The 64,565-nt window shown below is 40.4% G+C and overlaps 6 protein-coding genes across 8 annotated transcripts; 5 read left to right on the top strand and 1 right to left on the bottom strand.

Moving 5' to 3' along the window:
* The first annotated feature begins 11,238 nt into the window (after window positions 1-11,238).
* Window positions 11,239-18,457, top strand: il11a (interleukin 11a). Its single transcript, XM_053625938.1, has 5 exons — window positions 11,239-12,332; window positions 13,058-13,212; window positions 15,980-16,072; window positions 16,282-16,443; window positions 16,549-18,457. The coding sequence occupies exons 1-5, from the start codon at window positions 12,326-12,328 to the stop codon at window positions 16,717-16,719; spliced, it is 588 nt and encodes a 195-aa protein (XP_053481913.1). The 5' UTR covers window positions 11,239-12,325; the 3' UTR covers window positions 16,720-18,457.
* Window positions 18,458-19,112: 655 nt separating this feature from the next.
* On the top strand, window positions 19,113-27,160 carry znf628 (zinc finger protein 628). The gene is made up of 7 exons (XM_053635990.1): window positions 19,113-19,408; window positions 20,140-20,685; window positions 20,859-20,931; window positions 21,140-22,231; window positions 22,409-22,763; window positions 24,454-24,608; window positions 24,896-27,160. The coding sequence occupies exons 2-7, from the start codon at window positions 20,306-20,308 to the stop codon at window positions 27,158-27,160; spliced, it is 4,320 nt and encodes a 1,439-aa protein (XP_053491965.1). The 5' UTR covers window positions 19,113-19,408; window positions 20,140-20,305.
* A 779-nt stretch (window positions 27,161-27,939) lies between these two features.
* nat14 (N-acetyltransferase 14 (GCN5-related, putative)) lies at window positions 27,940-30,284 on the top strand. Of its 2 annotated transcripts, none has more exons than XM_053625907.1 (3): window positions 27,940-28,166; window positions 28,899-29,148; window positions 29,267-30,284. In XM_053625907.1, the coding sequence occupies exons 2-3, from the start codon at window positions 29,068-29,070 to the stop codon at window positions 30,056-30,058; spliced, it is 873 nt and encodes a 290-aa protein (XP_053481882.1). In that variant the 5' UTR covers window positions 27,940-28,166; window positions 28,899-29,067; the 3' UTR covers window positions 30,059-30,284. The 2 variants fall into 2 exon arrangements, with proteins under 2 accessions (XP_053481882.1, XP_053481876.1); XM_053625901.1 differs by having other exon boundaries at window positions 29,031-29,148.
* A 3,313-nt stretch (window positions 30,285-33,597) lies between these two features.
* aicda (activation-induced cytidine deaminase) lies at window positions 33,598-36,823 on the top strand. The gene is made up of 5 exons (XM_053637205.1): window positions 33,598-33,617; window positions 34,418-34,583; window positions 35,131-35,410; window positions 36,438-36,553; window positions 36,678-36,823. Exons 1-5 carry the CDS (start codon window positions 33,598-33,600, stop codon window positions 36,726-36,728), a joined length of 633 nt encoding a protein of 210 aa, XP_053493180.1. The 3' UTR covers window positions 36,729-36,823.
* Window positions 36,824-37,127: 304 nt separating this feature from the next.
* On the top strand, window positions 37,128-51,364 carry necap1 (NECAP endocytosis associated 1). 2 transcript variants are annotated; one of them, XM_053625917.1, is made up of 8 exons: window positions 37,128-37,226; window positions 44,124-44,224; window positions 46,487-46,591; window positions 46,690-46,771; window positions 46,873-46,981; window positions 47,199-47,346; window positions 47,911-48,010; window positions 51,174-51,364. In XM_053625917.1, exons 1-8 carry the CDS (start codon window positions 37,132-37,134, stop codon window positions 51,229-51,231), a joined length of 798 nt encoding a protein of 265 aa, XP_053481892.1. In that variant the 5' UTR covers window positions 37,128-37,131; the 3' UTR covers window positions 51,232-51,364. The 2 variants fall into 2 exon arrangements, with proteins under 2 accessions (XP_053481892.1, XP_053481900.1); XM_053625925.1 differs by lacking the exons at window positions 37,128-37,226; window positions 44,124-44,224 and adding an exon at window positions 44,607-44,648 and having other exon boundaries at window positions 46,444-46,591; window positions 51,174-51,363.
* A 1,419-nt stretch (window positions 51,365-52,783) lies between these two features.
* Window positions 52,784-60,649, bottom strand: mfap5 (microfibril associated protein 5). The gene is made up of 7 exons (XM_053625952.1): window positions 60,511-60,649; window positions 57,926-57,988; window positions 57,784-57,813; window positions 57,630-57,662; window positions 57,450-57,537; window positions 55,145-55,218; window positions 52,784-53,442 (listed from the first exon to the last, which is right to left on the bottom strand). The coding sequence occupies exons 2-7, from the start codon at window positions 57,966-57,968 to the stop codon at window positions 53,312-53,314; spliced, it is 399 nt and encodes a 132-aa protein (XP_053481927.1). The 5' UTR covers window positions 57,969-57,988; window positions 60,511-60,649; the 3' UTR covers window positions 52,784-53,311.
* Window positions 60,650-64,565: the final 3,916 nt, after the last annotated feature.

Below are 64,565 nucleotides of genomic sequence, written 5' to 3' on the forward strand. Positions count from 1 at the left end.
TTACTGAAGACAAATAAATGAATGAGTGAATGAACTATAAAATCCTTTAAAAGAGTGGGCCATGGGTTGTTCTTCTATCTAATCAGAAGAGAGATTATTGTGATAATTACAATTCTTCTTACACATATCCTTACTTTGTCGGAAAGGACAATTCTACAGCAAGTCTATCTAACTAATGGGCCATTATAGTTTCATTATAGTAATTCTAATTTTTGTTTGTAATAATATACAGATAACAGATTACCATTACAAAAACCTACCCTACACATTTGTAGACTGAGATCACAGAGGATACAAAAAGGTCACACAATGAGATGTCCTCTCATCGGAGTTTATAGATTTTCTCTTTCATTTACAGTTTGTTCTAAATATTACTTACAGATTAAAAGTTACAATCATAAAACTTGCTCTCCGTGTTCTAATATCTAAACTGATGTCTAATATAGTATCTAATTATAACAGATTATATATAATATAATGTGTTATAATTTAATTCCTCATCCTCCCTTTCTGTTGGATCTCTTTTCCTTCTCTCTCTCTCTCTCTCTCTCTCTCTCTCTCTCTGTCTCTTTTGTATGTCTATCTCACACTGTTTGTGCCAGACCATTCTTCACTGTCACTGCAGTCTCCTCCCAAAACACATTTCTCTCACTCCTTTTTTGCCTCTCATCGCATTAGGCCCAAATATAGGAGTCTAAAGTGGGATCAGAGACTGATGGGTGTGATGTCAGACCTGTGTGTGTGTTCTGGGCCTCTGTGCTGGGTGGGAGGAATATGGCATGTGTCTGCTCACGGCCTGTTGCAGTGTAAACGGTGATGTAACGTGAGGAAACAGGGGGAAACTACTTTGGCGGTCCTGTAATCTGATGGATCGGTGTTCTGCCTGCGCTGATTTTCACTTCGCCTCTCAGACTTTCCCTTTATGTCTCATACACCCTTTCTCTCTGTCTCTGTCTCTCTGAAGGTGCAGACAGGGGTAAAGCTTCTGATACAGGCTTCGTTTGTACTGACTCATTCCTGGCTAATTGATTCGTTCCAAGGCCGAGTTGCGTGCCGCCCAGCTTCTGCATACTGTCACATGGCTTCATCAAAGAGAGTTTGTTTTCTTTCTACCTCTCCCTCTCATCCTCTGTCACTCCTCGCCCATCCGGCCGACCCCTCCGTCTGCCCTTTTTCTCATCCCTTGTTCCACCCTTATTGCCAAATTTCTGTCAGCTTCTTAGTTTCCTCCTGTCCTTCCCTTGGGGAATTTCCCTTGATCCACAATTGTGTCATTCCCTTCATTCCTACCATACCTGTGAGAGGTTAAAACAGGAAACAGAGTGAGAGAGAGAGAGATAGGGAAAGAGAGAGCATGAAGGATACAGACCAAGTAGGAATTAATAAGAGACAGATACTTGAGGTTTTTTTTAAGAGCTGAGGACAGTGGTGGAGGTGAACGTTTAGCTTCCATGTGTGGGAGGATAATTAGGAATGTAAACTGACTTCTAAAAATAAATCTGTCCATATGCAGGTCAAATAACACATTCCAGTGATGATGCAGGTTGAATGAATGAGCAAAGAGCGAAGAGGAGGGGGTTATTTACCAAAGCAGGATGAGGCAAGATCCTTGGCTATCTCCTCCATCCATTCCTCAGTTCAAACAACTTTTAATATTTGTAATTGATCACACACAAATATATACACACTGACAGTTAAATGACAGAAATGTCTTAATAGCCAAAACAGCTTCAATGCTTGACAATACATAGTTTCTGGAACTACTACTATTTATATGTGTGCATGTGACTGTTTTATTTATTTATTTATTTTACTCCCACTCCCTTAGAAAGTTTAACCAAGTTTTTCTTTGACTACTTGCAATATATGGTCTTTCGTTGTCCATGCCTGACTCCTCTCCACTCCCATGACTTTTTAGTTCCAATTTTGTTCCCAGTCCCAATGCACCTCTAACAGAATTCTTCCAAAAGATATTCCCTCAAATGATGTCTTGACCATGGTGGTACAGAACACTATTCATCATGTTGCTTTAAAATCTCCCATAGGTGTTCATTTGGGTTGAGATCTGATGACTGTGAAATCCATAGTATATAATTATTTATAAACTCATCCAGCCTTTCAGTGAGCCCTTGTGCTCAGTGAAGTAGACTACTTCTATCAGGATAGAAATGCTTCATCACCTGTACACCTGCACATTCGTGCAGTTATCTAAGGAGCCAATCATGTGGCAGCAGCACAATGCATAAAATCGTGCAGATACAGGCCAAGAGCTTCAGGTAATATTCACATCAAATATCAGAATGAAGAAAAAGTCTGATCTCTGTGACTTTAACAATGGCATGGTTGTTGGTACCAGATGGGCTGGTTTGAGTATTTCAGAAACAAGATTTTCACACACAACAGTCTAGAGTTTACACAGAATGGTGCGAAAAGCAAAAAACATTTAGTGAGCGAATGTTCTGTGGGTGGAAACACCTTGTTGATAAGAGAGGTCAGAGGGAAATGGGCCGATTGGTTTGAGCTGCCAGGAAGGATATAATAACTCATATAATCACTCTTTACTGCTAACTGGATTGTAAAGAGTGCTCATTTGAGTTAATATAGACTTCCAGTCAGCTCAAACTAATCTGGTCATTCTCCTCTGCTCTCTCTCATCTACAAGGTGTTTCAGCCTGCAGACTCTCTGCTCACAGGAGGTTAAAGTCACAGATATCATACTTTTCCCCTATTCTGATGTTTGATGTGAACATTAACTGAAACTCTTGACCTGTATCTGCATGATTTTATGCACTGTGTTGCTGCCACATGATTGGCTAATTGGATAACATGCATAAATGAGCAAGTGTACAGATATAGTTAAAGCGGAATATTTGTCTGTCTATTATTATTATTACTTGGATGGAGATAAGACCCATTTTATTAGGACTCAATGTTGAAATCCAGGTAATTTTCCAGAGGGTTCCAAAGGGTATACCTTGTTGCTATATTTATTGGCAATTTTATCAGACACACCTACCATATAGAAGCAGTTTGTAGGAATAAAGTTATAGGTTCTACCATGTCCATCAAAGGAGCGACCACCAAAGAAGCACAGCTGATCAGATATTATTGGGCGGTGGAGCATTTACAGAACAGCTGTGACACTGGAATGAGTGTGTGTGTGTGTGTGCATGTGTGTTGCTGGTACAGCATCAGGCACAGCAACAATGTTTTAAGCATAGCGTGCTTGTAATAGCCTCTTTATTGGACAAACCCCTTATTAGTCCTCCATGTAGGTGTAAAGTTAGTGATTAGTGATAGTAATTGTCCGTCGGCATATATATATATATATATATATATATATATATATATATATATTGCTTGTGACACAAAGACATAACACATCTCACAGCCAAAACACTGTAGAAAAGGGTACAAACACAGTGCACTACAATGGAAACTTTGTTAGTAGAAGGTAATGAACAGATAGTTGTTTGATTCCCATAGTCCTCATTAATGCACTTATCTAGCTAACTACATGTAGCTTGCCATGTGTTGTTACATTTCGTTAGTTATCAATTTTTAGTCTAGTCAAGGCAACCCTTTTCCAGGCAACCAAAATGTAAGACTGGGCAAACACACTGGACCTTTCTGTTGCCCGGGGGATTAGCTAATACAATTATGATTGGTCCACTCCTGATCTGCTTAGCAAGAGTCATAGTCCCCTTCTCTTGATGGACAGGGTAGGAGGGCCTGCCACATTGTGCACAGCAGTAGTAATTGTGCACTGACAAACCTTTATTAAATGCCAGTGAATGAGGAATTAATGTAAGTGTACATACTAAACTGTCAACTGAGTGTATAGTCACTCAGTCACACTTTACATTCTCAGAAATGGTACTCATCTGTGTCTTTCCTTTTTGCTGCAGTGAATCTTTTGTACCTTTAATACGTAACTTTCACCTGGAAACATGGATATAATGTACCTTTAAAATGATACATAAGATACATAAATGGACCATAATTAGTTTTTAGAGTAAACTAAAGGTAAACTACAAGCACATTTCTAGGTAAAAGATACAACAAGTCATGTCAAGTCAAGTAGGCTTTATTTTCATTCCTCTCACAGACAGACGTAATGTTAGGGACAAAATATACTTCCTCCAGAATCACAGCGCTACACCTTGAAGACAGCAAACATTACTTTGCTATTTGATTTTAGTGCAAAATCAATAATTACAATTGATAGATTGTAGATCAATTTATAGTAGGCAATAGATTATACAATATGATATAAACTACATAATAAACAATATAGTAAACAAACAATATAGTAGTTAATGGTAATAATGGAAGTTCATACAAAAGATGTACCTTACAGGTACCACCCAGTCACAGGTGGGGTAGAGTACCACCATATACAGTATATCAGCTGTTCAAATATTTATCTTTATAAAATGTCCTCAATCACAACTCCATACATTTTAAATACCTTTGAATGGTAACAACCTCTTTTTTGAGTGACCAACGATTGAAAAACATGTTGGTATTTCACAGATATAAGCTGATGTTATATTGTTTTGCTTGTCTTTCTAGTTGTTGTGCCATCATGTGGCAGCATGTTTACTCAGCCCCTCCTGGATTTTGCAGTTTTGCAAAATCCATCGCAGAAATTACAGCACATTTTCCACACATTTGGGCCAAGACGCATCATGTGACATCATCACAACAGACATTCAGCCAAAGACCTCATCGATTCATGTGTGTCAAACATGAGGTCTCATTTACCAACAAACATCATTGCTAAAGACCGTGTGAAACAATTTAGTGTAATTAAAATTTCACCCATTCAACTAGTTTTCTGGAAAAAAAGCACAAAAAACTCAATCCTGTACAGACTGCTCGCAGCCTCATTTCGCATCATAGAGTTATTATTGCACCTAGTGGCCAAAAATGGGAACTGCAACATGCCCTAATAGTGTCCCATTGGGGTAAAAATCATGCTGCCCCAAGCTTGCTCCATGAACACCAGTGGAGGAAGAGCAGCAGACATGACCATTAATGACAGGGTCATGGTTTTTACACCAAATTGGGCTAGTTTAAAAATTCACTGTGGCCACCAAAATCTTGTTTAATAGCAAACCATTAGAATTAAATCCCTTTTTTGCTAACAAAGGCAAAGTCTATGTGCAGTCAGTGTGTGTCTATGATGTACAGAAGAATTTCTATTTTAAGATATATTGAACAGATTGTTCGAGGAAAAGGGAGGTTAATCCATCCATCCATCCATCCATTTTCTGTACCTCTTATCCTACACAGGGTCGTGGGGGGAGCCTGGAGCCTATCCCAGGGGACTCAGGGTACAATGCCCTGGATGGGTTGCCCATCTCAGGGCACAATTGCACACACATTCACACACTACATACAATTTGGGAATGCCAGGGAGGTTAACGGAGTGGATAACGTCTGTACATTAGAAATGTGTGTGTACCACAGTGACCTTGTTTTTCATGCAAAGATTGAGAAAAAGAAGGAAAACATCTCTCCCTTTTTTCAGATGTATTTGGGCTGGAAATTTTGTAAAACCTGCTAGCCCTGGTTAACAGCGATGGGAAAAACACCTTCTGTATCAAACACAGTTGAAAAACGGTACATCTAAAACCACCCAAAACAAGCTGTTAGACTGTATGCTGGACAACTGTATGTTGTTGACTCTCAACTGCCAATTATGGAGTTACTCTAAAAATTCACTAGCCTATATCGTAAGTCAAGTGTGATAGTTCCATGACTTCATTTTGTTTGAGGCAATGTTGTTATTAATGTCATCCTGCTTCGCCAACCCCTTGTACAACCCGCAGGGACAAGAAAAGGTCCGGTTTAGTACCCGTTTTTTTAAGGGTGTAAAATGGTGTCTTTATTGTGGGAATAAATTTCTGGGTTTGACACACATGGCTGCAGTTTCTTGTGACTGCTGTATTTGCTTGTGTCATGCTCTAAAGGGGGTCATGGTGATGAGCTTCGTCAGAGGGACACGAGAGTGACGTCAGGGCATTCCAGTCCTTTGTCTCTCTGGCCCCCTTGGATCAAATGTCTGCCTTTACCTCTTTCTCACTGTCTCCCCTATCTTGTTCTTCTACTCCTCCCTCTCTTTATCACCCCTCCCCTCCATGCTCTTCTGCTTTTCAATCGTGAGATTCTTCTAAAGAATAACACTGTGACGCAGGCAGAGGCAAGATGGTGTCCAGTAATGGGAGTGTATTAACCAGTACCCAGTGTGTGTGTGTGTGTGTGTGTGTGTTATCTTGGGGTCCGGTAAATGCGGGGGTAACCAGAAGGTCACTGATATGCTCCGTGTCTGTGCAGACATACAGCAAGGCCTGACAAATACGTAGGGAATGCGCAAGTTTCGTCTCCCAGGAGCTTTTCTTTACAAGAAAGAATGTGCTAAAAATAACCCCTCTTATACTCCTTCGCTCTCCTTTTCGTTCTTTTGTCAGCTCTTTTCTCACTGTTTAGCCTTTGGCTCCCTGTCAGTCCATGACTCTAACAGGATTCCTGGAGTACATTCACAAAAGAGAGAGAGAGAGAGAGAGAGAGAGAGAGAGAGAGATTGATTTGAGATGATAATCAAATCTTGCTTCACAGTCCTTTCAGTGTTCGCCCAATGGCCAGACCTGTTTACATTCTTTGGTCTTGTTTACATCCGGCTGTTTTTGTTGCTGTTATTGTTTAGTAGCCCACTGTTTATGTGAAGCCCTCTGCGTCCAACACCTACTCTTCCCCTGGGAGCCGGAAGGATGGAGAGATGGCAGGAAAGATCGACAAACGTGGAGAGAGACGTGTTGGGGTGTGTTGGAGAGTCAGACAGACAGTGGGAAAGAGTTGGAGAAAAAGGATTAGACGCCACATACAATGACAGGCAAGGAAAGAATGTTTAGGCAGGCTGAGAAGAGGAGAAGGGACATGCACAAAAAGTGTGTGTGTGTGTGTGTGGTAGCCCAGGATCAGGGGTGTGTTGGTGAAAGTGTGTGTCGGCTTGTTCACAGACTGAAACACAGTCTGCAAAATGTTACCAGGCTTTCGAGATGGCGAGAGCTCTGAGGAGAGGAATAGAGAGAACGAGACAGGGTGGAAAAGACATGTCTATCCTGTAAAAAAAAAAAATTCCCTTTGCGTGCGCTGCCTCTCTTTCTCCTTCTCCATCTCTCCACACTGTCCCCCCCGCCTCCTCCTCCCTGGCTTTCTGATGCTCTGTCTTATTGCTCCACCATGGTCATTCCGCCGTTTCTCCACCAGCCAGAGACAGAGAAAGTGTTATGGTAAATGTCGCTCTGCTAAGCACTTTTGCTAAGTGTCTTACTGTACCAGTGAAACTGCATCCAGGATTTGACTTGCATCACTGAGGGCAAGTATGAGTGTGTAAGATTGTGCGTCAGGGCAATATCAGAGAACTGCCTGCCAAATTCCAAACTGGAGACCGGAAGGCAGCTCCTTTGGGTGATTTATACCGTTTAGAAGAATTTTCGTGACTAGATGGAGTGAGTGTGCAGTAAGAATGAGCCATCAGTAGAGATGTTTCATCAGCAGAAAAGTGAGAAAGTGTTTGAGGGGCATCACCCGGTGGTACTGAGTGCTGCCTGGCCTGCGTCCAGAACTCTTTGTGTGTGTGTGTGTGTGTGTGTGTGTGTGTGTGTGTGTGTGTGTGTGTGAGAGAGTGTGTGAGTGCGAGGGAAGCAGTTGGCTCAGTAACAGTCCTCATTAACTTTGCTTTATGAGTGCGGTGGGATGTAGATTGCTTATACCACAACACAGGCTTCTTTTCTTGTTCTCTTTCCGCCTTTGACCTAGTGTGACTGGATAGTTTACATACATGGGAATTGTGTTTGTGTGCGTGTGTGCGTGTACGCACGTGTTTATGTGTGAGAAAATAAGATTTTCAGACATCACATTATTGCCCAATGATCCCCCCACGATTTGTCATTCCTTTTTCTCTTCCTTTCCCTTTCTATTTTCCCAGAGTCATTTCCACACTCACATGTTCTCTGACGTCTTTAAAGCTGGAGGGGGGAGGTGGGGGTCAGGAAGCAGGGCCAGGCGGAGAGTACGGGGTGGGGGATTAGAAGTTGTCGTGGTGACAGACCCAGCTGGGACGCTCATCTCTTCCCTCTGCTATAGGATCTGACAGAGGGGAAAAGTAGTGATGTAGCAATATGAGGGTAAATATTAACACAATCTCAATATAAACACAGAGACAGACACACGCACGCTCGTGGAAGACTTCCGACTCCCACTCTCACTTGTGCTCTTTCCTCCTTGCTTTCTATCTCTTTCCATCATGAACTTCCCTGCAGGAAATGATGTGCGATGGCCGAGAAATTATAAGTTATGAGCGTCTTCTCCTTTGGGTCCTCTTCCTGTTATCCAGCGCTGTGTCGTAGCAATCATTAGGACGTTTGTTTAGGTTGAGGTGTTGGTGAGCGTGTCTCTGTGTTCCGGACAAAAGCAGCAAAAATGCGTGCACGTTCACGTTCACGTAATGCGAGCGTGTAATCTGATGGCCTAAGAGACTAAGTGTTTTGAAGCATTAAAGAACAGGGTAACATTAAACACTGTGTTTTATTTACTGATGCAGAAGAACGTCCGAAACGTCTTTTTTTTTTTTTTATCAAGGTATGTGTTCCATCTTATTTAGGCTGGAGGAACTTTGTCTCATAACACTGACTAAAGTCAATAAACTTGCAGTGATTTATAGGTCATACACGCGTGCATGCACACTCACACTCACTGACACGTACACGCTCATTTCTCTGGTCTAGACGGGACATTTTAAAGGGCTTTCATGCTAACTGACCTACTCAGTGGCTCCACAAATAATCTTTTGGAATTGCCACTGGCAGCTCTCCTGTATAGTACAGTCAGCAAAGACACATTCAGGTCTACTGGAATGTGACCGATACAGTGTGCGTGTGCGTGCGTGTGCGTGTGTGGTGGTGGTCATGTTTATAGATCTTAATGAGGACCGAATTTCTCCACAAGAATAGGAATAGGAATCTGAAAGTTTTGACCTTGGAACATTTGGCCTGTCCCTATGAGGAAAACTGCTCTTTTTTTTTTACAACTAAAAGAGCCAAAATGTTGGTCAGAGAAGTTAAGTTTTGGTTTAGATTTCGACCATACAGTAGCTGCATTATTACCTGCACAAATGTCAAGTCTAGTAAAACAAATGTGTGAGCATGTGTGTGTGATGATGGAAAATGCATGGATTGCATTTTCCATACCGCTTATCCTACACAGAGTCAGAGAGAGCCTGAAGCCTATCCCAGGGACCTTGGGGGACACCCTGGAAGGGGTGCCAACCCATTGCATGGCACAATCGCACATCACGGACAACTTGGAAATACCAATCAGCCTACAACGCATGTCTTTGGACTGGGGGAGGAAACCGGAGTACCCAGAGGAAACCACAGAAGCACGTTGAGAACATGCAACCTCCACGCACACAGGGTGGAGGTGGGTTTCGAACCTCCATCACTGGAGGTGCGGGGAAAACGTGCTAACCGCTAAACCACCACACCAAAAACACTTGTTATATATTACTACTAATGTGGTATGAAGTGAAGACAAACATTCAGCACATTAATCTCACCAAACTAACCAGCGCAATACTCACACACACCTAAGAGACACACACAGACACAACTGGTCAGAAGGAAATTGTCCAGGTTCACTGTTGCCAATGCCGAAACCGTTATATTTATAACTGTAAGATTGATCTTTCTAGAGTTTGCATGTTGGCCTGGGAGAGTGGCTTAGCTTTGACGGTAGCTCTTAAAGTTAGCTTTTTATCCACCTGAATGAATTCATTAGGAATTTAATTAGTACAATTAAACTTCTGCCCTCTAGCCGGAGGTGATGCGAGTTCAAAAGAAGCTGTTAAAAAGCACGGGTGTACAGAAGTGCATGTGTGTGTGTGGATGGAGGGATGTGGAAATGGTGAGAGAAGGGGGGCCTTTTTGCTGAACGTGGGGGTCTGACTGTGTGTGTGGGCAAGAACGTGCATTAGGTGTGTAAGCGTGTGTGTGTGCAAACGTGTCTATATGAACTTGTGTGTGTGTCATACTGTAATGAGGTAGCAGGATGTCTGGACACTAACTGCTGCCCACCTGTGGCTCACTTCCCCCATGAGGAGGGTATGAGTGGCAGTGTGTTTGTGTGTGTGTGTGTGTGTTGGGATAGAATGACTTGACAACTAATGCTCTAATGCGTCTGCTCCTCCTTCGTGGGTTTTAAGTGATCGGTGATTGACCATGAGGACCACACAAACGCAGTTTCGAACACACACACACACACACACACACACACACACACACACACACACACACACACACACACCACTGCCACTGCTTGATTATGGAGTTAAACACACTCAACCACCCAAGAGACCCCCATCAGGGCAGAGAGAGAGTGAGAGAGAGAGAGAGAGAGAGTTCTGGAGTGACTAACTTCACTCTTTCTTTTATTCTCTTCCCAGCTGTGTCTTCAAACGGGCCTTTGATGTGGGGAAATTAAAGGAGAGAGTGTGTCAATATCTCCTGCCGTTCCTCCGTTGCTCCTGCACACTCATCTATTTCCTTCCCTCCATCTCTCTCTCCCATGCTCACTTTCTTCTCTGCATCTGACCTAACAAACCAGAGTTGACCTCTCCACCACACCCTCGTGTGTACGAGTGTGTGTGTGTGTGAATGAGACAGTGAGAGAATTAACAATTATATGTGAGCAAAAATGTGTGTACATAGGTGTCTGAGTATGTGTCCTTTGTGAATATGCGTTTGTGTGTGTGTGTGTAAAATTTTCTTATGGGTTATAATGGTATAATCTTCCATACTGGATACATGTGTAAAGTTGAATTAACCTTCTCTCTGTTTCTCCCTCTCCCACTCTCTGGAAACTCCTCGCTGCCTCTTTTCGCCTCTTATGCTCTACTGGATGTGACTGAGTGTTTCCAGAGCTGTGTGTTGGTACATACTAAATTTGCCCCTCTCTCTCTCTCTCTCTCTCTCTCTCTCTCATGGGATCAAGGATGTTTGTCTGTCTTTCTGTTACTGTAGCATACCTATATACCCCACTGCTGTATCCAGACAGCACACCTTTCCCCTAATCATTCTTTCAACCTGGAGAGAAAGCCTCACAGGAAATGGGGATTAAAAGTGAAAATGTTGTGTGTGTGTGTGTGTGTGTGTGTGTCCCTGTGTAGTTCAATGTAAATTATATTAGCTATTTTAGACTACATATAGGTAGTGTATTCAAATGAACTGTTTATTTATACCCTTGAGGTTAAAATAAGAGAGAGAGAGAGAGAGAGAGAGAGAGGGTGCATGGAGTGGAGAGAGAGAGAGAGAGAGAGAGAGAGAGAGACAGGACAGCACAGATTGACAGATAGAACATGAAACAATGGGCCTTTTAAAATTTTTATACAGATACACAGAGAAAGGGGAAGAGATTTGGAGATGAAATGATAAAGAGAGAGATTGGAGCGATAGACACAGAGGAAGAGAGATAGCAGTGGGAGAGATAGAGCAAGAGAAAGTGATATTGCCAGCACACACACACACACACAAAAACCCCGGAATTGTACAATTTCTTCTTCTTTTTTTAATTGGTGAAACAGAGAGAGAGAGAGAGAGAGAGAGAGAGAGAGAGAGAGAGAGAGAGAATCGAGGGGCGGGAGGAGGGCGAGCGCAGAGAGAGAGAGAGAGAGAGAGAGAGCGTGTGTGTGTGTGTTTTTATGAATGAAGCACGGTGACTCAGGGATGTGTCATACAGAACGTCTTTATAAAAGGAAGTTTTAAACAAGCCTAAACATTTCACTGCGCGAAAAATCACTTACACCACACACACTCGCATCCCTCTCTCCCTCTCTCTCTGTCTCCACACCTCTCTCTCTCTTTTTTTTTGACCCTCTCCATCCTTCCTAGTGTTCGCGTGTCTGTTCCAGGTTGGTGTGCTCAAATGCTCTAAAGGGAGAAATTAGACACTTCTGCACCCACTCAGGACCAGCTTCTTTTCCATCTTCTCCTCTACTCCGTCCCTTTCCTCCTCTCTCTCTCTCTCTCTCTCTCTCCTCCTGTCTGACACGAACCGCCGCTCGGACACTGAAGAAGAAGAAGAACTAGAAGAAGTAGTAGTAGAAGAAGAAGAAGAAGAAGTTCGGAGCACGTGACAAAGAGCCGGAACTCCGTTTATTTATTCTTTTTTTTTTTTTACACTCTTATTTATTTATTTATCTATCTATCTCACTATTTATATGCAACATATTTATTAGCTTACTTCAAGGATTCACACAAACATGAAATGTAAGTGCCAATAGTTTATTTCTCTGTTAAATGTTCATTATTATTATTATTATTATTATTATTATTATTATTATTAGTATTATTTCTTGTCGAGCACTTCTTGCATGTCTTTGCATCTCCTTTACACAAGTGTTCTCTTTCTCACTGTGTGTATATTACTCATACCTGTAAAAATGTTTAAAAAAAAAAAAAGAAAAAAAGAAAAGAAAAGAAAGAAAGAAAGAAATTATAGCCAGTTGTTCGTTAACTTCTATTTGTTTTGTTAGGTTTTTTTATATCACGATTTTAAAAACATTGTGGGATGCTCAAAGTTTGATGGGCGTGTGTGCGTGCGTGTGTGTGTGTGTGTGCGTGTGTGTCAGTAGACAGGAATGACAGCATGACAGCGGGTTCATTTGGGTTTACACAGTAACAGAACATGCTCGTCGCTATATTTCAGATGAGATCAGAATAAATGACAGTCACGGCACGAAAGTAAATAGTAAATAATCTTTCCCGATCCCGGCACGCGGAACGGGAGCACTTGGCAGCGCTCATTTCTCCAAGTGTGATCCAATTCTCAGAGAATGTAACCCGGCTTAAACCTTGCGCGTGTGGAAACATGAGCGTGTTGCGACAGTAGCACGCTGTTTCCGCCGGAACAAACCCGCGTGGATTTGTAAGAAGTGCGCTCGCTGATGAGACGGGCGCACGTGAACCAATCAGTGTCGTTCTTTCTTCCGCAGTGCTGCTCGACTCCTCCTCCTCTCTGCTCTTCTCCGTCCTATTGGCTCAGCTGCCGTTGTTTACGTCGGCGCTTCCCGCCCACACGCGACGTCCTGACTTCGACAAGCTGACCAACCAGACAAGGCATCTGCAGAAGATGACCCACGACCTAATAGTAAGTCGGTTCATCTGCTCTGATGGATCAGTTATCAGTAGACATGGCGCTGAACACACACACACACACACACACACACACACACTATAGCAAACCCTGTCAAAAAGGGACTGAACTGTATGGGAAATTCAGTCCGTCCTCAGTTATGCTGATGGTGTTCAGATCTCAAATTGGCCTCATTCAGCATGTGGGATCTGGCTGAGCTACAGCACTCTTTGCTCCCTTTCTCGTCTCCGAGCTCACACAAACTCGCACATGTGGCCTTTCTACTCATCTGGTCTGCATTAATCATGGTGAGAACAGGGGTGGCAGATTGCGGTGGCTTTGAATCCGTGAGGGTGCAGATAACGCTCATTTCCATCAGGCTAAAACAACAGAGATCTGGACTCAGGCCCAGTACTGGCCATCATCCCAGACTAAACTTAACTTAACCTAGAACAGTAGTAAGCCCTGAACACTGAACCACTTTGGTCAGCCCATGCAAGTGAGTCTTTCCACTACAGGGTTGCTTCTTGTTTTTTGGTTTTTTTTGTTTTAAGTTTGGCGGGTAATTCCTTCTAGTCTGGAGCATATGTGAGTGAGCGACAAGGGTTTTTGGTAAGGTTCTGCCAGGTTGCTAGGTGATCGAAGTCCGTAGCCTAGGGGGCACTGAACCCATTCATTCTGTACTTCCTTCACCTCCAAGAGGCCTCCCTGCCAGAACTCCCTCACGGAAACATAAGCATGTCCTCCCTTGCGTTGCCATGGCTTTTCTGAAGGCCTGTTTACAAGCACAAGCGAGGCGAAACTACAGTACAGTCTTCCATTCTGGCTGACTTGTAAAGGTGAGGCAGCACCATAAGCATTGCTTTATGCAGAAGCATGAGGAGGGAGTGTGAAGGTTTTTAGTTTCGCTTGTCTATAAGGGTCTGAGTCACGGCTCAGGGTCTCATTGATGTTCCTTGCCTCAGACTGCAGCGCTCTTGTGAAGCTCAGAAACTCTGACCTCATCCTCTTCTGCCGAGTTTGATTGTATCTGAGGTTATATTGCTCCTTTCATGGCTTTGAGAAAACACTCAGGTATGACCTCTAAGATCAGATCAGGGGCTCTGTCACTCCCGGCATATGCAGTACGATGAGATGCTAGCCCGACTGTATATGCGCTTCAAGGGAGATTAGATGCAGTCTTGTTTGGTGCGTTCGTTTGCATTGCTTTGTGCTTGTGCGCCAGATGTGAAGGCAGATCATTATCAAAGACACCACCTGCGACAAAAGGCCCCATCCACTCGGAGAAGTAGTTTGTTGGTTTTTTCAGTCAGATTTATTTTTGGTTCCCTTTTCTTCTTGCATGGAGTTACACTTTACAGGGGTCAAACCTAGGAAAGAAAAATAGTTGGGAGTTGATGGAAAGTCCCCACAAGAAAGCAATAAAAAACGATGTGTGCTGGCTGCTGTGGTTGCACGCACAGAATGTGTTAATGTGTGTTAGTTTGCGAGGGTGTATTTACTCCGTTCGGTGCTTGCCTGGCTTGTGTGTGTTGTAAATAGCTGTGGGCTGTGTAGGTGTGGGATTACTTGTTTAGCTTTTCTGTTGTCACAGCAAAGCGTTCCGATAGAAATCAGGTAGATTTATCACATTGCCATATTTGCATTCAGGAACACAGAAGGAGAGGGGGACAAAAAAAGCAGTGGAGTGAGGTGAGGATCCAAGAGGATGTGTGTGTTTGTGTTAATGAGATATATGTGAGGAGAAAAGTGGATCAGGGAACACCATGGATGTGCAATACATGTAGGAGCAAAGATCACGCTAGATGAAAATTAGAAGTAGTAACAGAGAGCGATGAGTAATGAAGTAGTGGATGGAATGTGTGATTGGGTCTTTCTTAATGGGAGAAAGAAAACAAGTGAAATGGTTGCAAAACAGCAACAACATATGAAGGAAAAAACACATCGAGACAAACAGTGAAAGAATGGTGCCGGAAAGCTGACCTCACCACGCTGCTTGCTGAGTGGCTCCTGATGATGTTTTTCCTCATCTGTTGAAACCTCGATGATGCATAGCGTGCATTACACCTGTCACCTAATCAGCTGATCAACGCTACTTATGTGCTTCTGATGTCTGAACTATCTTATTTCCTGCCCATTAGTGGAGTAACTACATTTGTTAGCAACACAGTTCAGCTCTTGTTTATGCCCTTTAAACCCATTAACAAACAGGGGCTAAGAAGTTTATACAACCAAAACCGACCACTGCTGCCTAACAACCTCTCCTGTAAATGTTTCTGTCTCCCTCTAGTGGTCGGAATATAAAAAAGGGGGGCTTGTTTTGGGTCTGTATGTCATTGCACCTTTTTTTAGGCCTGACCCTGGAGTTTCCCTACATCCCAATGTTGTCTATTCTGCTCCAAGCGCCTTACTCATTGCATATGCTGTTATTCTTCCTCAACAAAACATCCTGTGGCTTCAGGTCACAAACTTGTCTTGTTGACTTTCAGGAGGTTGTACCCTGGTGAACTCTTGGTGACTCTGATGCTCTGTAATTCTGTGGTATTGGTAGAGGATGCCTCCTGCTACTGATTTAAGAGCAGGAGGCATCCTCTCTAGGCTGCTAATATTAGTCACTTTGGTCACTGCGAGCTGTTCTTGGATCAGGGCTTGGAGGTACTCTGTAAGCATGGGAAATTCTGCACAGTGACATGACGTTGCTTTTGTGGACAGCATTTCCTTGTGAACATGTGTTTTATCTGTTTACTGAAGGCAATTCTATCCGTTTGGCCCTCTATTTCAGAATGACCACAAGGGTGAACCGGTGATCGACCACAACAGGTTCAAATCTCTTCCAGCCATCAGCAGCAGAGCCAATGACCTTAGCTCACTGGAGGTAAACTTCCAGCCAGAGTCTGTCTGCCTTGTGGTCTATCAATCTCTTAACTTTGCACACACTTTCACTGCTCTTGACTGTTTGTGAGTGGACAGAACTAGCTTGTTTGCAGAATTTTCTATGTAATTTAAAGTAAATTGTGGTTAGAAAAGCAAAAGAGTAATAGTTCTCTAATAATCTAATGGAACCATTCTCTTTTTTTTTTGCAGTTGAAGCCTACACTTACTCAGCTCCATGCCGATTTCAAGACTTTTGAACACCATTTCGAGTGGCTGAACAAGGTGACACAGAAGCACCATCACCCCACGGCATCAAAGCTAGGCGAAATGATCTCGCATATTAAGAGTCTCATCGGCCTGTTACATCGCCAGGTAACCGAAACACACCACACATTGTATATCTACTAGTACTGTAAAACATCATTTACAACCTCATGCTCAGTCTCCTTTGAAATCCCTTTCTAAATATCTGTACAGATGCAGTATGTGGATGCCCCTCGGATCGTCCTACCTCCTCTATCCCTTCCTCAGCCCTCCTCCCAATGGGAGATGAATCAGTCTTCACAGCTGCTTCTTCAGAGGTTCAGGCTTTTCTGTGATTGGGCGGCGCGTGCTTTCCTCAGCCTCAAGTCCAAAACGCAGGCATGAGGGTTACCATCAACCTATCAAGACCCACCATTTCTACACTACAGCAAATGGCATCCTCTCCAGCCATTCCTCTGTCCGTCTATGAACTACCAGCCTGGTGCGTATGTGAGCTGATCAAATGGCAGCAACGTTGGCGGCACTGATCTGTAGTCATTGGCACATTGAAGCCACAGTGCAAAAATGAGAACTCCACCTGTCTGCTACAGCTGTGAGTGTTTGGACTACAGCAACACATCACTGCCAACAGCCTGCTTCTGATCATCTGCATAATTTCATCTAAATTTCACTTTCTTCTTTCGCTCTTCATGTTTAAAAAAAAAAAAAAAAAATCAACCTTTTCATTATTTATGTATTTATTTATTTATTGAGCGGTTATTTAGTTATTTATTTGGTGTCATTATTTATTTGATTATTTGAGAGAAAAAAAACACCGTCATTTTCTTTACCAGTTATGTACAAGTTTAAAAGTAAAATGTACTGTCTTGCTGTTTACCATCTTTCTTTCCTATATTATTGTCTTCTAGCCATTTTTCCAAAAATCTGTTGATATGCCTCCTATTTAACAAATTGTATACTTTCTCATATCTCTCTCTCTTTTTAAATTCGGGAGGCACGTGTTCACGATTGTTAACTAGATTGTTTTGCCACTAGATGTAGCAATATTGCTGGGTTTGTATGGTGTCTGTTAGTGTAAAATGATAAATTAGCAAATGTGGGAGGGGGGGGGGAGTGTCACAAAGCACTGACCTACACCATTGCTGCCTTTTTTTATCTCCTTTTTTTTTTGTCTCTTTCTTTGCACAGTATATTTGGGTTTGTGTTTTCGATCCTCTGATTCAGAAGATGTGCTTTTTGACGACTAACCTGTTCTTAAGCAATGTTAAATGAAAGAAAAAAAATAAGAAAAACAACCCAAGCCTTAAAATACTATGTATTGTGATATCGTGATTATTTGGTAATGTACAGGTGTACATACATCATCCTGAATGTAAATTGTTATGTACAGTGCAAATGTGTATTATATTATAGTTTTCTATGATATAAGGCCCCTTGCTCTGGCAATTGTATCGCAATATCGAAATTATTTTGTTTTGATTTTTTTTTTTTTAGTATTTTGATATACTATTTATTATGTTTTCATGTTATTTATTTTCACTGAAGAGAAGCAAGCCTTCTGTAATTTTTATACTTTTATACTACTTATAATCAGACTTTATCATTGCTATTGAAATTTTTATGTTCAACTGCATTGCCTCACATGATGTAGGTGACATTGCTGTTTGACAGAAAGATGTCAAGAGTGTGTCAGATACAATAATAAAGAGTTAATAGCAACGAATATTGAAGCTTTATTTTTTTCTTTCCTTTTGTCGTTTTCAGTAGCTAAAGGCTAAACCTAACAAAACGTGGCCTGTTTTAATGCCATCTATTGAGGAACCACACTGATTAAATGAGAACCCTGAGACTATATCAGTTCAATTAAATCTTATTCTTTTTGTATAGCGTTGTTAACAAAGGACTGGCACCCTGTCCAGGGTGTACCCCGCCTTGTGCCAGATGCTCCCTGGGATAGGCTCCGGGTTCCCCGTAACCCTGAAAAGGATCAGTGGTATAGACGATGGATGGATGTTAACAAAGGACACAGCTTTACAGAAAAATATCCCTAATGAGCAATCCAGAGGCGATAGTGGCAAGAAAAAAATTCATTGAGAGGACATGAGGACGATACCTTGAGAGGAACCAGACGAATCGTGCGATTATAAATAAGTCCCTTCTTTAACTGTGTACTACATGGTCAAAAAGTGCAATTGTGTGACCAGAATTCATTATAGTTTTCACATGAAGTCTATTTTGTTGAAGTTATCAACTATGGAGACTTGAGTGCAAAAATGTTGGTGGCAGCAGCAGTCCTAACACTATCGTAGCACTTAGCCATTGTTGCAAAACTGTTCATATCAATTGTAGCCCAAAGCCATCTTCAATAGTCTCATTGATATATCACAGATTCCTGGTCCTGAAGTACCCCCTGCCCTGCACATTCCAATGTCTTCCCTGGTCTGACACCTGATTCAACTGAAGTGGGTGTGTTAGAAATACTACAATGTGCAGGATAGTGGCTACTCCAGGACCAGGGTTGGGAACCTGTGCGTTAGGCCTCGCCTCCATGCCACAAAAACTACATTTCCCAGAAACATTGTAACAGACGCACACACGCCTTGCTCTTCTCTTCTGCATCAATTCTTATGCTGGAAGACAGAAACGATATGATATATGTGCCGATACGACGATTATTATACGTTTACCGCCTCTTGGACAATATTTAAAGATATTTAGTATCAATTTATCAGCGTTGATCTTGCTGACCAATAACATGAGCGAGTTAGGAGGGGGAAAGGACCAATAGCGTTCGTCGTTGCTGAGAGCCGGAAGCAGGCGGGTGACTGTTGGTTAGTTTGCGCTCGACATTATTGTTAAGGTTGTATGGACTATCACTGCGGACCTCAGCACCATTTCAACACATCAAAACTGTTTAGTAAAATTAATAAGTACAGGCAAGTGACATATGCACCGTGAATGTGCAGAAAAATCGAGAAATACTGCGACGTTTGAGAAACCAAGACGAGCAGTGAGATGGATGCGGGAAGGCCGGCTCGTGACTGGACAAATATATGCACAAATCTGTAAGAGAGTAAGTAAATGTTGATTTGTACAACATTATATAAGAGTATGGGTGTCCGAGTCTGGCTTTTGATTTGTTTTGTCCTAATCTTGGGTTTTTTAATTTCCCCGAGACAACGCAGCAGGGACACCGATACAGAACAGGAGGGAGGGACGGAGGAGGAAGGGGAGGAGGAGGAGAGAGGGAGGGAGGGAGGAGGAGTTTAAAGGGGAAATGCTGATCAGTTATTAGTCAAATTATTTATAACATTTTACTCATTTACATACTTTATTCCTCTTGTGAATATTTATTTAGGTCAAGTAAAGCACAGATCAGAACGTGGATTGTTGGTATTTAAATCACGTGACTTTGTGGTTTTTATGACTATTAAAATGATAACTATGCTGTGAAAAGCCACACATTTATATTTGGTTTAAATTTGGCACATCATGATTTGGGTGAAACATCCCTGCTGAAAAAAAACAAACAAACAATAGAAACAATCACAGAAATGCTAATGGTTTCCACGACAAATACCATTACAAACAATCAGATAACCATTAAAACCATTACCGGTGCTTAATGGTATCCCAAATAACATGCCACTAATAGAAGGCAACAAATTACCAGTAGAGACTTACAGGGACCATTACAGTTTCAATTAAAACCATTACAAATTCTCAGAGGGTTTCTATTGGTTTTTTTTTTTTTTTTTCAGCAGGGATGTATTAATATAATTAGTATTATGATTATCTATACAGCTCTGGCAATTGAAGTGAAGAAGTTACAGTACGCATTTCAGCTTGGATACACAACATCAGGAACACTCCACTAAACATCTGCAATGGCTGCCGTAAATTGGAAGGATCCACAAGACTAGTCATCTGCACTACAACCCAGAGCATCCTCCTCTGCTCATAGGGTACAATGGCCAACTCTGTCGCTACCCTGGTGGTCCAAACGGAGCTTCTTCCCAGCCAGACTCCATCATCCCTCTCTCCTTTTCCATCGCTTCTTCCCTCAGTGGAAGAGGAGGATAACGATGAAGAGAAAAGTGGAGAGGAACAGAAAGGGACCGAAACCGTCGTGCTTACGGGAGTCGAGATGGTGACATCGTCAACGTCTCCAGGGACGATGGGGTCACAAAATCCTGAACACCCCTTTCAGTGTCTAGATTGTGGGAAGAGTTTTAAGTGGTCTTCCAGGTTGGCACATCATCAGCGTAGCCATAACAATGAGAGGCCATATCGCTGTAACCTCTGCCCCAAGGCTTTCAAAGGCTCATCCGCTCTGCTCTATCACCAGAGGTAAGAAGTTAAATGGTTCACTAAACAGATCTGAATACTGAGTTAATGTGATTTATGTTCTTCCAAAATCATGTTGATATAACATGGTTTTAGTGCATCTCGGAGTGAAACGGGAGCTCTGTTCAACAGAATGAATTCGATTTCTAATAATATTTTTCTACATTTTATTCTAGGTCTCATTCAGGAGAGAAGCCTTATAAATGTGAGGATTGTGGTAAAGCATTTAAGCGCTCATCTCTCCTACAGGTGAGCAATACCTGCCAGTATCGGGGCCACCAGGGTCTTGTCTAAGACTCCACAATAGAAACATAACAGGCCTACCATGTGCATTTGAATAGATGCATTTTGTCTTTGATTAATGATAATATATAGTTTAACTGTTACTTGGTTATCAAGTGTTGTACTGCAAATGAATTTAGGGTTTACGTTCTATTAATTTTATTTTTAAATATAGGTCCATCGCAGTGTGCATACGGGCTTGCGCACCTTCCAGTGTCCTTACTGCCCTCTTACCTTCAAGTGGAGTTCTCACTACCAGTATCACCTACGCCAACACACAGGCGAGTGCCCTTATCCATGTGACAGATGTCCCAAAGCCTTCAAAAACTCCAGCAGCCTGCGTAGGCACAAGAACGTGCATTTGGGTGTCAAGCCTTATGTATGTATGGTGTGCAGCAAGGCTTTCAGCCAGTCAACCAACCTAAGGCAACATATGCGCATACATACGGGCGAGAGGCCATACATCTGTGGTGATTGTGGTCGCAGCTTCACACACTCCTCCAACTTGGCACTTCATCGCAACTCCCACATAGAGGTCAAGGCTCAGGGCGGGGGGAAGACAGGAAAAGTAGGGTCACGGACAAATGTGGAGGTGGTGTTCGAGGGGGCAACCTCAGATGATTTGAAGGCAGTTGAAATGACAATATCGGACATGGTGGGCCTTGTAGGTGGGCAGGAGGGGGGAACTAGTCAGGTCTTCTTATCTCATCATATGCCTTCATCCTGTACATCATCCTCGGCTGAAGGCAATCAGAGTGTCCTGACAGCCACAGGCTCAGAGCATGTACAAGTGAGCATGGAGGAGTCAACAGAAACTGGTGCTAATGTGTTGCTGTACAGCTGTGGCAGCTGCAACGAGACATTCGGAACCCAAACACACCTGGAACAACATCAAGCCTTGCATCTGCACAGCCTGGGAGCAGGGGATGGGGGTGAAGACATCAGAGGTGAAGGCTTAGAGGCTCAGGGTGGTGGGGTTTCATTGGTTGGGATGGCCCCCTTGTTGGCGGACTTTGAGGAGGTGGTGGAAACCACGACAGTGTCAGAGAGTGGGCAGGGGACAGAACTACTTGGCTTGGGTGGTATTGGGGGTGGATCCAGTCAGGTTCAGTATGACTTGCTCCAGAGCTTCACCAGCTCCGTGGCCCAGATGTCCTCAGATGACACCACGCCCATAGTTGACACAACTGTGGCTACATTGTCAGAGTGTGCTTACTGCGGTAAAAGCTTCAAGAACAGCAGCTCAATGAGCAGACACATGGCACAGGTGAGTCGTACTAAATGAAATTAAGCACAAATCATGACCTTAGTATTATAAGGTTCTATCTGGGTTAAGACTGAATGGGAGAATCTTATAATGCTAAGGTTGTAAATTGGGGAGAAAACAGCAAGAATAGCATTATGATTGTTACATGTGATTTTCTCTGGATTGTTCTTCAACCAGGTGCACCCTCTGGCACTGTCCCAGTCCAGATCTCAATTCAGCTGCTCTGTATGTGACCGCTCCTTCCCCCTGCTGTCATCTCTTCTTAACCACCAGCTCTCGCACACTGAGGAGCAGAGACTGCTGGCAGAGGCAGAGGCTGAAATAGTCTGTCCTCCCTCTCTGTCCCTCTCAATGCCCCTGTCTTCCTCGTCCTCTGCCAAGAGAGAGGGGGAGGAGGGAGAAAGGGAGATCCATGTCAGCCTCATTGCAGTCACAGAAGAGGGAGAGAAGCAAGCTGTGAAATTAACCAACAGGGCATCAGGGAAGGCAGGAAGGAGAGGAGGCAGTAGCAAGGGCTCTGCTGCAAATAACGGTGAGCTTTATCGAGTTGGATAAATTGAACTGAATTAATCTGCGTAAATCTGAATCTGGGGAAAGGTCTTTTTAAACATGTAAATGCTACCACTATACACATTGTCTTTTACAACCCCAATTCCAAAAAAGTTGGAACGCGGTGTAAAATGTAAATAAAACAGAATGCAGTGATTCGCAAATCTCATAAACCCACATGTTATTCACAGTAGAACATAGAAAACATATCAAATGTTTAAACTGAGAAACTATATAATTTTACGGAAAAAATAAGGTCATTTTTAATTTGATGGCTGCAACACATCTCAAAAAAGTTGGGACGGGGGCAATAAAAGGCTGGAAAAGTAAGTGTTACTAAAAAGAAACTAATTAGGTTAATTAGCAACAGGTCAGTAGCATGACTGGGTATAAAAAGAGTATCTTAGAGAGGCAGAGTCTGTCAGAAGTAAAATGGGATGGAATCTGGGTAGAAGTATATGTTCCTCTAAAACCTGTCTATACCTTTCAGCATTGATGGTGCCTTTCCAGATGTGCAAGCTGCCCATTCCATAGGCACTAATACACCCCTATACCATCAGAGATGCAGGCTTTTGGACTGAGTGCTGATAAAAAGCCGGATGGTCCATGTTCTCTTTAATTCTGTTTAGTTTAGAGGACGTGGCATCCATGGTTTCCAAAAAGAATTTCAAATTTGGATTCGTCTGACCACTGAACAGTTTTCCACTTTGCCTCAGTCCATTTTAAATGAGCTTTGGCCCAGAGAAGCCAACACCGGCGGTGTTTCTGGATCACGTTCACATATGGCTTCTTCGTTGAATGCTAGAGCTTTAACCAGCATTTGTGGATGGCACGGTGAACTGTGTTCACAGACAGTGAGTTCTGGAGGTGTTTCTGAGCCCATGCAGTGATTTCCATTACAGAATCATGCCTGTTTTTAATGCAGTGCCGCCTGAGAGCCTGAAGATCACGGGTATGCAGTATTGATTTTCACCCTTGTCCCTTGCGCACAGAGATTTCTCCAGAATGTTGGAATTTTTTGATGATATTATGTACTGTAGATGATGAGATATTCATAGTCTTCACAATTTTTCGTTGAGGAACATTATTCTGAAATTGTTCCACAAATTGTGGATGCAGTTTTTCACAGATTAGTGAACCCCTGCACATCTTTACTTCCTAAAGACTCTGCCTCTCTAATATACTCTTTCTATATATGTTACTGACATGTTATCATGTTACTGACCTGTTGCCAATTAACCTCCAGTTGATTCATTTTAGTAACCCTTACTTTTTCAGCTGTTTGTTGCCAACTTTGAGTCGTGTTGCAGCCATCAAATTCAGAATTACCTTATTTTTTTCTTAAATTGTACCTTTCCTCAGTTTAAACATGTGGTATGTTTTCTATGTTCTATTGTGAATAACAAATGGGTTTATGAGATTTGCAAATCATTGCATTCTGTTTTTATTTACATTTTGCACAGCGTCCCAACTTTTTTGGAATTGGGTTGTATTTGCTAGCAGAAAATAAGCTGCACCATACATCAAAATTCCATAGGTTCATTCTATTTTGGTTATGTAAGATCAAGGCAAAATTGTTTACTAGGAATTAAAGAAGGTTTTATCCCAACTGCAAGTAATTCCCTGGTCATATAATTTCTGAGACTTCTCAATTCTCTTTTTTTCCTTAACAGAGAGGCCATATCGGTGCTTGGAATGTGGGAAATCCTTTAAGGGTTCATCAGGACTGCGTTATCACATGAGAGATCATACAGGAGAGAGACCGTACCGCTGCACAGAGTGTGGAAAAAGCTTTAAGAGGTCTTCTCTACTGTCCATACATCAAAGGGTAAACACTGCCATGCTTCTTAGGCCAAATGATTACATTGACAAAGTAGGTAATCGCATTAAGACTAGAATATGGTAGGATTTGGGGGTTTCTTTGAGTTTCATTCACACTTTTGATTCAGAAATGATATTCATGTTAGCATTTGTTAATCAAATGTCATTATTTAGCTGATTCTATGCGACAGACCTCAATGCAGGCCATCCTTTTCTTTCACCTGTTTACTTATAATTATTTAAAAAAGCAAATACAAATTCAAGCTTTCGGCTTCTTCTCCATTATGTGTGCAGGTGCACACAGGAGTGCGAGCTTTCCAGTGTCCTTACTGCCCTTTGACTTTCAAGTGGAGTTCACATTACCAGTACCACTTGCGGCAGCACACTGGTGAGCGGCCCTATGTGTGCCAGGAGTGTGGCAAATCGTTCAAGAACACCAGCTGTCTGCGGCGACACAGCCAGTTGCATTCGGGCCTGCGACCACATGCCTGCTCTGTGTGCGGCAAGGCATTTTCGCAAACATCCAACCTAAAGCAACACGAGCGTACACACTCGGGTGAGAGGCCTTTCCAATGCGCGCAGTGCCACAAGAGTTTCACACACTCCTCCAATCTTCAGCTTCACCTTCGTACACACTCCTCTCGCAAAGACTACAAGTGTCAGCGCTGTGGGAAGGAGTTTGTCATGCACTCCTACCTGCAGCGGCACCTTCGGACGCATATCAGCGGTGGTGGGGCCACATGCATAAAAGAAGCAGGGAAAACTGCGAAGAATGGCAATGGGACCTCTGAAACGCCAACTACTACTCTGAGTTTAAATATGAATGCAGCAGGAGGGCTTAGTTCTCTGTTTTCTAATGAAGGAAATTCTACACTCCTTCTCTCACCATCAAATTTGGACATTCCTCCAAACACCTCACAAAATTATTTTATGATCCAGACACCCACAGGACTACAGCTGATCCCACTGTCCAATCCAACACCCACACAGCCTGTCCCGGCCCCCCCTCCCCCTCCTCCACCTCCTCCTCCTCCACCACCACAACTGCCGTCCCAGAATTTCCTGCTTCTTCAGTGCCAGTCCACCAATGGGAGCCAGCCGAGTCTGATTCTTGTCCCCACAGTGTCCAATACGAACACTCTTCCTGCTCCCTCAGCACCACAGCCCCTCCCCTTGGTGCAAACCATACCAGCACTGCCACAGATAGCCACTTTAGCTCCAGCCCAAACCCAGATATCACAGTTTCAGCCACTCCATACCCAGCAGAGGTTTATTTTTACCAACAATAGTGCTCCTTTCATCCCTGCCCCACCCCAAAACCCAACAGCCAATACTAGACCAATTTTAGGAACGCTTAGCCACACCAGGAGCCCTAGAACCAGGCGTGCACGCAAGAATAAAACTCAGAAATCTGGGTCCTTGGTGCAGGCAGAATCTGTCACAGCAACTCAAGGATTAGTTCTTTCGACTATTTCAACAACCACAACTGCTGCTTCTGTTTCATCTTCAACAACCTTGTCCCAGCAACATAATGTTCCAACATCTTTGCCACCACCAAATTCAGATTCTGTCCCTGACGCACCCTCTACCCCTGCTGCTGTCACTGTATCAGCAGTAACCCCAACTACACCTCCAACGGACAGCCACTGTATTTTGACAGGTGACCAGCAAAATGCTTCTGCTGCAGAGGAAGCGGAGAAACTTCCAGAGCCACTACAAGAGGAGCGCTTTGTTCTGTGTTTTGAGAAGGAGACTGAGGAGAGAGAGCCAGGAGATGAGATGGAGGTGAAGGTGGAGATGAATGAAGGGGTGGAGGGAGAAAGGTCATATGTGTTACATTTTGAAGGAGAAAGTGAACAAGGGGAAGAAGGAAGTGAAGAAAGGGGGGAGAAATCATACGTTCTCCGATTTCAGTCCGAGGAAGAGATGGAGGGAGATGGAGAAAAGGATAAGACTGGGATGGTTTCTCTTAACTTGCTTCGAGATTGGAGTGGAGCGAGGGAAAGTGAAAGAATGGAAGGGTTTGAAGAAGGTGTTGGAGTGGAAGAGAAAGCATTTGTTCTTCATTTCCAAACAGATGCGCCAAGTGATGAAGACGTTCCATCAAATGCAGGCTTTCCTGAAGGCCCTAGTGAAGACTTGGGTCTTTCTTGCCATCCTGCCCAAGCCTTAATGCCTCTTGGTGGACAAGAGGTTGTGTTTGAATTAGGCAGTGAGGCCAAAATAGATGCAGACACTGGTAATGGGGAAAGTGTTCAAATGATTGCAGTAATAGAAGGTGGGGGCAGCAGTTCTGAGACAGGGGGCAGTTTTACTAATCCTGGAGGAGTCACTGGAACAGGAGCAGGGCAAATGGGGAGCATATTTCAGTTAGAGGGAGGAGAAGGTATTGTTATTATTGAGGTTAGTACCAGCAGTTTGACAGAAGGAACGGAAGGTGTTTCTGTAGGATTAAGGAACATGGACAAAGAAGGCACTACATCACAAGAAGTGGCATCAGAAGAGCAGAAGATACTGGAAACTGAGAGCAGACTATCAGCCAGTGTGAATGGGACCTGAGACTAAGCTCAGAAGGAATCTCAAAATTAAGCCTGTTTATTGCTTTAAGATACAACACACACACGGTCCTACTAACCAATGCACACTACTAACTACCAGCATCCAGAGTCTTTGATCATACACCAATTTTTAATGATGCCTTTTATGATCCAGATGACTAAACCTAAAGTCATTTGGTCCTTTCACTTTCAGCTATCAGGAAAGTGAACTGGAGGGAAAGGCCTTGATTTATAACAAGAATTGACAGGCAAATGCATGATAAAATAGCTTTTGGTGCAACGGTTGCTCTGTTTTTTTATGTTGTCCTCTAACTTCAGTCTCCTGGAGTGTTCTGAGCACTGCATTACCTAGAATAAGGTGAGAGTTAATCACCAGCCCATAGAGGGAGTCGTTTCATAGACCACACACAAGAAGTATGAACCTCCCCCCCCCCAATACTACACTTAGACGACGAATGGAAGAGGAGCTTCTGAAGAATGTTGGACAACTGTAAACTAATATGCTGTCATGTTGACAGCCAACGTGTAGGAACTGTGAATATGTCCATAGTCTGTTTAGTTTCACTATAATTGTTGATATTAGTAAATTATGTTCAACAAACGCTGTCAGTGTTGGGTTTTTTTGTTTTGTTTTGTTTTTATAAATAAATTCTGCACTGAAGACATAAAAACAATGTCAAGAAAAAAAAATAAAAAACATCTATGCTATTTATAGCCCACTCTTCTGACGTTAAGTTATTTATTTACGCAGTTACCTGTAATAATTCTGTAATTGTTTTAGAGGTGTACCGGGTAAAGTCGTGGTGTAGATGACCTCTATGCTTGTGTAAGGGCACAGTGCTGATTCGGTTGATGCTCCTTCTGCGTTTACGCTGCTTTGGGATTCACGGAAGCAGATACGCTGAAAGCGCGCTTGGCGTGTAGCAGTAACACTGCAGCTCTTCGACGCAATGATAGCTTGTGGGTACTATGCATGCTTGGAAACGGTTTGAACCTTTATTCCTGAGGTAAGTAGGTCAATCGCTGGCTCGGAACACAGCACTGTGTCGGTTTAAACAGGAGACGTTTTCCATAAAAGTCTTGTAAATAATCATTCGGAAGCGGCACAGCGCTAATAATATCATAACATACCACGCTGCAAACCCTAAGAATATTCTCATAAGCTTCTTATAGCGGTACGCGTCGTCCTCATCCAGATAAAACAAGTGTAGGATAGTGATAACAGAAATAGCCTACATTTTTTTGTGCATGCATGACCGTAATCTGTGTTCGACTGGTTTAAAAGCCATTAAATCCTTCCCTCCTCGTCTTGTTCAACCCCCAGATCTATATTTGGTAATACACGATAATACTGTTGGCCTAACGTGGTCTCGACTCTAAACATTTAACAAGGACATGTAGCACAAAATGCGATTTATTCTAACGAGAGACTCAATGATTATTCTTTGTGAACTTTGTTTAATGAGAAACAACCCTGCTGGAGGGGGGACACCCTATAGAAACTCATAGAATGTGTAATGGTTTTAATGGTTCTAATCTGGGAATTGTATTGGTTTTAATGGAAACTGTAATTTTCCCTATGGGTCTCTACAGGTAATTTGTTGCTTTCTGGTGGTGGCATGTTATGTCTAGTGAATACCATTAAGGCTCAATAATGGTTTTGATTGTTTATAATGGTATTTGTAGTGGAAACCATTAGAACTTATGTGATGGTTTCTATTGGGTTTTTTTTTTTTCAGCATGGAAATTGAGGCCAAACACAATTCACATCCATGTCATACATCCAGAAAATCCATTAACTTAAAAAAGAAGGTAATTTGTAAGCCTCCAGTAGGCTTTCTAGTAGTGTTCTCTTTATCCTGTCTCTTCAGGACCCAGGTTTGAAAATCTCCATAAAGGTTGAATAAGATGGCGCACTTGGACCTGGGAGATGTAGTGCTTCGGCGGATGAGAGAGGAGGATATTGAGGCTGTAAAGGCTCTTATCAAGGTATGTTTTGTGCAAAAAAATAATAATTTAGTAAGCTTCATTGATCATACATAATTTCTTCTTTCTGTGTCCTTCACTGTTTCGCAAACTTCCACACTGTTATCTTCTATCTGTGCAGCAAGGATGTGAAGGGATGGAGAACCGGCTCATCCTGCACCTCCTTACTAGACCACTGGTGGTCCTCCTGCTCGCCACAGTCTCTTCTGTGCTCCGCTTTGTAGTGCACTCCTTTATGCTAGCCCTGTTTATCCCTGTGTTCCTTCTCATCGTGTACCTCAAGCTCACCATCCCACGGTCCACGGGCATCTTGGGCTCCAGCAGACCCTACTGGGACTACTTGGGCAGCAGCTACCATGCTAGGTCCCAGCCAGACCTACCAAACCCACATGCTGCCAAAGCCAAGCCCGTCCCTGACCAGGAGAAAGCCAAACGTCGCAAGAAAGCCAAAGAGAAGTATAAGAACAAAGAGGCAGAGAAAGTTAAGCCTGAAGACAGTGAGAAGGTGGATGAAGATGATCTAAAAGAACGAGCACGTGTTGCAGGGGAAGTGTGGGTCGCAGAGCGCGATGGCGAGGTGCTTGGCTGTGTTGCCCGAGATGGTTGGAGCCGGCATGGTGTGTATCGTATCTGTAGGCTGGTAGTGCAGAGCTGGTACCGTAGAGAAGGGCTTGGCAAGCTGCTGGTCCAGAGCCTGGAGTCCAGAGCCAAGCAGAGCGGAGTACGCAGGGTCTATGCTCATGTGCCCTTCCCTTCCAAAGTAGGAGAGGCGTTCTTCAGAAAACTGGGCTACCGGCTCCAGGGAGAGACTTCTGGGGTGGAAGGTGAAGAGGAGGAGGATTACGAGGAGCCAGGAAAAAGCTGGTTGGGCTTTCCAGTGACAAAGGTGTTCGTTAAAGACTTATGGGTGTAAATGGGCACATTTTTTGTAACTACAGCTTTGCTTGTAATCATTAAATAGTTACATAATTTGTGACATTACTGATTTTCAAAATTCGGTAACATCACTACAGTGAGTGAAAACCCACAACAACTGAATTTAAAATTACATTTATTTATATTGTTTATTTATTGTGTGGTGTTTTTTCTTCCTCTTTGCTTATTTTTTTTCTCTCTAATAAATGTATTTGTAAAATTTCTGATGTGTTTTCAGTCCAGTTTTATACATATTGCTGCACTGTGACAGAATAGTACTGAACTGCCAGTGGTCTTTTTGTCTCGAAAAGATATTTTTAAAGAAATCTTCTCAGACCGGTATTACTCAGGGGTTGCTTTTAATTATGTAGCGTTACTAGTCACAAAATGGTTTTGATCTGAATGCACAGGTTCAAAATTAGCTGTGAAGAGTTTTAATATGAAAATGACTTGCAGGCGTTTCAAAATGTATAGCTTTCTGTGTCTCTCTTGCCAGGTAGAGATGTGCAGTCTGTGGTTCAGCTGTGGTAAACTGAGTGACTGCAGCAGGCTTACTATAGATGTCAACAGAGATAAACACATAATGCTTGAAGAAAAGAGAACAAAGCAAGCTTTGTGTTAGAATATATTTGTTGCAGACTTTGTGCTAGCCATTAAACAACAATGAGCAAGCATATATGTGTTTGAAGTTGAAGCATCCGGTTATCTCTCTACCTGTACCACATGCAGCGAAACATGTCTCACCTAGCACCTCATTCACCACCGGATGTTTGTACAGTTGTGTATATGTGGTGAAAACATGCACCTGGTGCAGCAGTAAAATTCACTGTCATGATTTGAAAATGGATCCTTTAGGCTGATCTTCTGATTCATGCCAGACAAAATTGAATGAAATGATAATGGTTTCATTTCATTATCATTTATAATTGCCAGAATTATTTCTGCATGATAGGACAGGAATGGCCATTTTAAACGGGGGTGGGGGTGGGAGTGGGGGGGTGGATACACAAATTAGTTTATTCTGCAGATTCTTTTATGTGGGGTGACACATGCATATTCACGTAGCAGACTTTAGTGAACAATGATGGACTTTGTGCTTTGGACGTCACAAAAACCCACAAGATTTAATTCATTGTAATCAGACATGGCTGCAGGTTTTAGTTTTGCACTACACAGATCATAGACTTGCGTTGAGTAAGAGGTGTTTCTTACTCATTGCAAGGTCGGATTATTTTCTAAATGGGTCACAAAAGAGTGCTAGATAATTAACACCTTCACTGTGTACTAAGGTTACTACTTCAGTATCTTCTTTCACATGAATTGGCACTATGCCTTGTTTATTGTGGGCTTTGTTGTTCTGCCGTGCTGGAGCCCAGATTAGTAAACACCTGCAAAGTGTGTCCCCTAACCAAAGCGTACCTATTATTGTCTTCAGGAAACAGATGCAAGTTCACAGTTCTGGAAAAGTGTGTTTGGAGCTGTGGTTGAGTTTGTCTGCACGATAGGTCTTTGGGGGTGTGTCTGTGTGTGTGTGTGTGGGCGGGTGGGTTTCGGAAAAAATGACTCTGCATTTCCTGCCCTAATTCGTTCAAACGTGTTGTGCCAATTGATGCATTGAAGCGGCTGTTGTCCATGGTGTGTGTGTGTGAATGTGTGAATATATAGGTGTGAAGAGGTGAGATGTGGCTGATCAGTAATGTTCTGTATTAAAATCAGTTACAAGTTTTAAAACATTAGGTTTGCTTTGCCTTGTGCATAAGTATATTATATACTGGTTATTATTATTATCCATCCAGTTCCTGTGCCACTTATCCTACACAGGGTCACAGGGGAGCCTGGAACTTATCCCAGGGGCACAAGGCATGGGACAACCTGGATGGCGTGCCAACCCATCGCAGGGCACAATCACACACATTCACACACTACAGACAGTTTGGAAATGCCAGTCAGCCTACAATGCATGTCTTTGGACTGGGGGAGGAAATTGGAGTACCCAGAGGAAACCCCCGAAGCACAGGGAGAACATGCAAACTCGGACGCGATAATTGAACCACCAACCCCGGAGGTGCGAGGCAAACATGCTACCCATTAAGCCACCATGGTTTATTATTATTATTAAGAAGAAGAATGATACATTTTGACCTTACATTGTGCTCAGCTTTCCCTTTTACACAAATGCACACAACAGCCAGAAATACAGCTGGACCTCTTAATGATTTGTGGTCAGAGGCTGAATCGTGGGAGCAGACAGATGTAAAAAATCAGACCTACACTTTTGTCTTCTTCTCTCTCTAACTCACACACACACAGAGGTCAGAGGGAGCTCTCTGGGAAACAGTGATTTCCCTGGCCACAGAGTGCATGAAAGGGTGAGTTAGAGTGAAACTCACACAAGATGCCAACTGTACTGAAACTAGGAAAGGGTTTTGAAAACAATTGCACACAGTCACAAATTAGCAGGATACATAATAGCAGTGATATGTGTGCTTATACATTCCACTGAGCACTTGTGACGTTGTGTGGTCAGGCTGAATTTCTAGGCTCTCCTCTGTGGTAAAGAGGTCTCAAGTGAGTGCTTGAATGTGTGTTTTGAAGGAAGAAGGTAATCTAGCTCTCTGGAAAAACTTTTTTTTTCTAGCTTTCTACTGGACTTACTTCATAGCATGTCTATGGGAAAAATAAATAAAGGGGAAAGACCCAGGTAAAAAGAAAAAAGAAAAGAAATCCAGAATGCTGAAGAAGGTATAATGGAAATGATTAAAGGCCATGTGGGAAAAGTGAAGTGGAGGCTTCCTTGGTTGGGTGCAAGGGTTCTGGAAATTTCCAGCTTGCCATGGTTATGCCGCAGGCTGTGTTTTGTGACGCACATCTTGGAGTAAAAAAGGTTAGAAGTCACATCAAACACTTAAGAGTCTAATATGTGGTCAAAGAAAGTGCTATTGTGTAAAGGAAAAAAAAATCCCAATCTTTGCAATAAAATATATAATTTCCAATTTTTGTAATTTTACAATGTCTGTCATGTGGAAAAAGAAAGTGCAATTGTGTAACAATTTTGAAAAACAATCTTTGCAGTTCAATATTTAAGATAAAAAAAAAAAACGCTGTAAATATTTTAAACAAACAAAAAAATAATCAGAATCTTTGCAATCTTATGACGCCACATCAATACCATGTTCAATTGGTGGAAATAAATAAATCAGTAGATACATAGATAAATCTGTCAGTCCATTACTCAATTCAGAATCTCTGTAGTTATTGCCTAATGTTTGTTGTTTTTACAAGAAGGGTAGAAATGCTTTGTATGTCCCTTTAAATAGCAGGTGCTATTAATACGATTCCCTGACATTGTCAGTTAGAATAAACTTCAGCCCTCCCAACTGTGTTTGAAAACTTCCATCACCCAATCAGGGACCCCATTTCACCCAACTGTATCAATATGTCATGCGTTTTCTATACCTCCTTCTTCCTCCACATCACTTTCAAAACTCTCACTCAGTTTTGCATGACTCAACCACTGAGTTGGTTTCATCTTTCAGAATGATGAGCAAGCTGGACAGGTGAGTAAAAAAAAAAACCAAAAAAAAAAAACAAAACATAATACTGAGAATGCTAAATACTGTAAATGATGCAAATGTACATTTCATAAAACCTACTGCTGATGGAGAGTTCAGGAATTATTAAGAAAAAAAAAATCAGCATTTAAAATGCTTTTAAAATGTAAATATATATATATATATATATATATATATATGAATGGAAATATGTCTAATGATGTATGGCATTGCAATTTTAAATGTTCTCAACTATTAGTAGCGAATGAAACCGAGAGTGCTAGAGATGTGTATGTTTGTGTGTGTGCGTGTGCGCCTACATGTATAGCTTTGCACAGAACAATCTCTATATCTCTGTATAACTGTTGTGTTGTAGCAGTTCCTACATGCATGATTGCACAAGACATTTAAAGTTAAAAGGCCAAACCATTAGAGACATAAAGCCACTTGTCCATTTAACACATTATCAAACTATTTTTTATTATTGCTATTATTAATTATTGTATTGTCTATGTATTATTACAAAATTCTTAGAAATTATTTCCTATAAATTACAATTTATTCAAAATATTTCAATAAACAATAGAAGTTAAACGATGTTGTATTTCTATTCTGTTTCAACTTACATTTACAATCATGTACCAATTATTTAAATCCACCTTTGACATACTCTAATTGTTTTCAAATTAAGATCAGTAATAATCTTACACCTTCTTTCGACAACACATTAGCATATATTATGATATATTTTATTATTACTCATGACTAATAATAGTTTTTTGGGGGGCCATTGTTGTTTGCTGCAGTGTGCTGCTGACTCAGAGGAAGTTTATTTACCACTATAAGAACGTGCGCTGGGCTCGTGGGAGGAACGAGACCTACCTCTGTTTTGTGGTCAAGAAACGCAATAGTCCCAACTCGCTCTCCTTCGACTTCGGACACCTGCGCAATCGTTCTGGCTGCCATGTGGAGGTAAGACGAGGATGGACAGATGCAGCTGCAGGAGGAAAAGAGATTGCAAGGATAAAGTCAGTGCAATGCTATTAACCCACAATTATCTTTGCTAGCTTGAAACAAAATGGTATCTCCATGACATGATTGCACTCACACCTGGACACATACAATGGGTGGCTGTGGCTCAGGTGGTAGAGCGGGTTGTCCATTAATAGTAGGGTTGGCGGTTAGCTTCCCGGCCCATATGACTCCACATGCCGAAGTGTCCTTGGGCAAGACACTGAGACACTGAGCTACCTTGCTCTGTTACAATTGGTGTGTGAGTGTGTGTGTGAATGGGTGAATGAGAACTAGTGTAAAGCGCTTTATAGAACCGCTAAGGTTAAAAAAGCGCTATGTAAGTGCAGACCATTTACCATTACCAATACATCTGCCATCAAAACAATCCCCATGTATGGATTTCGGGATACATGATTCTGTTTGTATTGCTAATAACAACGATGAGATGAAAACAGATATTAACGACAGTAACTAACGCATATCATCCTTTTTTTCCTCCCTTCAGCTTCTCTTCCTGAGCTATCTTGGGGTACTGTGCCCGGGTTTCTTGGGTTCCGGTGTGGATGGTGTCAGAGTGGCATATGCCATCACCTGGTTCTGTTCCTGGTCACCCTGTTCAAACTGTGCCCATCGCCTTTCTCGCTTCATGTCTCAGATGCCCAACCTGCGGCTGCGCATCTTCGTCTCGCGCCTCTACTTCTGTGACGAGGAGGACAGTCAAGAGAGAGAGGGACTCCGTTGCTTGCAGAGGGCAGGTGTGCAAGTGACTGTCATGACCTATAAAGGTAAACACTGAAAGATTACTGTATGTGCATATACATATTTTAATATGTCAGCTTTCTATGATGCTTTGTCAATAGCCTACTGTAAATACATAATCTCAACTGAATCAGACTAAAATGAGGTGATGAATAAAGTTATAAGATGACCAGGAAGCCATGTGAGAGGTCCGGGAGGGTTTAGTAGTCCATTCGCATGCAGAATAAAACCATCTGAAATACAGCTATTTGATCAACGACAGTCAAAATCAAGGCATTGCTTGCAACTCAGCAGATAAATAAATTTTACCACCACTTTGTAAATCAGTTTGGTTTGCTGTGTTTCCACAGTAAGAGCTGCCACTGAAACCTTTGGGGCTAATTACACATTTTGTTATATGCAGAAGGCTTCTATATATTAGTTACATTAATTTAAACAGGTTTGCTAAGCTATTGCATAAGTCAGGTGCACAAAAAAAAGAAAGAATGAAAGAAAGAAAGAAGGAAGAAAGGGGGGCACAGTGGCTTAGTGGTTAGCACATTTGCCTCACAACTCTGGGGTTGAGGGTTCAAATCCTGCTTCCGCCACAGAGCTCAGATACTCTCCCTGTGCCTCTGGGGTTGCCCTTCCCTCCTCCACCAGTCCAAAGATATGCATAGTAGGCTGATTGACATTTCCAAATTGACCATTGTGTCCTCAGTGTGTCCCTTGCCTTGTACCCTGAGTTCCCTGGGATAGGCTCCCTGTGAAGGATAAGTGGTACACAAAATGGATGGATGGAAGGATTAACTCATGGAAGTGTTTGTCAAAGTTCTTAAAGCAATACTGAGTATCACATTAAAATGAGTAATAGTTTGTTGCAACTGTTTACATTTTGCAGGTTCGTGGGTTGTGTGTGTATGTGTATGTGTATCCTTAGAGGCCCTTTTTAAATGGTTAGTCCCAGGCCTGGACAATACGTGTAGAGGGCCGGACCAGACTCCTAACCCTATAGTAATGTGCAATCGTGAGATTGTGTATGTGTACTTCTTGTGCCATATTCTCTCGCCACAGATTTTTTCTACTGTTGGCAAACCTTTGTGGCTCGTAATCAGAAGGCTTTCAAGGCTTGGGACGACCTTCACCAGAACTCTATCCGACTGTCTCGGAAACTACAGCGAATCCTGCAGGTAAGAACAAAAACAATTCACCTTTATCTATTAACAATTTCCACATTACAACAACCACAATAACAAGGCATCGCTGAGTTAGAACAATATAAATATGTCATCTACTCTGTGTTTGTCTCTACAGCCTAGTGAGTCTGAAGACCTGAGGGATGGCTTCGCTCTGCTGGGCCTTTAATGACATGAGAGTTTACATGACAATCAATTATGGTGCTGTTAAAACAAAATTCCTGAGACTTGAATCACAGAAACATTAATAATTAATTATTTTTTTCTCCCTGAATAGCATTATAGCTTTGATAAAGGCGTTTGGGGGCGCTGTGTCCGTGCTACTTATCAAAATACTACAATAAAGAGTTTTCGTACGACGCATGTGTACGTTGTTTCATTGTTATTCGACAAGAAGCTAGTTTTGTTAGGAAATTTCAAACCACTGTTTTGTCTGCTTCACAAAAAAAAAGAAGAAGAAGAAGAATGCGGAAGAATGTGGTGCGCGGATACACGGTGTACTACGACGTTAACGGTTCCGTTATCCCCCGAGACCAGGCTGCAGCAAACAAGCGGCTGAATTAAAATCCAAGATGGCGGCCGAGGTGGAATACGAGTCGGTTCTGTGTGTCAAACCTGACGTCAATGTTTACCGAATTCCGCCGCGAGCGTCGAACCGCGCCGTCAGGTAACAGCTGTGAGCCATGACCTTCATCTTTACCGGCATCTACCGCATCATATTTCACACCCCGTTACATCCGTTACACTTCGAGAACATATTCAGTCGCATGCAGCAATACGCCGACAACGTCATTAGCCCATTTCATGCGTTCATTTTCATGCTTGCGTGACGTGTTTATAGTCCCAAAATCCATATTGCATGTTTATTGATGCTACACAGGATTTAGGCCTACACGTAAGCCATTGCGTAATATACCTATACACACACACACACACACGCTCGCGCGCAAAGAGTAGGGATTGACAAAGTGTCATAGGTGTGATTGAGCTTCTTCCTGTTCCCAGAGGGATTGTGTAATTCTGAGTTTCTCAATATGTCTCGACTTTAATGCATTTGACATCACATGTCACAAAGCCTCATCATCATCTATGAGTGGAGTTAACATTTAAAAAAAAAAAAAAAAAACTGGGATGACTGCGTCTGCATCATGCTCATCAACCATTCATTTCAGTGACCTCATGACCGGTGCAGGTTTTATTAAATGGAGTGCGTAATCAGTAAGCAATTTCTTGCTAATATATTTTTGTTTGCGTGTGTGTCTGTGTGTTTGAAAGGATATTTGAAAGATAGCTTGAGACATCGTGTTTACGTTTTCACTTAGTATGCTGACGTCAGTAGTTTCCGGACAATGACTGGACGGCGGTGTTTGTTTAATCCTGTTCCTGGATGATGATTGGTTCATCCACAGTCGCGTGGGAGAACTGAGGATAACTAGAGCATGTTTCATTGCTGAGTAATAAATAATTATTGGACAAATCATCCCAAGGGCATCAGAACGTGACTTATCTCATATAGTAATCTGATGTACTGTACCAGATGGTAAATGAACTGTAAAAATTAAGCAATTCTTCTTCTGATTATTTCCTCATTTAAGCTATGACTGCAGTAGCTCTCTCATCTTGTGATGGTAATCGTCAGATTCTGTTTTCCCCCCATCGTAATTAAAAAAAGTGTTCCCACTTTTATGGATCCATCTGTTATCTTGTGCATACGCTCAGTGGATGTTTTATAAAGTATATGTACAGGTGCACTTTGTAGGCATACAGTTAGTAAGGAAAAACAACACAATGCTGTCAAGAGACAACAGTCCCGGGGTGGTCCCAAGTTGATTGAAGTCCTATAACACATCCCGAAGTGTTTTATTCCTCTTATTCCACAGTGTTGATTTGTTACCGATTAGAATTTTTTTATTAATTAAAAAAAATCACACTTGGGGTTATCGTTTCATCGATTATTATTACATTTATTGTCAAGGAACATCCGCGAGACATGTTAGTTCCTGTTATCATTTACGTTATAGCAGCTGTAAATGGTCAGTCCCTCAACAGCCTCTCTTTTTTTCTCTCTCTCTCATGTGAAGTTAATAAGGCAGGTAAAAAAAAATGCAGCTTGTTAGGTGGAACGTGAAAACTCCTGGCAGAAATCACACTGGCGCTTAAGGTACATTCACACATACAGCAATTTTATCACTACACATCGCTGTAGTATGAAGTCGCCAGTAGGCGTTACTACTACTACTGGTTGCCATGGTAACATTTATCAGTGGGTGGCGCAACTAGCATTCCACTTTTGACAACAAACCAGTTTTCTTGCTGCTGAAATGAAACATTCTTTAGGGAGAGCATTTGTATATAAAATTCACTAGAGTATATAATGCATCATATCCTGCGAGATAAAAGAGGAGCAGTGTGCGCTCTTTGCCATTGCGGCCATTTATCTGCAGCGAAATCGCAATCACCGGACTGTCCGGGTCCACGAAACAATTCGGAATCGCAGGCAGCATGGAGGATCACGGATCACATGCACTTTACTGTTAACTGCCTTCGTTCAACTTTGTCACGTTGCTGGACACGCTCATATCTAGTCACCAACGGTTGCTGTCGCTCATGTCGCCGGAAGTCACCAGCTCTCTTTGAAAATGAATGTTCTCCGGGCGCTTTGTCTGTGCGCGTTGCTGTATGTGTGAACGTAGCTTTACAAAGCGCTGACACTGGAGACTCCTTCCCTTCCATTAATGACAAATGATTATATGTTTATCTTTGTTAATACTAACAAGACATGCTGTTAATTTGTTTGTTATTAGGCTAAACTCATGTTGATCTTTCACCATGCAAGTCTGTGTGTATGAGCTGTTACTATAGAAACAAAAACATACTAGAACTAGTGCATTAATGTAAACCTATCATTTATGTTACAGCAAGAACTGAGCTGCACTATTAGAGAAAATTAATCCACACCTTCTGATTAGTGAATTCAGCAGTGCTGTGGTATAAATAATTGTAGCCCGTTTGTTAATATGTGCTGTTTGTCAGCCCATTGGAAAGGGACCACAATAGGACAACTACTGTCCAGATCTTGTTTGGATGGTGCACCATTCTGAGCAAAGCAGTGGCACTGACATGGTAATGTGTGTGCAGCTGGTACGAGTCTATCAAACACTGCAGTATTGCAGGGATTTTTAAATGCCTCAGTGACACTTTTGAGAAGCAGACTACAAGCCAAAAATATCAAGTCAAGTCAAGTGGCTTTTTGTCATTTCAACTATATACAGCTGTTACAGTACACAGTGAAACGAAACAATGTTACTTCAGGACCTTGGTGCTTCATAAAACAACACACTAACTACATGAGACGACACAGAACTATATAACACATACACATTTCTACATAAAGTGCACATGCAAACTTGTTCAAACAACGCAAGACAGGACATTAAAACAGGACAGTGGGCACAGTAAGTGACAGGGTAGCACTGACCAGTACACAGTTCTAGTGTGGAAGTGTCCGATATTACAGGTAGTGCAAAAGAGTAACAATATAATTTCAAAATGCTGTGAATGTAATCATAACATGCTATGATGCTGTAGTCAGCAGATAAGGTTACCAAATATGCACATAGCAGTTATTGCAGAAGCAGCCAGGTAAAGTGTCTAATATTGGCAAGAAATTAAATATGACATTTTTATAAATACAGTAGCAGCAAAAAATAAATAAGTAAATAAATAATCAGGCCAGCATCATTCTGCGAGCTGACAAAGACACTGACATAGGGTTAGTCCTGGGGTATTTAACTAAAATTTATGAAGGAACAGCTACATAAAATTATTTCCTTACAAGGGTCAGGATAAGTAACTAACATGACTGAGTGATGACAACAGTTACTGTTTTTAATATGTAACCATTAGGATTAGTTTATGACTATAAATAAGACCATTTGATGTGGTAATGTTTTGCTTCATAGTGATGTTTCCTGTTCATTTGATTAGCACCATTTTTAAACAGATGAGACATATCTATTTTGAATGTGATGTGAGGAGAGTAAACACATACTTCTCTGTCCATTCATCTTTAAACATTTTGTCTTCTTTGCCAGCTTTATTTTATTTTATTTATTTATTTATTATATAAACAAGCCATGTTTTCAGTTCACTAATTAGACCAGAGAAGAGAGGGTAAAAAATCTGTGAAAGACTGTGAAAACTCTACCCTTTCTCACCCCTTTCTTAAGTAGTCTCTGGTCTGATGAGTTTCCTTCAGTTGAATAATTTACATAAATGCCTGATAAACCACAACAGACGATCTGCTGCAGAAGCTGAGCTGTTTCATATTTATAAAACTAGAGTCACTCAACTATGGCCATGTTTTTAAAAAAATATATGTTTCTTGGCTCTGCTGCAGTATTGTTATTCACAATAGAACATAGAAAACATATCAAATGTTTAAACTGAGTAAATGTACCATTTAAAAAAAAAAAAAAAAAAGTTGGGATGAGGGCAAAAAAAAGCTGGAAAGAGTTACTAAAAAGAAACAGCTGGAGGTTAATTGGCAACAGGTCAGTAACATGATTGGGTATAAAAAGAGTATCTTAGAGAGGCAGAGTGTTTCAGAAGTAAAGATTGGCAGGGGTTCACCAATCTGCGAAAAACTGCATCTACAATTTGTGGAACAATATCAGAATAATGTTCCTCAACATAAAATTGCTATGAATTGCTATGAAAGTCTATGAATATCTCATCATCTACAATACATATCATCATCAAAAAATTCCAAGAATCTTCAGAAATCTCTGTGCGCAAGGGACAAGGATGAAAATCAATATTGCATACCCCTGATCTTCGGGCCCTCAGACGGCACTGCATTAAAAACAGGCATGATTCTGTAATGGAAATCACTGCATGGGCTCAGAAACACCCCTAGCTCATTGTCTGTGAACACAGTTCACCGTCCCATCCACAAATGCTGGTTAAAGCTCTAGCATGCAAAGAAGAAGCCATATGTGAATATGATCCAGAAACACCGCTGTCTTCTCCGGGCCAAAGCTCATTTAAAATGGACCGAGGCAAAGTGGAAAACTGTTCTGTGGTCAGACGAATCGAAATTTGAAATTCTTTTTGGAAACCATGGGCACCACGTCCTCTAAACTAAAGAGGACCAAAGAGGAGAGGGACCATCCGGCTTTTTATCAGCGCTCAGTCCAAAAGCCTGCATCTCTGATGGTATAGGGGTGCATTAGTGCCTATGGAATAGGCAGCTTTCACATCTGGAAAGGCACCATCAATGCTGAAAGGTATAGACAGGTTTTAGAGCAACATCTGCTTCCACCCAGATTCCATCCCATCTTTACTTCTGAAGCACTCTGCCTCTCTAAGATATTCTTTTTATACCCAGTCATGCTACTGACCTGTTGCCAGTTCATCTAGTTGCAAAATGTTCCTCCAGCTGTTTCTTTTTAGTAACACTTACTTTTCCAGCCTTTTGTTGCCCCATCCCAACTTTTTTGAGACGTGTTGCAACCATCTAATTCACAATTACCTTATTTTTTCCTTAAAATGGTACATTTCCTTCGTTTGAACATTTGGTATGGTTTCTATGTTCTATTGTGGATAACGTGGGTTTATGAGATTTGTGGATCACTGCATTCTGTTTTTATTTACATTTTACACAGCGTTCCAATTTTTTTGGAATTGTTGTTGTTAGTCCGCTGAAATACTTTGCTGCATCTGTATTGCTAGTCTGCTAGTTGATGATCCCTGGGTTAGAGGATAATTGTGCATTGAGAAATATGACGCTGGTAGTTTCTAACTTTACACATACAGTCCCCTCTGAAAGTATTGTAACATCATGGCCAATTGTTTTGGTTTTGCTATACACTGAAGACATTTGGCTTTGAGATCAAAAGATGAATATGAGATGATAGATCAGAATTTCAGCTTTCATTTCCTGATATTTAAATCGGTGACTACGTTTAAATGCACATCAGTATTCTGATAGTAATTGGAATTGGGCAATATTCCAATTAGTATTGAGTCATGTAAACGTCAGAGTCTGATTGCCCAATTCAGATTACGACAATATTCTGATTCCCACCCGTGGAATATGCCTGTGTTAATCAGAAATTTGTTGCATGTTGCCTGCAAATCCCCTGAAAGGAGATATACAGTATGTGCATGCTCCGTCCGAAAGGAATTGTGGATGCTAACAGATGCTTAGCTTTAGGCTAGGTATTTAGGAATTCAGCAACTAAAATTAGCAACAAAGGCTAAATGGACGCATTTATGTATACAGGAGTATTCAGATGCCTGTACGCATATAAATGTCATATTCAGAATATGGCTACAACCTGAATACATACCTTAAATGGAATTTGATGTGCATGTAAACGTAGTCTATGATGTGTTTAACAACTTAGAACATGGCACCTTTTGGTTGAACCTACCAATTATTCAAGTGATCAGAAATATTGGAACATGTGACTGAAAGGTGCTTCTTGTTGGCCAAGTGTACCCTGTTAAATTGATTGCTTAAACAGTTATGGCTCTGAATATCTACTTTTGGTTTAAGCTCTGGGTTTTGTGTGTGAAGACTGCATTTGTTGTTAAAAAGGACAAACCAACATGAAGACCAGAGAGCTGTCTATGGGAGAAAAGCAAGTCAAGCATGGTGGAGGTAGTGTCATGGCTTGCATTTTCTGGAACAGGCTCACTAATCTTTATTGATGATGTAACTCATGATGGTAGCAGGAGAATGAATTCAGAAGTCTAAAGAAACATTTTGTCTGTCAATTTACAGACAGATGGATCCAATGTAATCAGAAGGAACTTCATCATGCAGCAAGATAATGACCCAAAACACACTGCCAACTCAATAAAGGACTTTATCAGGGGGGAAAAGTGAAAGGTTTAGACTGGTCAATCACCCGACCTTAACCCAGTTGAGCAGCATTTCACGTCCTGAAGAGGAGACTGATGGGAGAAACACCCCAAAACAAACAACAACTGAAAGAAGCTGCAGTAAAAGCCTAGAAAAGCATTACAGAAGAACAAAATATCAATTTGGTGATGTCAGTGGGTCTCCGGCTTGATATAGTTATTGTAAGCAAGGGATATGCAACCTGATATTAAGCGTTATTTACTTTAAGATGATCTGTTTCAATACTTTTGCGCACCTAAAAATTTGGTGGTCTGCTATCAAAGATGCCATGTTCTAAGTTGTTTAACACATCATAGATTTAAATATCAGGAAATGAAAGCTGAAATTCTGATCTATCATCTCGTTCATCTTTTGAACCCAAATGTCTTCAGTGTATAGCAAAAACTCTCAAATGTTCCTTGGCGTTCCAATACTTTCAGAGGGGACTGTATTGTACAAGGTAACCAAGAAGGAAGGTATATCTAATAAAACTGGCCAGTAAGAATCCACAGTGCTTAAAAACTCTAACAGAGCTGTGCTCGATACATTCATTCAAGTGTCACACACACTAACATGGAACTACCATGCGGTCACTACCTTTAATAATGAGAACACACATAATCATCCGTTTGTTTGTTTGTTTGTTTCTTGCAGGGCAGCTGATTGGAAGTTAGATGCTCCTGACTGGACAGGCCGAATGAGAGTGACGGCCAGGGGAAAACTTGCCTATATTAAACTAGAGGATAAGATCTCAGGTCAGAGGAAGCTGTAGTACACAATAATAGCACACACACACACACGAATACACTTATATGACTGTCAAGACATGTTAGTAAGTCCAATACAGCTAACAGGTGCATGAATTTGGCAACTTGTACCGAAGAAGCAGATATGATCATAGACTAGAACACAGTAAGGTAGACATTGGGTTTATAGCTCATGACTTCATACTTTTGAGTAAATGGTGTATTTATAGTCTGTGTATGATGCGTTCATTTGGGTTTGTTTGGTTTTGTTTTGTTTTTCATTTCAAAATGACAATAGGAATAAGAAAGTGGCTTTTTATTTTACCTTACCCGAGCCTTATCACCCTGCAGCTCTCGCCTAGTTTTCCACTGAAGCTGAGCACGGTTGAGCCTGGCCAGTACCTGGATGGGAGACCTCCTGGGGAAAACTAAGGTTGCTGCTGGAAGTGGTATTAGTGGTATTATAATGACGGGGGACGCTATGCTGTAAAAACAGCACCGCCATAAACCGAGGTCCTGACTCTCTGTGGTCATTAAAAATCCCAGGACACTTCTCATAAAGAGTAGAGGTATAACCATGGTGTCCTGGCAAAATTCCCCCATTAGCCCTTAACTATCATGGCCCCCTAATAATCTCCATCCCTGAATTGGCTACATCCCTCTCCTCTCCACCATTCGCATCATCCAGGTGGATGCTACACACTGGTGGTGGTTGAGGAGATTTCCCCCCATACTATATAAAGCACTTGAGTGCCTAGAAAAGTGCTGTATAAATGTATTATTATTATAATTTTTTTGGCACACACAAAAATAGGAATTTAATACATTTCATCCTAAAATTATATTTTAAAAAAATCTTTTTCATTGGTTTGAAGTCTAGAAACCCTGGAAGTATAAGTAGGTTGTTCTACGTTGCTGTTCTCTGGTTAAGATGTGTATTCTGGAACCTTATTCTGAACCTATTTCATTGTCATTAAAGATATGATCAAAATGGGATCAACCTATGCAGAAATAAATGTTGGGTGACCTTCACTTGCAGCACCTGGAAAATCCTGCTGATTTTTTTCAGCTACCATGTCGTCCTCCTTAACCGTCACCCACTTGCTATTTTTAAAAACCATGTAGTGATCCATATTAGCAGTGCATCACTAAGGACAATTTTTAATCTACCCTATAATTATTGATACACATCTGGGTCATTCAAGCGCATTCGTTCTGATATACATCTGGGTCATTCTTCCGTTCGTTTCAGCCCAGAATCCAGAATGATGCAAAGCAAGCAAAGGAGAAATATACATACTTTTTATATTTTTCTTATTGTTTTAAAGCAAAACTTTTTTGAAAACAAATGAACGCAACATTCAAAGACCATTTACATCACATGTGGGATCTGATTGGCTAGAATTACATACTTTACATTACATACCGTACGTGTGTCATGTAATACCTTGGAAAAATTTATATAATTGCTATTAGTAGTTCTGATACTGGAAGCCTTGATACTGTTGATACTCGATAGTTGGACATAAAATTATGTATGGAATTTTGTCTAATGTAATTTGTTGCACTATAAACAAAATCTTTCATTGCTTGATCAAAGTGCCACCTCAAGGTTTTACAACCACCCTGACAGTCCATCTGTTAAATAATATATTTAGCAAATACCCATAAGGATAGTTTTTTTTTTTTTCTTTTAAAAAGCACACTCTTTGTGTCTGTGATTCACTGAAAAAATTATGTGTATCCAGGTGATATTGCCTGGTATTGCCAGGGTTATCACATCAGAACCCTGTAGAAAAGGGATGCACAATATATATTTTGTTAATTTGTATTGCAAAGCTCTTATTGCATAAGCCTGTGACATGCAAATGAGCACTCTGATAAAGGAAAGAAACAGATTTTGTTCTGTGAGTATTTTGAACATCCTAGAAGCTCCAAAGAAGTGTTCTGTGGGTTATGTGATTAAAACAAAACAACTGAACCATACAGAGAACCATTTTCTTAATGGGCCATATCACATGATCCTTTTCTCATTTTAGGAGGAAATTTAAATTAAAAAAAGGTATATTTAGCTTGACTGGATGTGCAGTTCATTTAGGGCCATAAATATAATCCATGCTATCGTCTATTCCTCCAGTGGAACACATATTTTTATTTCACATTCAGCTATTTTTATTTTTTTTAAAATGTTTAAATGTATTTATTTGTTTGTTTTGGGGCAAGAGTAGAGAGAGGTTCAGCTAGTTAATGCTGTTCCATCCCGTCCTGTAGGGGAGCTGTTTGCTCAAGCCCCGGTGGATCAGTATCCTGGTATCACAGTCGAAACTGTAAGTGACTCAAGCCGCTACTTTGTACTTAGGATTCAAGATGACAGCGGTGAGTTAGACGCCGTTTTATATTTTCAGTCTGAATGAAATACCGTCTCTCAATATTAGACACCAAAGGATCCCCCCTCCCCCCTTTTTCTTTTTCAGGTCGTAGTGCTTTTATTGGCATTGGATTTGGGGACCGGGGAGATGCGTTTGATTTCAACGTGGCTTTGCAGGATCATTTCAAGTATGTTTCTTGTATTCATATCATTTTGATTTTATAACTCATTGGGTCAAGTAATTAGATTATGGTTTTAATGACTGTCTTTAATGGTCTCTTTCTCTCAGGTGGGTAAAGCAGGATAATGAGTTCAGTAAGCAGGCTCTAACTCCAGACTTGGGCCCTAAATTAGACTTGGGGTTTAAAGAAGGTCAGACCATCACTCTTAACATTGGGGTAAAAGCTCTTTATTTTCACTTTATCCCACACACATTAAGATATTATGCTGCTGTTTTCTGAAATAGAGGTTGAATGTACTCTATATTGAGTAGATTGAACTGAACAGCAATGTGATTCTTAAGATTAAGCCCAAGCTCAGACATTTGAACAAAAGCTTTTCAATACATAGAATATTGTTTACTAATTTACCTCATCTCTTTCGTTTCTTATCCAGCAAAGTAAGAAGAGAGAAAAGTCTCGTCCACAAAGTTCAGGTGGCCTTGGACTGCTTCCACCTCCTCCAAGTGGCAAAATTGCTCCGCCTCCTTCAGCCACCTCCACCAATAACAACATAGAACCGCCAACGAGCGGTAGCAACTTGGGTACGTTGTGATTTATTGTCAGGTCTGAGAGACTGTTCAAAGTTTGGGATTTTATGAATAACCAATCTCTGATTGATACTTTTCCTGAACTATATCCCAGGAATATTATGATATTATTTTGATAATATTTTGATACTCTTTGGTCTTCATGATGCGGTTTGTTTAGGTCTGATTTCTAACAAACTTAGAGGCATTCCAGGAACAAGTGTATTTATATTGGTATCACGTTATATTTTAACTGCACATAGGTCGACTTCATTCAACTAATTATGTGACTTCTAATGATAACTGATTGCAGCAGAATTAATTTAGGGGTTTCATAGCAAAGGGGGTAAATACTTATGCAATGGAAATTTTTGGAGATTTTTATTTGTGAATAAAATATTCACATGTATAAGGATTTTTCTCCCCCACTTCAACATTTTGGGCGATTTTGTGTAGATTCATGACATATAATCCTATTAAGTTCATTTCAGTTCAAGGGGGTGGTGGTGGTGAATACTTATGCAAGGCCCTGTAAAGGTCAGAATTGACTATTGTTCACATTATTTGTCCTTTCTTCAGGTTGTTTGTTGGACCTTGAAAGCAATGATCCTAACACTTTGGTTCAGCCAGCTCCTCCTAGCACAAATGCTGACCTGTGGGGAGATTTTACATCTGACAGGTAAAGCACCACCTGTAAAAGAGCTTGGCACAGCAATCCATTTACATGTATGGTTAGACTGAAACCATGTTTCAAAATGTTTGCTGCTGCATGGTGGCCAGTGCAAAATCACAGTGAAGTCCAAGATGTCAGTAACAAGGAGCTATACAGAGTATATTCGTTGTGAAAAAGCTGTAACAACAACAACTAAGCATACAAGTCAAGCTACACAGGATCTAGCTGTATAAATAGACTATACCAGGAGTTCCCAAACTAGGGGTTGGGACCCCATGTGGCTTTACAACTGGGGTTATGAGAGAAACTCACAATCTCCTCTTTTGCTTTCTTGTTTTTTAAAAAATAAATAAATAAATATACTATATGGTCAAGTGTTTACCAAACACCCATATGTGCCTTTTGAACATCCCACTCCAGATTTAGTTCCCCTTTGATGTTATAATACCCTCCACTCTTCTGGGAAGGCTTTTTACTAGATTTTGGAACATGGCTGTGGAGATTTGTGCTCATTCAGCCACAACAGCATTAGTGAGGTCTGGTGTTGGGCAAGAAGGCCTGGGGCACATCAGCATTCTAATTCATCCCAAAAGCTAATACATTTTATTCGATCACATACAAGTGGTAACAGGTATTTAGACTAATATGGCAGTCAATACAGGCTCTTGCACCATGGTGTCTGTGTTGCATGGCTGCTCATGTTCAAGTTTTTTTTTTCCTTAGACAAACAGTACACTTGCTTTGAGTGCATTACTGAGATTTTACTTTTCTTGTAGGTCCATATTATTGTTTTTAAATAATAGTAAAAAAACAAGAATTATTACATCTTTGGTTAATCTTTTAAAGAGGAAAATACATGTACACGATACTACAGGGTGTGACAAAAGTCTCCATATATAGGGGATTATGATTGCCAGCACCACGTTGGGTGTGTCTTCGTGAGTGGATGTTCGTGGACGTTCGTGGACGTTCGTGGACGTCCACCTCTCGGTTGGTCTGCAACACTTCCAGTTTTTTGAATTTGTTAATAAGTTTGGCAATAGTGTCGTGTGTGTCTGTGTGATGTGCTCGCCATGTTTCCTGTTAAAGTCCATCGCAACCTTGCAACAGCTTCCAGATCCAGCCACGAGAATGATTTCAGTACGTTCTTCTTTTGTCAAAGACATTCTTAAAGGCTATCTGAAAAAAAAATAATAATAAATTGTTCAACGAAAAGAAATTGTTGAACCATGACTTCCTGTTTCACAGGGGTATAAATATGAGGAAACACATGGGCCAAATTCCCTTAGTCATTCATAATAATGGGTAAGACCAAGGAATATACAGTATCTCACAAAAGTGAGTACACCCCTCACATTTTGTGTGAACCTGTGAAGCTCTGGTGAACTCCATGCCCAAGAGGGTTAAGGCAGTGCTAGAAAATAATGGTGGCCAAACAAAATATTGACACTTTGGGCCCAATTTGGACATTTTTACTTAGGCGTGTACTCACTTTTGTTGCCAGCGGTTTAGACATTAATGGCTGTGTGTTGAGTTATTTTGAGGGGACAGCAAATTTACACTGTTACACAAGCTGTACACTCACTACTTTACATTGTAACAAAGTATCATTTCTTCAGTGTTGTCACATGAAAAGATATAATGAAATATTTACAAAAATGTGAGGGGTGTGCTCACTTTTGTGAGATACTGTAGCTGTTAAGTGCAGCAAAAGGTTGTTGAGCTTCACAAAATGGGAAGTGGCTATAAGAAAATAGCAGAAGCATTGAAAATGCCCGTTTCCACCATCAGGGCAATAATTAAGAAGTTCCAGTCAACTGGAAATGTTATGAATTCAGCTGGTATTGGACATGTGTCTATATTGTCTCAACGCACTGTGAAGAGCATGGTTTGAGTGGCCAAAAAATCTCCAAGGATCACAGCTGGAGAATTGCAGAAGGTAGTTGCGTCTTGGGGTCAGAAAGTCTCCAAAACTACAATCTGAGGTCACCTACATAAACACAAGTTGTTTGGAAGGTTACAAGAAAAAAGCCTCTACTCTCATCCAAAAACAAACTCAAGCATCTTCAGTTTGCCAGACACTACTGGAACTTCAAATGGGATCGGGTTTTATGGTCAGATGAAACCAAAATAGAACTTTTTGTTAATAAACACCAGAGGTGGTTTTGGTGCACACAGAGAGGTAGCCATATGGAAAAGTGCCTCATGCCCACGGTTAAATTTGGTGGTGCCTCTTTAATGTTTTGGGGCTGTTTTTCTGCCAGAGGACCTGGACATTTTGTTAGGATACATGGTACCATGGACTCTATCAAATATGAACAGATATTAAAATGGGCCATTGTTGGATCTTCCAGCAGCACAATGATCCAAAACATACATCAAAATCAACACAAAAATGGTTTACTAACCACAAAATCAAGGTCCTGCCATGGCCATCCCAATCCCCTGACTTGAAACCCATAGAAAACCCGTGAGGTGAACTGAAGAGGAGAGTCCACCAGTGTGGACCTCGAAATTTGAAGGATCTGGAGAGATTCTGTATGCAGGAATGGTCTCAGATCCCTTGCCATGTATTCTCCAACCTCATCAGGCATTATATGAGAAGACTCAGAGCTGTTATCTTGGCAAAGGGAGGTAGCACAAATATTGACTAAAAGGGTGCCAATAATTGTTCCACACCTAATACTTAACAAAAATTTTTTTCTATAAACCTGTATTGTGTTTGCAGTTGTTTGATATCCATGAGAGCAGAGTATTTTTGTGATTTTTTTTTTAGCAAAAGTTCAAAAGGTTAAACAATAAAGACAATTTTTCATAGCCTTCTTTGCTCATATTTGCCAAGGGTGCCAATATTAGTGGAGGGTGGTGTAATATACACTTATGAAAGTATGAAAAATTTTCTGAAGACGGTCTGCTAAAATGTGTTAATTTCCCCTATGCATGGAGACTTTTGGTATAAGACTGTTGTAAGAAAATAATTGAAAATGTAAAACCTTTACCTGACGAACTGATAAACTTATTGCAATGACAGGCTGAGATTTTATTTTTTGTGAGGGTTGCTGTATGACTGATGACTGCACATCTTTTAAGCTCTGTATACCGTAAGATGGTGACTTGGGTGTTTAGATGAATAAATGTCAGTCTCTCTCTCTCTCTCTCTCTTTCTCAGCTTATCATCTCAGCCCTCCAAGCCGGAGTCTGCCTCCACAAATTGGGTCCAGTTCTGAGTTTGTGATCCCACTGCTCACTTCATGTCCCTGTTCCTACTTGTCACACACTGAAACTATCACTTAAGTTTACCAGTACCCCTTTCTCTCTCTCTCTCTCTCTCTCTCTCTCTCTCTCTCTCTCTCTCTCTCTCACTCACTCACTCACTCTCACTCACTCTCTCTCACTCACACACCCCACACATTCTTGTCCTTTTTTTTATTTGCATTGTTTAATTATGACGTCCCCATAAATGCTTTGTGAAACAATTATTATTTATTTTATTTATTTATGTATTCTACATTTATAGTCATGAGAGCCTCAAGAAGGACATATATTAATTATGTGTATATTTGGAAATGTGTTTAACAGGAACAAGTTGTTAGGTGGAACAACCGTCTTTTTCTAATGTGAGCTCAAAGGTGTTCAGTGCAAATGAAATGATTGTGTCACCCTCTGGTGGTGCAAATGCAAAAAAATAATAATAATAATTTAGTAATGTGAACTGACTGTGGTACAGCACTGCTTTTTGTTGTTCAGCATCAGTGCTCCTTCCTGAGGATATGCAATCAGTCTCATTGGAAATAAGTCAGGCATTCATTCATTTCTGTGAAACACTGATAAAGATTGATGGTGTTTTTGCTGCACCTTCACCTTTGCTTTCCGTGAACTGCACTAATATGTGGAACAGCTCTAATAAAGCCTAATCTGTCCTAGCAGCAATATTCAAACGAATGCCATCATACAGAAATAAGAGGTCAATGTCCCGATGCCTTGCGATAGCACATACTTTTGTGGCTAGACCAAATTTTACATGCTTAAAAGACTCTACATATAAATGTGCGTCTCTCACGGCAGATCGCAGTGTTCCAGTGTGCAGTATGGATATTTGAGCTAATTTATGTGACTGTAACTGTGACTATTTTTATTTCTGACTGAGGTGTATTAGCAAAACTTTATCAATGCCAGCTGGTATTGCTATTAGCAGGAAGCAGAATTTTTGTCTCTTTTTTTTTTCTTTCCATCGTGTGTGTTCATTCTAGTCATATAACACAAATATATATAATCTCAAAAACGCTATGTTGTATATGTATAAATATAAAAGTCAATGTAATAAACAATGCAAGTTAATTCATGAGAAAGCAGCCATTTGGACTTGGATTATTGTTTTAATGCCGTTATAGAACCAAGTTATTGTCATGAAAGGAAATATTTGCTGTACGAGCATCATACTTTTTACTTACAGTGAAACATATATTATATATGGAGTTATATAAGGTGAACTCATGAAAATACAGTGGTGAGATATTGATAACGTGAATAATGTGGATATATTCAGCAAAATATCAGTCCATATACACAGTAAAGTCCAAAAGTCTGAGAGTACTAGTGACCGTGCTTCTATTTTGCATTCTTTTCTAATTTAATACAATATATTTCATTACAAGTTATATTATTGACAACAATTTGAGTAAAAAGTAGAATCTTTACATGAATTTCAGAGTTTTTTAGTATTTAGTACGAGCCCTTTTTGCTTTAATGACCTTGTGCACTCGAGCTATCCTGGACTACACATGTTTTCTGGGGGGGTTTTTTTGTTTGTTTTTTTTGTTTTTTTTTGCAAAACCTTATGATCCATTTTAGATCAAATCCATTGGAGTGAACGCAGGCTTCAATAGAAGAGATTGGGCATGAGAAAAATCTGACCTTTTGTACAAACCAGTTAACATGGTCAATATCACAAATTTACTCATATTTAAATAAGGACTTTGAAGTAGTCAAAATCTTAAATATTCAAGATATTGAACATTTACTTTCTTCATTTTAAATATTTCAAAATTTGAAAACCTTCTGTTTATTTCCAATAAAAAAAAAGATTTTCAATGCCGTCTCAGACTTTTGGACTCCACTCTATGTCATTCATCTTGCAGTGAGAACTTATTATCTTGCAGTAATAAAGAAAAGAAAATACAAGCTAGAGTTAAAAAGCACACTGAACCACAAATTTGAACATAAAGTTCGAAATAAAAATGTTATGCAAATGTGTGCTTGTGTTTGTTTAAATGAGTCGTCTGTCCTTCTATCATGTACTTCTTTATTCTATCTTTCTCGTTCTGTCTCTGCGTTTGTCATTGCTTGCCCATGTTCCGGTTTTAGCGGGAAGCCAATGTTTTTTTTGGTTGACCTCTGAAGTCGTTTGGGCCAGCCAGATTTCTCTCTGCATAGTTCCGCTAATAGAGAGAGAGAGGGAGAAGAGTGGGGTTGGATGGTTAGCAACAAAAATATGAACAATGGAAATACACACTCGGCTCTAGAATTACTGGTAAACCCTTAGTAAATATGGGTATGAAGATGCAGTTCCTAGCCTTAAGAATGAATCTTAATCTCTTAATGAATTTATGAAATAAACCTAATCTTTAATTGAAGTAAATTTCAAGAAAATATTTTTAACAAAACTACACATCATGATTATTTACAGTGCTGCATTTAGTATTTCGCCTTTGGCAACATAACAGAACTGATGAGAGAATAAAGAGCAAGGAATCTTCTCCATACAGAACCTCTCCAGATCATTCAGGATCTTAGGGTTAAAGTCAGAGGTCTGGGATGATCAAAGCCTTGATTCTGTGGTCACTAAACCATTTTTGTATGGATTTAATTATATGTTGTAGATCATTGTCCTGTTTGTTCCAACAATGACCAGAGGCACTGCTGGATTTTCATATGAAATCTCCTGGACCTTCATAGAGTCCATAATACCCTGTATTTTAAGAAGAGCCCCACATCATCACAGATCCTTTATGCCAAACCGCCCTTGCATGTTTATTGCCAAAAAGCGTTATTTTTGTCTCATCTGACCATGCAATCTGGTTACAGTGCACGCCTACCAATTGGTTTATTGGCATGGACATGCTGTCCAATTGTAGATTTGGAAACTTGGTGACCCCAGAATCCTTCCATCTTTTGCAAATTTCAAATCCTTGAAGAAACGTTTGACTCTGTAACCATCCTCATCATTGTGAGGCAAAATACACTTGTTTCCTGTTCTAAACCTTCTAATTATTGTAAGTGGATATGGGCATTTCCAGTCTGTAGATACACTTCATGGTCAAAAGTATGTGGACACCACACCAGCACACCCCTATGTGATTTTTTAAACATCCCATTCCAAATTTAGTCCCCTGTTGCTGTTATATAACTTCCAGTCTTCTGGGAAGGCTTTCCATTGGACTTTTGAGCGTGGTAGTGGGGATTTATGCTCGATCGACCATAAGAGCATTAGTGAAGTCCGGAACTGATGTTCAGCGAGGAGATCTGGGGTGCAGTTGCTGTTCCAGCAGCAGTTTGGGGAAGACCCACATATGGGAATGATTGTCAGGTGCCCACAAACCTTTGGCTATATAGTGTAGACGTTACCTGGTTTATGAAGATGAACATGATTTTGTCTCATTTGTTTTGTGTCTTCTCTGATCCTCCTCATGTTGATGAATGATTAAGGGAATTTGGCCTCGATGTCACCTCATATTTATAGCCCAGTGGAACAGGAAGTCATGGATTTCCCAAACACTCAAGTGAATTTAAAGAAGTTAAATATAAATAGGAATGCACGTTACTTACATTTTGTTTAAACAAATTTCTAGGAGTGCCAATCACTCTTACAGATATGGTTTTGTTAAAATATACATTTACTTCAATTAAAGGTTAGATTTCTGTCATTTTCAGTGTAAGATTATACTAATTAACCACATAACAGATATTTTATCAGCATTTTTTTTTATTGATCTTTACCAAGGTGCCAATAATTCTGGAGCTGAATGTACTCTAGTTAACATTACAGTATATTAATTACAGACATAAATGTAAGTATTACTGCATTTAAAAATACAATTGTACCCTTTCCATTCATTATAAGACAATTGTTAGTTGTCCCACCTTTCAGTAACTCCTCCTCTTGACACACGGTCTTCACACAGATCTCTTTGTTGATCACGTACACTCGACGAAGACTACAAGAGATAGAATTAATGACTAACACACTGTGTTTCTTTTCGGACATGTTCGATACAGGCAGAGATGGTGAATGGAAGAAAGTCTGATATGTGTGTGCTGTTCAGGAGTCAATGTTTGGTCCACTTTTAATCTCCATTTATACTAAATTACTGAACTCACTGATCAGATATTATGGTTTTTATTATCATTGCTGACCTTTCCTTTATCCACTTACCAAGCTTTTTTGAAGATATTAGAGAGATATTAGATATTATCTTTCTGACATCTGGATGATCTAAAACTCAACCTTGACTTGACTGAACTAATCCTACCAAGCAACAAAGAACATCCCTCTGCTAGACCTGTCAATCATGATTGACACCATCATAGTCCATCCAGCATGTGTGGATAAGATTCTTGCTGTGACTATGGTTTTAACTTATCTGATTATATCACATCAACCATCAGATCTTGTAGATTTCTATTTCATAACATCAGAAAAATATGCCCCAATTATTACTAGACATGACTACTACAAAATCTTTTTCTTTATGTGCAGTAGCGCCTTAAAATGCCGATCCATATCTTCCCTCTTGTTCTCTCGTGTGAAGCCGCCTACTGAGATCACACCACTTACTTCCTGTTCCAACAAGAATCCAAACTCAAAACTCTTGCCTTTGCATTCCAGGCATGAGAGGGCTCTGCACCACATTGTCTATGTACCCTGGTTCAAATCTACACACCTGCACACCAGTGTCTCCAGGATAGATTCAGCCTCAAACACTCTCAATGTGTCTGATATATTTGTGCACTTTTCTGGCCACAACCTTCAGAATACTGATGACTGTAATCTGATTGGCTCTCTGCGCTTAAAAGTGTACACACTAATGTGTGCTGGTTTCTAGTGGCAAACCTTTTGAACACTGACACATTGCACTTTTTGGAGTAGCTTTTTGGTAGTTACTGGATTAAAAAAGTCATAGAATACGATCTTTAAAAATTACTCAAGAGCTTTGTTTGGAGCATTTATTAGTGAGTAAACTGGAGTCTCAAACGTACTTGCTTACTGGCTGCAGGAAAAGGTCTGTGGTTGGTCGTCTGCTGTGTCCATCCAAGTGCCTCTTCCAGTCAAAATATGCAGTCATTGGCCACATTTATGGACGGAACCAAGCAGATTCTTAAGTAAAAATGCTTTGGTTTGGGAGACTAAATTGAGGATGACCCGAATTCGAGGACACTTTAAACACCTACTTTTCTGTTATGGTCTAAAGACCTTCTTCTTCAGACATTATTGAGGATACCTCCTTTATTTTCTCTGTGCTTGCCTTGAATACACTGATTACATTTTGTATTTGCTTTTTTGTATTGGCTTTAATTTATTTGCTTTATTATTTATATACTTGTATTTGAAATTGTCCTTTCTGTTACTTTTTTGCTTTGTATCATTTTTTTTGTTTGTTTGTTTGTTTCCTGAAGCTGTTATTTGTTTGTGCAGTTAGGTGTAAAATGTTTATACCTTTGTACTTGTGCAACCTAACTTTGTCTCTTGTCTCTCAGGTTTACTGGATGCTTTGTATCACTGTGCTTTCAACTGTTTACATGTGTCACTCTGGATGAATGTCTGACTGTGGATTGGTGGAGTCCAAACTCTTTAGAGATGGGTTTGTAACCTTTTCCAGCTTGATGAGCATCAACGACTCTTTTAGAAATCTCCTTTGTTCGTGCCATGATACACTTCCACTAACATGTGCTGTGAAGATCAGACTTTGATAGATCCCTGTTCTTAATTAAAACATGGTGCTCAGTCACACTAGATTGTCATCCCATTGATTGAAAACACCCGACTCTGATTTCACCTTCAAATATACTACTTTACTGCTAGAGGTTCACATATTTTTGCCACTCACAGATACAGTATGTAATATTATGGATCATTTTCCTCAGTAAATAAATGACCATGTATAATATTTATGTCTCATTTGTTTAATTGGGTTTTCTTTATCTATTTTTAGGACTTGTGTGGAAATCAGATGATGTTTTAGGTCATATTTATGCAGATATATTGAAAATTCTGCTTCACAAACTTTCAAGCACCACTGTATATAGGCATAATACAACTGCACTTTGGTAGTTGACAAGGAAACAAAGAAGTAATAAAAAACAAAACAAAAAAGATAATCAATAGCAGAAAGAACCATTTCAAAAATACAAAAGCAATCAGAGAAGTGTGCATGTGTGTGTATGATACCTATAAATGCACATGGTGTAGAGGCATGTCTTCGTAGGCTGATGGACAGAGTACATCCTAGTACAAGGGTACGTTTCCTCTCTACACGCTATAAGACACAAGGCACTGTCACACTGTTGTCTCTAACACCCCCTGTCTCCAATCCTTGCTCTGGTTTTGTGTGTTTATATAGACACTGACCTTCTGGCCCTTCTACTACTGCTTCCTCTGTTGCTGAAGAAATAAAAAGAATAAGAAGAATAAATTAGATATCTTAACAACAAACGAACAGACATACTGATCAGTGTGGATCATATTAAGTTATGTAATCAGAAACAGTGCAAGTTTGTCCTACCCCTTGGCTGTGCCCAAACAGCAACAAGCACTGTGTGGAAAAAAAAAAAAAAAGATTTTGCAACAACAGTGAGGAGAACAAATAATCCTTTGTTGACACCAGTTAGTGTAATTGGTTTGTGTTGTGCAGTTTGGATTGTTACCACAGAAACAGTACAGAAACACAACAGTTGGGTAGCAGGCCATCTCTCAGAGTAGTATGGGATCTATGGAAAAAAGGTCAGGAGTAAACAACTGTTGGTTGTTGGTTTTCCAATTAAATTAATTTTTTAAATATGACTTTGTTATTTGTAATGCTTTTCTGTTACAACTTTCCAACACATTTTGGTTCACTTTTACTTGTATACCAACTATCAGTCTACCTATCTCTCTCTCTCTCTCTCTCTCTCTCTCTCTCTCTCTCTCTCTCTCTCTCTCTCACTCACTCACTTAGGGGTGTACTTACTTTTGTTGCCAGCGGTTTAGACATTAATGGCTGTGTGTTGAGTTATTTTGAGGGGACAGCAAATTTACACTGTTACACAAGCTGTACACTCACTACTTTACATTGTAGCAAAGTGTCATTTCTTCAGTGTTGTCACATGAAAAGATATAATCAATTATTTACAAAAATGTGAGTGGTGTACTCACTTTTGTGAGACACTGTGTATATATATATATATATATAGTCCCTTTTCTCTTTTCAGGTCCTATATTTCTTCATATGTACTCATTTTTGTAAATGGACATCACACAGTCCAATTGAATACATTATGCAGATTGCAAACTGCTCCACTACGGTGTATATATTCATTTGCTAGTTTATGTACTTCTGTATCTGTCTAGTGCTTCAAATATCCATATCTGTATCTGTATTTGGATTTAAAGACTTGGAGGGAAAAACAGAGGTAAGGATGCCCAAGCTATGGGCATGCTGTGTGAATTATCCCATCAGTTGATCATGTATGGTCTAAACCAGAGATCTATGTGTTTTATTTAATAGCTATTTTTGTTTGTTTGTACCTGCCCATGATCTTTTCTAACGCATTTACTTGATTCTATTTCCCAAAATATAAACAAACTAGTGTAATATTTTAAACCACTACAACCCTGACCAGGCAGTTACTAAGGATGCTATAAATGCATTGAGCAGTGCTGCAGCTTCGTGGTAATGAATAGAGGTGGATAGCAACTCACTACATTACTTTGTTACATTTACTTGAGTAAAAGTAAAACATACAGACTTTCAAGGAGAGGTGTGACTTACAGTTCTCCATGTTGTCTAAGATTCAGGATTTTCCCTTCATTTGAATCAGATCCAAAGTAGCTAGTAACTTGCTACTTGTGTAGTCTTCTCATTGGATACTTTATTACTCTTAACCAAATAATTATTAATATTATTATTATTTTTACTTTTACTTGAGTAATTATTTTATATGTAGTTTTACTTGTACTTGAGTAACATTTTTGGCTACTCTACCCATCTCTGTTAATGAATGTGGTCTTTGTTTGTCCTGTGAGCTTCATATCTGGCACTTGTTTGCACCTACATGAAAGTAAAAACCTCCCACTTTTGCGACTTTTTTGTTGCATCCTGGGGGATCCCAATGGAGTCCCGATGCACACCTCTAGTTTCCCTCAGATGCCGTGTGAACCTTTCTGGCAGAAGAATCTCTTATCAGTATGCTTTGCAGGTATATTGAATGCAACAGCCTCCCGAATAATATCTGGTCAGCAGTGGTTCTACTGCATTCCAGGGTAGAAGGACACGGATAAACAGATATTGTAGTGTATGTATTAATTAGTTTTTATTTATTAATAAAGTACACTGCTACATACCATTTTATTTTACAGATAATAAACATTTTAAAGGCTTTTAAAGAAAAGTTTTTATAATACACACCATGAATATCTTCTCAAAGAAGCAATAAGGATCAATAATAGGAGATTCTATGTTTCTTATCCTTTCTAAATCAGTTTTCTTACTCTGTTTCAAGAAATATGGAATGGAGCCTTGTAGCTCAATCTAATACAGCGAGCAAAGGAGGGAGAGAAAAAGATGCAAAGAACATCTATTTATCTATTTGTTTCTACAAAGGTTTTGCGCTGCAATAAATGGATATCGGTTACAGCTGTTCCACCTCTCTCTCTCTCTCTCTCTCTCTCTCTCTCTCTCTCTCTCCTTTGCCTTTTCTGGACCATATTTTGGTGTAAGGCCTCCAAGACATGAGTTCACACTAAAGAATGTGCTTTTGAACCCTCCCTGTAAACCCACCCTTATTTTCTCTCTTTCTTTCTTTCTTTCTCTCTCTCTCTCTCTCTCTCTCTCTCTCTCACACACACACACACACACACACACACACTTTTATGGTCAGTTTTAGATTCATGCATAGTGGACAAACAAATGAATTGAAATTTATTCACATATGTATACAACCCCGGTTATGAGCGTTGATTTGCTCACATATCCACAGACAGATACTCATATACAGACATTTTCAGTGTAAAAAAGTAAATGTTTCTAAATGCTAACTGATGTCATCATGAAAATTGAATAACTTGAACATTTCTTTGTTATTGGTAATGGAATCAGGCGCTGGCTGCCAGAATGAAAACATTTCATTTATGAGCATTATCAGTTTAATGATAGATAGCATGCATGCTCACTGTGCTGTAGTAAATGTTATGTTATAGTGAGGTGTGAGAATGCCATAGGTTATAATGAAATTCAATAGGCTTGAATACTTACAATTCTCCTTTTGTTGCTCTGTCTGAATCTATCGATCTCTCCTTTTCTTCTCTCTTTTTTACCTTCTTGCTCCTTCTCGCCGCCTCTCTTTCTCTCTTTCTCTCTTGCGGTCTCTCTCTCTCTCTCTCTCTCTCTCTCTCTCTCTCTCTCTCTCTGTTGTTCAAAATGAATTAATGTGGGTATTAGAAATGTCCTCCTTGGCAGATGGCTTCATATGAATGACTAACCAGTTATAAAAAATATTTACAGATGCAGTAGAGAAAATGTTTTATTATATCTATCTATATATCTATCTATCTATCTATCTATCTATCTATCTATCTGTCTGTCTGTCTGTCTGTCTGTCTGTCAGCTCATCTGTGAGCCTGTTTGCTTCTCTGTCTGTCTGGGTTTTTTTTTTTATCTGTTTTCCTTCCTTTTTTATGTCTCTCTCTGGTCAATGCACCAACACACGATGCTGTGAAAAAGTATTTTGCTGATTTCTATTGTTTTGTGTATATCTCCAAATATATACTAAATAGTGTTTTAGATCTTCAAATGTAACATAAAACAAAGGCAAACTGAGTAAACACAGAATACAGCTTTTATGTATTTCAAATTTTTTAATTGAAGCAAAAAAAACACCAACACCTTTCACCAATGTGTAAAACTAATTGCCCCCTTAAAATTAAAATCTGGTTATGCCACCTTTAGCAGCAATAACTGCAACTGAACGCTTCTGATTTTGGAAGGTCGGCCACTTCTGGGAAGGTTCACTACTGTGCTGAGTTTTTCCATTTGGAGATGATGGCTCTCACTGTGGTTATTTGGAGTCACAGAACCTTTAAAATAGCTTTGTAACCCTTCCCAGACTGATGTATTTCAATCACCTTCTTCCTCATCATTTCTGGGATTTCATTCAACTTTGGCATAGTGTGTTACTGTCATGGATTTTCCCCTCACGCTGAGTGCCGGAGCATGAACTGCCCGAAGCATGACAGTGCACGCTTCCGGGTTTTCATTGACTGTTGACTGTGACACGTGTGTTTTGTTTTGGTTTCTGTCCTGTCTCCGCCCCTGTTATGTAATAAGCTCCTTCCTAATGTCTTAGCTGTTTTGTGTTATCCCCTTAGATTAGTTTGTATATTTAAACCCCTGTGTGTCTTTGTTCTGTACAAAGGATTGTGTGTTTCTGGGTTTTCCGCCAGACCTGTACCAAGACTTTTGGTCCTTGTTCCACGTTTCATGGTTTTGATGCTGTTTTGTCCTCGTGTTTCTCGATTCTCGTCCAAGCCCTGTTTATGTCCATTTGCCGACTGCCTGACCCTTGCCTAATAACTTTTTATGACATTGCCCTAGATTTTGGATTTGTCTTCCTGCTTCTTATTAAAAACTTTAATTGCACTTGCATCCATCTCCAATCTTTGATTACATGACAGTTACTGTGTAAGACCTTTTAACCAAGTTCATGGTGTTGAAAACATTCTATTTAAGTGTTGATTTGATTGAACAGGGTTTGCAGTAATCAGGCCTGGTTGTGTCTACTCCAGCTGAACCCCATTATGAATGCAGTTTCATAGATATGGGGAATTAGTAACTACAGGGGCAAATACATTTTCACAGGCCCAGCTGCTACTGTGTAACTTTTTTTGCTTCAGTAAATAACATTATCATTTAAAAACTGTATGTTGTGTTTACTCAGGTTGCCTTTGTGTGATCTTAGATTTTGTTTTAATTTCTGAAACAGTTTAGTATGAGATATACACAAAAACAGAAAAAATCAGGCAAATTCTTTTTCACAGCACTATAACTGGCTCTATTAAAAATAAACTGTAGTTAAAAGAGACACATACTACTGAAGCCTTTTTGGAAGTCTGAACTTAAAGGGGGGAAGCGCTTGTGTAATAAACTCTTCAGTTACACACTCTGAACACCAGGGATCAGCACGAGTCATTGACAAAAAAAAGTCTAAGCTGGATCTTTCAAACCCTGAGGGAATGATAATGAGTAAGCTCAACTAGACTCTTCCTTGATAAATCAGTCCTGGCCCCCAAATGTGAGATCCATGATTTTTATTCTCTGAAACAGATCATTTTACTCATTTATGCTTCACAACAATGTTTACTTATTGTCAGTCTCAGGGAGTTTATAAGAAAGTGATTTTAAGTGGACCCTTCATCTCTCTGGATTTATTAGGCGACTCTATTTAGTACCAAAAACCTGATCTATACATAACCTACAAAACCCAGACCCAAATGCCATTTTGCTTGCTCTTCCCGCAGAGCCATTTATAAAACTACACATGCACGTGACACATTATTGCACAGAGCAGCACTAGAGCAGGCAGTGCACAGAAGAGCCGACAAGACATTGACGGATGGATTCAGCAGTACCTAGCACAAACCAGTAGCACAGTGTGGCATGAACGAGCTGCCTTGTTCTTCTTTTTTTGTTACATGCCAGGTTGTAAACACTAGATCATCTCCAGTGTTGTTTATTGGTGACAGCCATATTTATTTCCCACCACCTGTGAAGCTGCTTCTCGAGCCCCAGAGGAGCACATAGCTAACCTCTCTTTAACAATCACCTATTCCTGCTCACATTTCTTGTAAGTATGGTGTAAAAGTGCTAGTATTTAGTATGTTTACACATGTCTCAAAGCTATCAAGCTGTAAATAATACAATCTTAGAAGTTGAAGAAGATTCATTTACGATAATATTAGAATTATTCACATAAAGGGCAAGAGCTTGTGACTTTGATCATCTCAATAGCAAAAGAGAACATACAGCTTCTAGACAGATATAATAAATGCACGTAGAGAGCGCACTCAGGGTGTTGATTTTTAAATTCTTTCAACTAACCTGAGTCTTCAGTAATAAACAGTACATTACATCTGAACTTATTTACAGTTAGCTTTATTGAGTATTGTCACAGAGGCTTGATCTCTGGACGGTCCAGCCCTTGTAATTTGTCTCAGCATGTTTCTTTAATTTGAGTATAGCGACATTGTTGCCTTTGACCACCAATAGACCAGGTATGGGCCACTGTAGCTAGTAGATAAGAATATCCTCAGGGAAAAAGTAGTTTAAAAATATTACATTTAAATCTAGAATCTTTAAGGGTCCATTGGTTATCCCTGTGGGGAAACCCTTAAGGATTCTACATAGTATCCTACAACAGTGTGTGTCCCTATCAGAAAGGGTTCCAAACAATACCTTTAAGAGCCCTTTAAGGAAGCCAAAAAGCCTTAACTGCAGAAAATACCCTGTAAAGAACTCTTGAAGAATGGTTTTTCTAAGGGTGTAGTTATAATTATTTACAATTAAAACTGAAATCAACTATATGTGGAATTGTAGGTAGTTGAAAGAGATTGATTAGTCATAATGAGCAAGCATTACTGTAGATTAGTCTTACTCTTCTCTAGTACTTCCTAGTTTCCTCACTTCCCAAGTTATGCTGTGTTCAGGCTCTATCTTGTCTGTTTTAGAGTATGTACACCATATGGCCAAAAGTTTGTGGACACCTGACCATTACACCCATGTGCTTTTTGAACATCCCATTCCATAGTTTGTCCAATTTTTAAAGTTATAATAACCTCTACTCTTATGGGAAGGCTTTCCACTAGATTTTGGAATGTGGCTGTGGGGATTTACGCCAAGAGCATTAGGGAGGTCAGGCACTGGGTCACAGTTGGCATTCCAGTTCATCCCAAAGTTGTTTAGTGGGGTTGAGGTCAGGGATCTGTGCAGGACACTCAAGTTCTTTCTCTCCAAACTTGGCAAACCATATCTATATGGACCTTGCTTTGTGCACAGGGACACATTCATGCTGGAACAGGTTTGGGCCCCTTCATTCCAGTGAAGGGAAATTGTAATGCTACAGCATACAAAGATATCCTATACAACTGTGTACTTCCAACGTTGTGGCAATTGCTTAGGGAAGACCAAGAAATGGTTGTGAAAGTCAGGTGTCCATCTACTTCTGACAAATACTCGACATGACTTTGTATTTGATTGTGATTCCTGCCTGTGAATTTTGGCCATGGTTTGTAGAACAACCCTAACACATACACTTG

The sequence above is a fragment of the Ictalurus furcatus genome, chromosome 1 (genome assembly GCF_023375685.1).
Source record: "Ictalurus furcatus strain D&B chromosome 1, Billie_1.0, whole genome shotgun sequence".
Taxonomy (NCBI): Eukaryota; Metazoa; Chordata; class Actinopteri; order Siluriformes; family Ictaluridae; genus Ictalurus; species Ictalurus furcatus.

Coding starts and splice junctions, on each gene's coding strand:
- il11a (XM_053625938.1), top strand. Junction 13,213..15,979: donor AGATGACCCACGACCTAATA/GTAAGTCGGTTC, acceptor CCTCTATTTCAG/AATGACCACAAGGGTGAACC. Junction 16,073..16,281: donor ATGACCTTAGCTCACTGGAG/GTAAACTTCCAG, acceptor TTTTTTTTGCAG/TTGAAGCCTACACTTACTCA.
- znf628 (XM_053635990.1), top strand. CDS start 20,306: ATGGCCAACTCTGTCGCTACCCTGGTGGTCCAAACGGAGCTTCTTCCC. Junction 22,232..22,408: donor TGAGCAGACACATGGCACAG/GTGAGTCGTACT, acceptor TTCTTCAACCAG/GTGCACCCTCTGGCACTGTC. Junction 24,609..24,895: donor TACTGTCCATACATCAAAGG/GTAAACACTGCC, acceptor TTATGTGTGCAG/GTGCACACAGGAGTGCGAGC.
- nat14 (XM_053625907.1), top strand. CDS start 29,068: ATGGCGCACTTGGACCTGGGAGATGTAGTGCTTCGGCGGATGAGAGAG. Junction 29,149..29,266: donor CTGTAAAGGCTCTTATCAAG/GTATGTTTTGTG, acceptor CTATCTGTGCAG/CAAGGATGTGAAGGGATGGA.
- aicda (XM_053637205.1), top strand. CDS start 33,598: ATGATGAGCAAGCTGGACAG. Junction 35,411..36,437: donor GACTGTCATGACCTATAAAG/GTAAACACTGAA, acceptor CTCTCGCCACAG/ATTTTTTCTACTGTTGGCAA. Junction 36,554..36,677: donor AACTACAGCGAATCCTGCAG/GTAAGAACAAAA, acceptor TTGTCTCTACAG/CCTAGTGAGTCTGAAGACCT.
- necap1 (XM_053625917.1), top strand. CDS start 37,132: ATGGCGGCCGAGGTGGAATACGAGTCGGTTCTGTGTGTCAAACCTGAC. Junction 44,225..46,486: donor ACTAGAGGATAAGATCTCAG/GTCAGAGGAAGC, acceptor CCCGTCCTGTAG/GGGAGCTGTTTGCTCAAGCC. Junction 46,982..47,198: donor CCATCACTCTTAACATTGGG/GTAAAAGCTCTT, acceptor TTTCTTATCCAG/CAAAGTAAGAAGAGAGAAAA.
- mfap5 (XM_053625952.1), bottom strand. CDS start 57,968: ATGGCCTGCTACCCAACTGTTGTGTTTCTGTACTGTTTCTGTG. Junction 57,814..57,925: donor GTTTCTGTACTGTTTCTGTG/GTAACAATCCAA, acceptor TTTTCCACACAG/TGCTTGTTGCTGTTTGGGCA. Junction 55,219..57,449: donor TACACCATGTGCATTTATAG/GTATCATACACA, acceptor TATCTCTTGTAG/TCTTCGTCGAGTGTACGTGA.